At 31.3% G+C, this 71,628-nt stretch overlaps 4 protein-coding genes and 3 pseudogenes across 4 annotated transcripts; all 7 read left to right on the forward strand.

Moving 5' to 3' along the window:
- Window positions 1-10,917: 10,917 nt before the first annotated feature.
- Window positions 10,918-13,126, forward strand: LOC114760523 (probable leucine-rich repeat receptor-like protein kinase At1g68400; annotated as a pseudogene).
- Window positions 13,127-14,332: 1,206 nt separating this feature from the next.
- Window positions 14,333-16,025, forward strand: LOC114760515 (probable aquaporin TIP-type alpha). The gene is made up of 3 exons (XM_028949773.1): window positions 14,333-14,776; window positions 14,867-15,117; window positions 15,642-16,025. The coding sequence occupies exons 1-3, from the start codon at window positions 14,644-14,646 to the stop codon at window positions 16,023-16,025; spliced, it is 768 nt and encodes a 255-aa protein (XP_028805606.1). The 5' UTR covers window positions 14,333-14,643.
- Window positions 16,026-35,442: 19,417 nt separating this feature from the next.
- LOC114760512 (alpha-galactosidase-like) lies at window positions 35,443-39,586 on the forward strand (annotated as a pseudogene).
- A 4,929-nt stretch (window positions 39,587-44,515) lies between these two features.
- Window positions 44,516-47,805, forward strand: LOC114760524 (alpha-galactosidase-like). Its single transcript, XM_028949781.1, has 15 exons — window positions 44,516-44,709; window positions 44,973-45,031; window positions 45,137-45,193; window positions 45,307-45,341; window positions 45,469-45,572; window positions 45,666-45,741; window positions 45,845-45,903; window positions 46,002-46,067; window positions 46,225-46,308; window positions 46,421-46,485; window positions 46,605-46,687; window positions 46,798-46,888; window positions 47,006-47,055; window positions 47,437-47,577; window positions 47,719-47,805. Exons 1-15 carry the CDS (start codon window positions 44,516-44,518, stop codon window positions 47,803-47,805), a joined length of 1,251 nt encoding a protein of 416 aa, XP_028805614.1.
- A 6,233-nt stretch (window positions 47,806-54,038) lies between these two features.
- Window positions 54,039-57,255, forward strand: LOC114760513 (alpha-galactosidase-like). The gene is made up of 15 exons (XM_028949771.1): window positions 54,039-54,202; window positions 54,467-54,525; window positions 54,647-54,703; window positions 54,805-54,839; window positions 54,976-55,079; window positions 55,173-55,248; window positions 55,346-55,404; window positions 55,502-55,567; window positions 55,731-55,814; window positions 55,923-55,987; window positions 56,108-56,190; window positions 56,308-56,398; window positions 56,513-56,562; window positions 56,900-57,040; window positions 57,169-57,255. The coding sequence occupies exons 1-15, from the start codon at window positions 54,039-54,041 to the stop codon at window positions 57,253-57,255; spliced, it is 1,221 nt and encodes a 406-aa protein (XP_028805604.1).
- Window positions 57,256-61,901: 4,646 nt separating this feature from the next.
- LOC114760514 (alpha-galactosidase-like) lies at window positions 61,902-65,089 on the forward strand. The gene is made up of 15 exons (XM_028949772.1): window positions 61,902-62,062; window positions 62,449-62,507; window positions 62,616-62,672; window positions 62,795-62,829; window positions 62,946-63,049; window positions 63,157-63,232; window positions 63,335-63,393; window positions 63,510-63,575; window positions 63,706-63,789; window positions 63,912-63,976; window positions 64,064-64,146; window positions 64,282-64,372; window positions 64,479-64,528; window positions 64,723-64,863; window positions 65,003-65,089. The coding sequence occupies exons 1-15, from the start codon at window positions 61,902-61,904 to the stop codon at window positions 65,087-65,089; spliced, it is 1,218 nt and encodes a 405-aa protein (XP_028805605.1).
- A 2,623-nt stretch (window positions 65,090-67,712) lies between these two features.
- LOC114760525 (alpha-galactosidase-like) lies at window positions 67,713-71,386 on the forward strand (annotated as a pseudogene).
- The last annotated feature ends 242 nt before the right edge of the window (window positions 71,387-71,628 follow it).

A 71,628-nucleotide genomic window follows, 5' to 3' on the forward strand; every position in this document is an offset into this window, starting at 1 on the left:
ATGCCTCCTATTATATTGTTAAGGTCATCATATGTACTGATAATTAATACAATTTTTTAAGAAGCCGTGGTGTCCCACAGAATGAGTTGTTAGGAGCACTGCCAAGGTTGTTAAACACTTCTCCTCAAGTTGTCAATAGATGTCGTTGAGGTTGTAAATGGATTTGTCAGAGAGGACTGTGATATATATATATCTATCATGTCATCATGGTTAGTATTTGTTTATCTAGTTTTATTAAGTCTTTATTTCTGGACATGATTCGGGTTTAGAATAAGGAATTTCGTGGTTATCAAAACACATGAATGCCATTACAACAACTTCATAACCAGTAAACGATGTCAATCACATTAACATAACTTAACATTTAGTTGTCATTATATAGTCAAATAAAAAAACAAAATCTGAACTTTACTTTTAGCTGTTATTATGCTGTCAAATGAAAAAACAAAATTTAAACTTTACATTCAGTTGTCATTATACTGTTAAATGAAAAAACTAAATATAATATATGTTGGTTGTTTATTTCTTCCTCTTGCTTTGGGGGTTTTCTCGTGGCAAAAATAGCACTTGATCACCATGTAAGTTATTCCTATGAGTTACAAGTCACCACAAGCATCCAACCTTCAAGTCATGTGACTTCCTTGTCAATTTTGTCCTTTTCTTCAAATAGTGCTGGCTTCACTCTAAAAAGAACTTGATAGAAACAATCTCTCTGTAAAAGAGAAACAAAAAAAAAGGAACAAGTTTGATAGTAGTGAATGACAAGTAATTAGTAAACATTAACAACCTTGACAGTAGTGAACGACAAGTAATCAGCAGGCATTAATTGACAATTTATCAAAACTAATTCTTTTCAGTCTTTCCATCATATCATATGTGTTAAGAAGTTATTGAACACTGTAAATAGGATAAATTGTCACTTTATATCAGTAACTTAATTCAGATTGCCAATGACAACCTCCATGGCGTCTGATAACAAGTCCATGACAACCTATTGATAAGTACAGCAAAATAGAGATATGATATTATTATATCATATTACAACCAGATGTTATTTACCATTTTATATATATGTACAATATAACTACACCAAATTTACATTTTATCTACAAGGTCTACAAATGTATACTCATTAAAGATTACTCTGAATTTCATAACCATTTCATTACTTTCTTTTTTCATAATTGATGTTACCATTGTTCTAAATTCTACATATAATATGCCTTCCTTTATCATTCTTGTTCTCACACCACCTCCAACATATTGCATTTCACCTCCTACACCATTAATAAATTGTCTCCTTATATGGAGGTAACAAAACAAATGCTTTCCACTTGAAGTTGCCATCTTTCATATCAACCTGTCACAATCACTTGTTAATAATAAGTCATACAGTTATATTAACAACTTTCGATGTACCCATTAACAAGAAATTTAACCATCACATTACAGGGATTATAACAATAAAAACCTGTCATTTCCCATTTTTATTAGAAACACAGCATCAATCACCGAAAAACAGAGCATCATTCACCGAAAAATAGAATATCACTTTATAACCCTAACCACACATAACAAAACCACACCTAAGATGATTAAAACCACATATGATTAAAATGAGCCTCCCTTAATAGTTCAAATGAGTTGAATTATATTCTTAATACCCTCACACTCAGGCCAGTCAACTTTTCAAACTAACATTAAACTTTCAATGGTTGTGTATGAAAGAAGAGAAATATTGTTAATGATGAGACCTACAAAGAAGATGAAGAAAAAACTAGCTTGTCTGGAATAATGGAGCACCAGCGCAGACTTTCGTTCCTTCTTTTAGAAACTTTTCTTCCTCACGCATACAACACCAGCGCACCAAATGAAGGCTTTCCCTTTGTTTTTTTCTTTTTCAATCAATGAGAGCAAAACAGACTTTTCACAATTGCAATATTTTGCTCTGAGGTCCATAGGGACTTAGGAAGCATTTCAGGATTTCAAGGGACTTTTTCTAAATAAATTGTGTTTTGTGAGATCTGTGTGTAATTTTCACAATATTTATCCAAATGGAAGGGGAAAAAAACACTACAAGTTGTAAGGAAGAAAAGGTCTTTTATATTTAAATTTTAGAATGTGCATTCTTCTCCAGTTTTTTTTTTTTTCAATAAACATTATACTGCCCTAATTTTTAATTTAAGACCTAATTAAAGAGCTTATATCAGTTTTATATGTTTTTTTTTCCAAAATTAACCTTATTAATATTCCCTTAACAATAATCAAATAGGAGAAGGAGGGAGGACATTGAGAAAGATGATTAGAGTATTTTTTAAAAAAATATCATATTAACTAATTTAACTGATTTTTTAATCTGCTCTAGTTTTTTTAATATCATTTTTCCTTTCAAAAACAAAAAGAAGAAAAGGAGCAGGTTTTGTTTGTGCTGCCGGCGGAGACTATTGTCTCTGTTCCATTGTCTCTACCATCTTTTGATTTCACCGAATTATATCAACTTCACGGCAATGGCGACCCTGTTTTCTCGGAGGGTTGGCAGATTGTTGATATCGTCTCGTTCATCTTCTTTCTGTTCACTGTCACGGCCATCCAACACCATTTCAAGACCCCTATCCCAAGCTTTAACTGCTTCAACTCCAGCAAACAGCACCAGTCAGAAACCCAGAATTTTCGAACCTAGCTTCGTAAGATCGGCTCCTTTTGCGACTTTCAAAGGGCAAAGCGAACCCCCATTTCCCCGAGACAATGGGCGCTCTTCAGAATCTGAGAAGCCTGCTTCTTCTGAAAACGAAATTCGGGAGAAACTCACGGAGGCGATGAATTTCCAGGGTTTGCAAAATGCAGCGGCAGTTTTGAGTATGGTTTATACATGTCTTGGAGCTCCGATCGCTTACATCCCTTCGATTCACCCAAGCGTTTTAACATTGACCTTTGGGGCATCTGCAATTTACCTCTGGTTGGTTTCCATGATGCGCCGCTTGCACAAAGCGAACTCTCTGAACATGGAAATGGAGGAAGATTTGTCACTGATTCTCGCAGAGGTTCGTTTAGCTTCTCAGAAACTGCTTGTAGGGTTTATCCTTCTGGATGTCGTTTGCTGTGGCATCTTATATAGAGCTGCTCAGATTATTTTACCGGACCTGAGCTCTCCGGCTTTGGCCATGTTGGCACTTCCCCTCCCGGCGATATGTTTGGTCCCAGTACTGTGGAATGAGTCAGATATGCGGAGCTCAATGCGCCAGCAGTCACCCCTCTCAAGGAATTGGGCGAAAAGGCAGGAGTCTTTGATGCTGCTGATGCTGATTGCTGTCACGCAATTACACGTCGTCTTCTTTACCGCAAATTGCTTGTCCGGTTTGGTGTTAATCGTTGTTTTATACTTGCAAATCTTTGAATGATAAACTGTTATGGGAGAACTATAGGGGTAAAGGTAGTAAAATAATCAGGGTTAACGATAATGATGATATTTAACTCGCACCTCTATGCTGGAAACAGGGGAGCAAGTATATGAATGAATCGTTATATTGTGTTTTCGGTTTTAATATTTCTTTTCCATGTTTCATGAACTGTCTTATGGCAACCTCTTGGTTTGTGATTTATCCGCTGCACCTTTTCTGTGTTTAGTATTCATAAAGATTATTTATGTTTGATTGTCAATTATTGTACAGGTTGTTGGCTGTTCAGAGAATGGGATCCTCATATGACTGAATCTTAAATGAATAAATCACAAACAGTTATGCCTAGCTCATTATATAATGCTTTAGAATTCATGATATTTCACAACCTAGGAAATCAATCGTAATTCATGGAACTAAGGAGTTAGAATGTTGTTGTTACAACCTGTATTATTTATTGTATGAATAGGGGGAGCAGGAATAATGGCTATGGATAGATAATTTCTGTTATTTTGTTTTTAGTATTATGAATGTGTCAGCAGGTCTCAGTTGTCATGTGGGTATTCTGAGGGTAAGGGTAGTTAAAAAATTAAGAATAATTACGGTAGTTAGCTCACACCTCTATCCTATGTTTTTTTTTTTTTTTTAATGACACTAGTAGGAATGAATTTACATGTTAACGTGTTTCCTGTTTTGACCCATGTTTACATACTCCTCCGGTCCTAAATATAAAACTCTTATACAAACTAGTATAAGGATTTTATATTTAGAACCAGAGGAATATCTTTTATCTTCCCTTATTGTTTGGCGAAGAACTCATCCCTTTACTTCAAGCCTTGGGACCATCTCCACAAGCTATAATGCAACTTTGTTTCCCATGTCTCTTTTTCCTTGGCTAAGAAATACTCCTTCCTCCTAAATGTAAGACTCATTTATATTACAAAATATATTTTATATTTAAGACTGGATGGAATAATATCTATCAAAATTCCAAACCAGCATGCATGAATGTGCTTGTATCTTGTATTGGAGATTAGGCTACTTGCATATCATCTTCCAATTCATGGGGTGCTAGTCTTGTTGCAGGGAGGATTACATGTGCAGTCCTACATAATTAAGTAACCTAATCACTAATGTTTTACAAGTGAGGTACATGAAATGACAACATCTGGTGTGTGAAATAATTAGGTTGCCTGCTGACTTGTTGCAAGAATTATGAGTGATCAGATTGTTTATGACAAACTGCACAATAATTCTCCCAAGTTTCTGCGAAAATAGTTACCATCATTGGTTCCATGTCTAAATGATTCCATTACGTACCAAAGTGAGAAGGAAAATGACGTTTTTTATTATATCATTTTCTCTCTCATTTACTGCTCCATCTTTCTTGATTATGTACAATAAGGCTATCAATTGACCCTCACGTGATTGCATGCCTTGATCAGACCCGTCAGTGAGTAAAGATATCAATTTCATGAAACTTCAATAGTTAAAACAAATAATTATATGGTTATTGACAACGCTTGTTTATTAAAGAATTTATAAAACCTGGGGTCATGAAATATAATAATCCTTTAGTTCTAAATAAAAGATCTAATTAAGTAATTTAAGTAGATCAAGATGTTGGTTAAATTAATTAATATGATATTCCTCCGATCCTTAATACAAGATCTATTTAACTAATTTGATTAGATTAAGAAAGTTAGCTAAGTTAGTTAATTATAAGAAATATGACATGTTTTTCTATAATTATCTTCCTTAATATCTTCCTTCCCTCTTCTATTTGATTATGGTTGAGGGAGTATCTATAAGGATAATTTAGAAAAAAATTAATAAATATGAGAAATAGGTCTTATATTTAATACCAACATTAATTCAACAATTAGGTCCTATATTAAGGATCAGATGAGTATGTTTTTTCTAAACCATCCTAAGTATCTTTCTTAATTCTTTCCTTAATTCTTATTATTTAAGGAAATATCAATAATTAATTTGAATTAAAAAAATTAAATTTGAAAAAAATTAATAAACATGTGAAATAGGTCTTATATATATGATCACAATTAACTCTCTAGTTAGGCCCTATATTAGGGACCCGAGGAGTATTGTTTATCTTTGATTTTCATGCGAGAATTACATTTCATGACTCAGATATTATAAATTTTATAATAAAATCTATATAATTAATGTAAACACATAGATTTGAGCTGCTCTTTTTATGAATACATCAATCTAATAAACTTCAATGATTGAAAATAATATGTTGGCAAAAACAGTTTTTTGAGAATAATATAATAATTGAATATGCTTGTTTATTATAAAATTTATAAAATCTGTTCCTGAAATATAATATTCTTTTTTTTTGGACCTTCAATGAAATATAATATTTTCACATGAAAATCAATGATAAAAAAAATTATATCTACGTGCAGAACAGATCAAAGATGTGTATTAAAATTGATGTCTACTTCAATATATGGAAGACTGGGACTAACTTAAACTTAAACCAATATTAAAAGCATAAGTTGTTGGAAATACTCTTTTGATTTTAGACGTAGGATCTAGTTAAAGGGTGAGTTTTGATTTTACATGTAAGATCTTAATCTGATTCATTTCTTATATTCTTTTTTCATTTTTCAAACTAGTTAATTTATAAACTGAGGTATAATTTAATGTTACATAAAAATATTTCAAATGAGATTAGGTCATATATGTTATAACTAAGAAATTTATATTTAGTTTTTTTAATCTCCTCAATTAAATAAATAGCTTTCATATTAAATATTAGAGGAGTATTTTTTCCCTATAATTCTAATATCAAAAGAAAATGATAAAAGAGAAAAGAATTAAAGAGTAAAAATGGAAAAAATAGTTTAGGATGATGAAAAATATTTTAACAGTAAAAATTCTATCCAAAACAAGCTTTTTCCATGTTTCTGCCACTTTATCACTTAGTCATAACTCTATTTGCTATCACGATTGAAATAACTTATAAGCGTATTTTATATAAGTTGATATAAAACTCCTCTCACATACTTACTTCGTATTCTGTAAATCACAATTAAAAAATTATTTATAAGTTATTTCAACCAGGTCGCATATTGCTTCATATTCCAATCTTTGAATGATCAGCTGTTAAGTGGGAATTATATATGAGGGGTAGTAAAGGATGTTAAGAAATTTAGTTTGTTGATGGCTATGGTATTTAACTCATCCCTAGGTTATTGTGAATGAATAGATATGGTTATGTGTCTTCCGTTTTTACCCTATATAAGCTTTGGTGAAGAATTCATCAAAAGTTACTACTTCCTCTATTTTATATATAAGTTTCAAATTTAAAGAAGAGTGTGGTCTATTTTGAAGCTTTAATTTGGGTTTGTTTTAACATTTATTATTTTTCAATTTTGTCCTTAAGTATTTTTTATCTCTCATTTGTCATACTCTCTCTTATCATATTTTCCCACAATTTATTCCTTTTCTCATTTATTATAAGGGCATATTTAAAAAAATATATTTTAATCTATTTATTGTTTTTAATTAAATTTAACTAATTATTTTTATTTTTAAATTAGTTATTTGAATTTTATAATAAGGACATGAAAAAGTATGTAGTTTTGTTTCCCATATGCCCCTTTCTTTTGGGCATGAAATATTACCTGTAGTAACTCAATTAATGATTTGTTGAAATCATATGGCGAACAATGTTTCTTTCAAAGGGGGTGCCTATCTCTCTCTCCCCCCCCTCTCTCTCTCTATATATTTATTTCTGTCTCACTCAATACTCCACCCTGCTTCATTATGTGGTAAGTGTATATTTGAGTTCTCCTTGCGATATGGGATGCTTGAAGATCATGTCAAAATTTAAGTTGCATTACTTTGCAGAAAAAGGAGTTTTGGGCTTATTTTTATACTAATATAAGATTTTAATTTACTTTATCTTTAAAATTTATAATTTTTTTTCTAAATTATTTTTATTATTGTCCATATTGAAAGAGAATTTTTTATCATTGGCCTAGTTTTCAATACAAATGATTAAAGAGTTATTTTAAGAAAATCAATATATATTTTTTAATGAATAATTAACTTGTTTTATTAATTTCTACAAATTAGTTATTTAACTTACACATTTAAGATTGGAGGGAGTACTCTTCTAGTCCTATTTATAAGGTAGAGAGATGACATATTTTTGGTCCTATTTATAGGGTACTGAAAGATTTTTTTTATATGGATATAGAATTTTATTTTTCATTTATTATTGTGTTGATTTTGTTTGCATGAGGTATAATATATACTCATCTAATCCTATTTATAAAGCACTTCTAGCATATTTTACACAGATCAAGAAAAATTTTAAACTGCATTAACTCTCCATTAAAATATAATAAATTTTTAACTTTACTCATATTTAATATATACACCTTTTAAAAGAGATAATTATCTACACTATAATAAATAAAAGACAAAATAGTATATTCACTGAAAATTTAATAAAGTGACTTATAAATAGGACAAAAAAACTTCTCTCTCTGCCCTATAAATAAGATTAGAGGAATATTAAATAAGGATAAAGTTAAAAAGTTGTTGAATTTTAAATAAAAATTAATAAACTTTAAAGTTTTTTTGGTTTATATGAAATATATTAGAATTGATTTATAAATAAGAACAGAGTATATTAATATTTTGCCTTAAACCCCATTCCGCCTGGCTCTGTGTTTACATATCCCAGCTCATCAAATCAGTTTTCCAACTTTGTCCATTGAGTTCCGATTAAAACAAAAAATAAACACGTTCGTTTTTATTTTGTAGCAACATTTTTTTGGCACAGAAATCTTGACTATGAAAATATTGCGAAGTAAGGATATTTTTTCTTTTGAGAAAAAGAACTGAAGTAAGTACGAACTTAATTAATGTTATTCTCCTGCTTGTAATAATGGCGTAAATAGCAAAAAGTAATTTTTTTTACCAAATATAACATAGTTTAGATCAAATTTTTTTATATCTATTATATTAAAATTTCTAATCACATGTGAATAAGTGCGCTTTTTTGTTTCATATGGATTTATAATTAAGTGCTAATATTTTAAAAATTGGATATATGGTCATATACTCATACGTGATACGAAAATTTGATATAATATACATAAGAAATTTGGTATAAGTATTGTGCTATCTATTTCTATCCAGCAATAATAAGTGAAAAGTCAACCATCACTTAAATAATCACTTGTTATTAATTAACAAAATGTGTAACATTATCTTACATTAAATTTAAAAAATTAATGATATGATGTAAGTACTACCGGTTTAAGAGATAAAATACTCTCTAGATTATGACCTTAACAAAAGTATGTGCTACAGTAACGTTAAGTATAGTTATTATAGTAAATTTTCCACGCATTATATTATGACATTATTTAGTATATGATATTACAATTTACAAGTGCTAAATGTCACTTTAACCGACATAGAAAAATAATAAAGTTTCAATTTAGATTATATTAAATTCGACCAAAAAATTTAGATTATATATTAAATGCATAGTTCCAAATATAAGTCACTTTTAACTCATTCACATGTATAAATAAAAATAGTTAAAAATATTAAATCTGAGATAAAATTTAAGTAATTTCTAATATTATTCTTTTTAACTACACTAAATTTCAATATGATATTAATTCAAGAAAATTGGGGTAAAAACCTCATTAAAAAGTAATTGATAAATGGTTTCTAATTAAGAATTTTATACAACTTAACTTTTATGGAATTCATCTTTTCTTTGTGCAATTGAACCTTTTTTTGTTTGTAATTTATCTTTCCCATGTGCAAATTAATCTCTTATGTTCAAATATTATTTTGTGCAAATCATCTTTCATTTACCCAATTTAAGTTTCTTTGTATGTAACTTATTTTTCCTTGTGAAGTCTATCATCTTACAGATCATTTGCCAATTATTTTTTCAGCATAGGATTTATCTCCAATTTTTTCTATTAATTTCTACTCTTTCAACATCATTATTAAATATGTCCATATATGAAGAAAAATATTTAATTAATACTTTTTACAACTCTCAAATATCTTTTAAGAAGGATAAAGAATACCTTCTAAAATTGCCCGGCCGGAGCAGTATGATACTCTCTATTCCATAATATAATCTAGAAGAAAATTTTGATATAAAATATAAGAAATTAATAGAATAATTAATGATAGTTTTTCACTTACACCCTGTATTTCAAGGAGGGGAGAGAATTTTGAATGCAGGAGAGAGATAAGAGAATTTTCCAATTACATTCTTTAAGAAAGATAAAATAGGTAACTTTTATCAATTTAAAACACATTTAATGATGTAACTAACATTTCTTGATTTCTGATAAAACTTACTAACGGCTTTCTTTGACCACCATAACTAGCATTTTATATCATGGATTAGAGGTAGTATTAACTTTAAAGCCACATTTATCATTGTGATCATATCTCATGTTTCACACTCTGCACCATATGGCAAAAGGGGACCCCCCCCCCAAAAAAAATCTGTGCACTAAGGGAAACATAATTTTGATTAAAAGTCATCAATTAAAAGGATCATACTTTTAAAAGCCAAGCTGATCAGAGATTAAGGATCCATACGGGGTTTGTGTTTGTTTGCGGGTAAGGACATATTATTTATAGGACGTGTCAGATTAATTAAAATATTATTCTGCGTGCCCACGAATCTGGTCCAACTAAGCAATGCTCCTGTTAGTCTTCCACGAAACTATTTTGGATCTTCTGTTCTTAGATGTTTCGACAATGACTGGTGCCATTTTCTTAATTATTTGATTCTACGCTGTTTGAAATAACTTATAATATGCTTTGTTCTTTGTTTTTTTGGTAATAATCTTCGAGTATTACAACAACTTTGTGATTTCTTAAGATATATTTAATGACAAAAAATCTCTTTTGACATTCCTTGCTTACCACGAAGATTCTACTTTATAACAACTTGTATTTCTTATTCATAAACAACAAACCAATCAATGAACAATGAATGAACGAATGTAGATGATTGGATTGTTCAGATTATTGTAGGAAAGCTGTCATGTTGTTTCTTACTTTATTATTGTAATATAATAGTCATCAAATCCATATCGTTAAAATCAATTAATCCATTTTGTTATAAACTTTGTATTTTATGTTAACATGTAGATATTAATAATTTATAGCGAACTGTAGTGCAGCTCATGTTTCATATTACAACAAAGGGACCACCTAGATAACAAAGTAAACGTGAATCTCAACCTTGTTTAGACCGCTTGTGTCCAAATTGTATACAAGCATTGATCTGGGAACAACTTTTTTCTCTCCCCCCCCCCCCGGGGGGGCGGATACTTCCGTCAAACTGTAAAAACCAGAAAGTTGAACAAATGGTTAATGATAAACCATTTGATTGGTTTGAAACCCCCATCCATGTCAGACTATAGTATCCAATCTCATCATCATCATGAACTGTCTTCACCTTATGGTTCTGTTGCTTCTGTCACTGAACATGGTGCTTCCACAGTTCCATCCCGAGGAAAGAGCTGCTCTGTTGCTTCTGAGAAATTCCTTAACTTCTCCTTCTGATGATTTACATGGGAATTGGACAGGACCACCGTGTATAGACAACCTAAGTAGATGGAAAGGTATCACTTGTTTTAATTGGCATGTTGTTCAGATTGTCCTTGAAGGTTTTGAGCTTCTTGGCTATTTGCCTCCTGCATTCCCTCAGAACATAACATTCTTGACTCAGCTTAACCTCAGAAACAATTCAATTTCTGGGACTCTGCCAAATCTCACCAACTTGGTGTTCTTGGAAAGTGTTTTGCTTTCATATAATCGCTTCTATGGGTCAATTCCATTGGAGTATGTTGGATTGCCTGGTTTGAAAGAATTGGAGCTGCAAATGAATTACTTAGATGGTCAAATCCCACCTTTTGATCAAGCATCATTGAATATTTTCAATGTCTCTTATAATCACCTGTCAGGACCAATTCCTCAAACTTATGAGATGCAGAAATTTCCTAAGAGCTCTTTTGATAATAATTCAGATCTCTGTGGGAAGCCATTGGATGTTTTGTGTCCTTCTCCTTCTCCAGAACCTTCTTGTGCACCAGCTCCAACCCCAGAAGCTTCAGAGAAAACAAGAGACTTCCAGTATGGAGTATTGCTTTGATCATTGCAGCACCTGCACTGGTTTTTTTACTGATTATTATTGTCTTCTTATTCTGTAACAAAAGGGTTAAAGCAAAAGAAACAACCAGAAATGAATCTCCAGGTAAGACACCTCTGATACATGCTATTTATATGAACTTTCTGGGTATGTTTGGGAATTTAGAAGTCAAGACAAGGCAGGGAATCTAAATAAAATGAAAGGGGTTAGAAGGAAACAAAAGGGATGGCTAAAAGATTATTTTCGTTTATACCCCTGGGAAAATTTTCATATGCAAAATTACCCTGTTTGAGAGAACTAGAATATATAAATAAGAAACCACATTGTAGGATTTTAGTGAAACCTCCACTTCATACAATATAATAGGAAGAAAGAGATTGAGATTTGTTTAAGCAGAATGTCAGAATATTGGATTGAGAACAGGATTATAAATGACTTGTAACTTGTTCTTCACTTTTTGAAACAGGGTATGGTTTTGGGGCATGGGCAAAGAATATGATGTCCTATTCATTGAGCAATGAATATCCTGAAAGGTCAGGCACACTGGAAATTTACAGCAAGGAATACCCAATTTTTGACTTGGATGATTTATTAAGGGCATCAGCGGAGATGCTAGGCAAGGGAAGCTTAGGCACTACGTACAAAGCAACACTTGAAACTGGTGCTATTGTTGCTGTGAAGAGACTTGATCACATGAATGGATTTGGCAAGAAGGAATTATTCCTCCAGCATATGCAATTGCAAGCAGGGTTGAAACATCAAAATCTGGTTGAAATCATCACTTTCTATTACTCAGATGAGCAAAAGCTGGTGGTTTATGAGTTTATCCCTAGTTCCTCTTTGTTTGAGCTGCTTCATGGTTAGTGTTTGATTCCCTCCTTTCCTCCTTTTATATGAAAACAAAAAAAGAATGATTCGATGCTGATATTCCTAATCTGCTAATGCTAGAAAATAGAGGACTTGGAAGAACTCTTGATTGGTCCACAAGGCTGGCTATAATCAAGGACATAGCGAGAGGTCTAGCTTTCCTTCACCACTCTCTGCCTTCTCATAAGGTCCCTCATGCCAATCTAAGAACTTCCAATGTCCTCATTCATCAAGATGCTCAAGGGTTTTACCATGCCAAGCTCACAGACTTTGGCTTCTTACCTTTGCTTTCTGCTAAAAAATCTGCAGAAAAGCTAGCCATCAGTAAGTCGCCTGAATTTGTCCAAGGGAAGAAGCTCACACATAAAGCTGATGTCTATTGCTTTGGAATCATCATCCTTGAGGTAGTAACTGGGAAAGTTCCAGGTGAAAGCCTGGGTGAGATTGAAGAAGCGACCAGTGATATTTCTGAATGGGTTAGAACAGTGGTGAACAATGATTGGTCGACAGATATACTTGATGCAGAGATATTAGCAGCAAGAGAAGGGCATGGTGCTATGTTTGAGCTCACAGAGATAGCTCTACAGTGTACTGATATGACACCAGAGAGAGGCCTAAAATGAATGAAGTTTTTGCCAGAATAGAAGAAATAGAGCAAATGAAATCAGAGAATGAGTGATACAGATTATGTCATTAATGATGTTTGAGTTTTGCATTATGAGTACAACGGGAATGTTCATAAATAGATCAAGAGACTCACATATAAGCTGACATTTTTTAATTGCTTCCCCCTCAAAGAAGAAACATTGGTATGAGGGGTTAAAAGATCTAGTGTTGAAGTTTGTACTCAATAGGAACAAATCACTTCTTTCGTCATAGATTTGAGATTATAGATTGTCTTGGTTTAGCATCATCAGAAATCACCAAGTCTCCTTTTCAATTGTCCTTTTACATTCCCCCCTGGCTATAACTATATCTTAATTTTGGCACTTCAGAATAGTTAATTGGTTAAGCTATCTGATAAAAAGACTTCCACCACATCCATTGAAGACATAGAAAATGCGTTTAAATGATACAGATCCTTGATAGGCGGGCAACCAATATATGAAAAAGAGTGGAATATTTATATATATATATATGCATATATATATATATATAGGCCACTAAGAGAAATGTTCACATTTGGTATCTAACGATGGCTTGAACATGATTGCTTCCAATAGAAGAATGCTTGTGTGCCATTAAAAAAATATTGTAGTATAATTTAATTAAAATAAATAATAAATTGGGAAAAATGATCTCTCTCTGTTTTTTTTAACAGTTTTAACTCGCTTAAAATTTAATCACTTGAATATGATGCGTGCAATTTAATTCCATACTTTTGACTCATTTCAAATTTGATTTAGAAAAAAATTAATCATTCAATCCTTATAGTTTGACTAAATTTGCAACTTAATCCTTATAGTTTGGCTCTCTTAAAGTTTTTCTATCATCTCATCCAGCCCTAAGCCCATTCGCCTCTTCAGGTCCATTCATTCATGTATCCAACCCTCCAAGCTCTCTAACATGATCTTTCAGTCAACAAAACCCAAGGACACACCAAGAAACTATATGTTAAGCTTGGACTGGGCCGAAATACATTGACCTAAGCCCCACCTCACGTCACCATTCTTGGCAATAATATGCATGTTGCCGGTCCCGGCTGGTTTTGACAGTACTGTGAACAGTATAATAACTTGGAAGACATCACTATAATTAACGAAGATAGCTACAAAAACCTGAGTCAGATAATATCTTTAAACCCCAATATATACAGATGAGTTCAAAGGCTAGGATAAACAGCAGTTTAGATTTTATGGGGGAAGAAAAAAACGATTAATGTTATGAAGAAACAAGGAAGAGATTGAATTTGATGAAGTGAGTGGGCAACACGTGTCTGTTCTTCAGCATGCTCCACAAACAGGTGTCTCACTATACACCAACCTCACTTTGCCTCATATAAGCGACCACACACCACTTTTCCGCCATGCACAAAAGGCAGATCTATCCCCAAATAACTCTCTCTTTCTTCGTCGTTTCTTTTAACTTGTTGGTAGCTCCTTCATTTTCAGCTTCCTCTCTCAAGTCTTCAATTTCACAAACACCTTCAAGACACTTTGAGACGGAGACAGTAGTAATCTGAGGTGAGCTTCAAGAATGGCGACACGGAGATACGCGTTCGGAAGGGTAGATGAAGCAACACATCCAGACTCCATGAGAGCTACCTTGGCAGAGTTTTTGTCTACCTGTATCTTTGTGTTCATCGGAGAAGGCTCCATCCTGGCTATGGGTAAGTATATATGTAGAATTGAGTGTGTGTAGAAATGATGATGATAATGATCATGGCTGATATATATTAATGAGATTTGTGGGCATGCAGACAAGTTATATAGGGATTCAGGGTCGTCGGCGGGGGAGCTGACGGCGATAGCGATAGCGCATGCGTTTGGTTTGTTTGCGGCGATATCGGCGAGCATGCATGTGTCGGGTGGGCACGTGAACCCCGCCGTGACGTTCGGAGCTCTCCTCGGCGGAAGGATATCGGTGCTGCGAGCCTTATACTACTGGGTGGCTCAGCTCCTCGGTGCTATCGTCGCCGCTCTCTTGCTCCGGCTTGTCACCAATAACATGGTACGTATTCTGTTTTTGCCATTTCTTGTTTCAAAACGTTGAAGAGTTAATTATTCTAGTTTATATCGACTAGAATGATAATTTAGAGAAATTTCAATAATTTTTTATATAGATATACTTTTCTTTAAAAAATGAGTATAACTCACCTTTAGAATAGGAATCTATGGGGCAAAAAAAAAAAAGTCCATCAATTATTTTCATTTATTAAAAAGGAAAATTAAGATGCAGCTCTTATTTTAGGTCCCTATAGTTATTTTTATAGGTTTATATGGTTCGACTTGATCTTTAAATTAAATTAGGTGAAATTATACAGACCTTGACATTACAGGGACATGCATATTTGATATACTCTTCTAACAACAGATTTGCATTTTTCACACAGAGGGGGGGAGAGAGGAATAAATTACATGATAATTCTCACCCAAAAGAGTTACACAATTAAACAAATATTATATTTTCATGTAATTTTTATTCAAAGAAAATAAATTTGAAGAATATTCACGTGTTGCCACGTGTAATTACAGAGACCAGCGTCGTTCACGTTGGCAATAGGCGAGGGTGCGATGCACGCGCTGATATTCGAGATAGTGATGACATTCGGCCTGATGTACACCGTTTACGGCACCGCCATAGACCCAAAGAGAGGAACTAATGGAGCACTGGCGCCACTGGCAATTGGGCTCATTGTTGGGGCTAACATCCTCGTCGGTGGGCCTTTCGATGGGGCCTGCATGAACCCAGCTCGGGCTTTTGGGCCTTCTTTAGTGGGCTGGAGATGGCAGTACCATTGGATCTATTGGGTCGGCCCACTAATCGGAGCTGGGCTTGCAGCTCTCGTCTATGAATACATTGTCATCCCCACCGAGCCGCCTCATCCTCACCAGCCTCTGGCTCCCGAAGATTACTGAAAATCGCTAGCCTGCCTTCTACTACTGCACGTATAATAATGTAATTTACATTTTATTTTATTTTGGTTACCTTTGTGTTTTGGTTTTTCAGAGTTCTTTTGTGTGCTTGTGTATGCATTTTTTTTGGGCTGTTTGTGTCGAGTGTGAAGTAGTTGTCCTCTGTTTCATGCATATTAAATAAAATGTGAACTTCCTAGTGAGCATGCTCCTTGTGTTTGTAGATATGATATGTAGTTTCTTGCTGAATTCCGCCCTTAAATACATGATTTGGATGATATTCTTTTGGGAAAATTAGAAAGAGGGACCAAGTGGAAATAATATTTATTAAAAAGGATCTTAAAAACCATAATTATTTAGAGGGACCAGATATTAAAATATAAATTTAAAAAGACTCAAACCACCCTATTCACACCAAACCCTTATATTCTCTCACCACCTCCTTAAATTTTAATATCATTTAGTAGAATAATTACAATTTATTTGAATTAATTCAAACTAATTTAAATTTTAAAGTCAGATACTAATTCTAATTGATTAAATTAATCACCAACACTAGTTAATTTATTTTTCTATTATTTTTACTTAGTGCTTTCTAAAAAATGAGCGGGGCAGTAAAATTAAAAAAAGCAAAAGTGGCTCTATATTTTTGTTTATCCATTTCATACTATTATTTTATTTGAATAAGTTGAATCTTCTTACTTAATAAAATTAAAATTTAAAATAAAAAATAACATAAGAAATTTATTACATCAATAAATATTTGTCATAATAAAAATAGTTAATAAAAGTAGTTATAATAGTTTGTGTAAGAAAATTAAAGTTTAAACTACGTGAATTTTTATTCTCATTAATTATGGATAAGTTATATATTATTTATCATTATATCACTTTTTTTAATTTTAAATTTAACTATATGATTTTATCGGCTCATTATTCAGGAAGCTCAAAAAAGAGTTTTATTTTTTTTAAAAATGATGGGCGAATAAATAAATTATTTATTTATTATTTAGAGTTGTTTCGTAACTTTGTAATTCCAATTAGTTTGAATTAATTTAAATAAACTTTAATTCTTTTGTTAGGGTTTGTTTGGCTCAAATGAGAGGAAGGGGAGGGGAGGAATTTTAATGGAGAGAAGGAAAGAGGAGGAGAGTGGAAGGATTTTAATATTATCTTGTTTGGATTTATAAAAAGGAAAGGGAGGGGAGGAGTTTTAGTATTATCTTGTTTGGTTCATGAGAGGAGGGGAGGGAACAATATTTTGACATGGATAATTTTACTCTTATTTTATTTAAGATATAAGTATAATGTTATAACATGACAAAATATAGTCATAACATGACAAAATATTGTCATTTTTCTCCAAATCCTTCCAATTTTGAAGGGGAGATTGAGGAGGGGAGGGGGGGAAATTGTTTTAAAATTTTCCCTCTCCTCTTAAAATTTGTGTGTTACCAAATAAGGACAAATGATTAAAATCTTTCCCTCTCCCTTCCCTCCCTTCCAAATCTCTCACATCAAACACACCCTTAAGAAAAGAAAATTAAGTATGTGGTGAGAGATATTTGTTAAGGGCAAATTGGTCATTTTAAATATATATTTTAGTGTTTGGTCCTTCCAAATAAATACAGTTTTAAAGATCATTTCTCATAAATATTGTTGCCATTAGGTCTTTTTCTCTAATTTTCCCTATTCTTTTTTTCATTGTTTAGTTTTTCCACAGCCAAATAGCAGCGCAAGTATAAGAATACTACAGAAAGGCGCACAATCAAATATCAAATTTCAATTTAAACTAAGTCTCCTTTAAAAAAAATTTTTTTAAAAAAAAGGGCTTTTCCAGAAGTAAATTATTCTTCACTGCACGGAGTGACAACCAGTGATTTTCTTTATGGCTTAGGAAGGAAGTCTCATGAATGGGTTATGGCTTATGGGTATCGCAAGATTTTTTTCAAGATTTTTTTCAAGATTTTTTTCATTCTTGTAATTAGCGTATATGTAACAACAGATCAGTGTACATGGATCATATTGTCTCCGTGCCTTGTAATAAGAATCAAAACTACGCCTAATTAAAAATAATAAATGTGTAAAATATATACATATATTTTTACTTGTATAATTATTTGTAAAGAAAATACATAAAAAATAACAAGTGGACATCTATTAGGCAAATATATTAATGTAGGTAAAAGTAGAAAAACAAGCTTAAAATTTTAGGACTTACCCACACTTGCCATTTGGTTTTTACATTTTTTTGACCAAAAATATGTTTTTCACATTTCGAGAGTGCTTTTTATAAAAAGGGATGAAGGGAGTAATTGTCATTCACTGCGTAGTTACGTCTCCTATATGCTATTGGTATTTTTATGCTCCCTCCGTCCCCGGAGTAACAATCATTATCATTCTCTGTTCCTAAATATAAATAATATTTCTAAGTTTTTTTAATTTTTCCGTCACATTTTCTATTTGAAAAAATTTCCAAAAATAACTGTTAAATTTTAAAATTTTAAATCAGAAATTACTACAAAAACTTGTTTTCATTAAGTGTTGTCATTTTTTTAAATAAATATAGTAACCAATACTGATTTGAAATATTAAAATTCAACAATTATTTTTTCAAAATTTTTCCTTTCTATTTTATCCTTAGTAAAGACTTACTTTAATAGTTAATATATTTATTTTTTGCTTCCCAAAGCATTAACAATAAATGTTTTAAAAATTATATTTTAATATAATCTCTTTCCATTACATATTTTTTTATTATAATAATTTTTTTATTCTCTTTCTTACAATCTCTCTCTCATGAATGAGGGTATTTTGATTTTTTTTTAATTTTTATATGTTTATTATTTTAAACTAATTTAAATTAACTTTTTGATTTGCATGTTTCAATCCAAAATTGCTTATAAAAAAAGATAGAGGGAGTATAATGATTCCATCATGCTATTAATGGAGGTTGAGTCTAACAGAATAGATTGGTTTTCAACAACGTAATAAATTAAAGTTTGAATATTTATTAATAAAAAATTTTATATTTAATGACTGACGATACTAAAAAAAATTGTCTTTAATAAAAAATATACCTATTTCTATCCCCAAAAAAATCTATCAAACTCTTGTCTTTGTTTTTTTTCTTCTTTTTCCTTCCTCCGTGTCAACATCAATGTCATGTCAAACTCATATCTCTGTTCTGCGACCAAACTATTCAAAAGAGCACAAGGGACATGAGCAATCATCGTAAACTAGCAGCCATGTTTACACGAATTGGGATTTAGTTTAGCAGAAAATGTTAGTTGATCACAATAGAACAAGTTCAAATTTTGTCTTTCATAGTATAACGGATTAACATTTGAATTCCCGTTAAAAGAAGAGTCTAAATTTAGTATTTAATATTGTTTCAAATAAAATTACTTCTAATAAAATAATAATTATGGTTGGAAAGAAAAACAATGTACATAGATAGATTCTTAGCCGCTTAAATGAACAACGATTCTCATAAGGCCACAACCAATTTGACCCTTTGTTTGGATATAAAGAGAAGAAAATATTAGGAGGAAAACTTCCAAAAAGAAATATTTAAAACAATGACATTGCCGTCTGAAAATCTAAGCCTAAATACCGAACGCTGGCGAAGTCTTGACAAAATCTGGAGGAATCATGAATTGATTTTCCTTTCAAATAGGAAAAAGATTAGGATAAGCCCTTCAACTAGTCGCCAAAGAGCACTTGAAATCCCAAACTCCTTTCCAACTGGCATAAGCTGCTTTTAAACTTAGAAAAAATGTTGCAAAGTTATATTTACGGCTAAAAGGGAGCAGACTTGTGCATTTCGAAAGAAGCAAACGTGACGGTGTGTGACCGCACATATAGCTTTCGCCGCTTGAGCATTTTCAGCCAAACAGAATTTTTTTAAAGAGTCAAACTTCTATTATCTCCTGTCTTTTACATTAAGCAATTTCATGGGCTAAAAAAAAATGAACAGTTAGCTATTAATTATTGGTATTGTGATGACATAATGGGGGTAATTTCCCTTACATCCCTAACCAACACTCATTTCCACCAATGTACATTATTTTATGAGTCTATGGATGGATTGAGAGTCATCGATTACAACTTGAGGCACTTCTAGAAGGATATGGTTTCTTCCAAGTATTTAAAAAAGTTGAAGAGATTAAACTTAGAAGTAGAGAAAAGGAAAAAGCAGCGTTGAAAAAAAAATGAAGAAAGAAGAGAAAATAACAATTGCAGACTTTGTGAAGGAATTAATAATCATTGAAGACACCTAGTTATTGAAATATAACGAAAGAATTATAGTCTTCCAAAATACTACCTCAGCTCCTTAATATAAGAACTTATTTGATTTTTATTTTGGTTTTAAATATAGACCCCCAATCTATTTTGTCTCTCATATTTATATATTTTTTCCCAAGGTAGTCCTTCTAACAATGATAATTCTAACCAACACAATTAATTAGCAAGGATATTTTAGGAAAGACAACACATATTTATTACAAATAACTAACTTGACTTCTTTTATTAATTTTCTCAAATTAGTCAACTAGCTCTTATAATTTGGACTGGAGATAGTATTTTTTAAGGTGAAAGAAATCAAAATGTTTAAGCCATCAACTAAATTTGCTTATATTTACTTAATACTCTTTTGATCCTATTTATAAGCCACTTCTAATATGTTTTACATGGATCAAGAAAAAATTTAAATTTTATTAACTCTCATTTAAAATTCAACAATTTTCTAACTTTATTCCTATTTAATATATATTATACTTTATGTAAACAAAACCAACACAATAATAAATGATGGGTAAAATTATCCATTCATACAAGACAATTCTCTCAATTCTTATAAATAGGATAAAAAATATCTTCTTTCTGCTCTATAAATAGGACCAGAGGAGTATTTATGAATCTCTCAACTTTTTTGTTATTATATCTTTCATTTAAGAAAATAAGCTCACACACATCAATTACAATCGCCCATCAAAACTCGCAACCATACATTTTAAAAATATTTAAATAAGGTGCTTAGTATCAATGAGTTATAATGGGCATGAATTTCAAAATGGCTCTTATGAAAAAAGAAATGAAGGAGTAATATTTAGTTAAAAATAATAAAACCTAAACTTTGCATGATAAATATGAATATAATTTTAATTAATAGGGGCACCGAATCTAAAAGTCATGAGAAAAAAATTGAATGAAGGGTTGATCAATTCCCAAGATCACCTATTGTGAAAAGTCAAATACGTCACATATATAATGCCTATCCTCTTCATTATTTTCTGCCGTGGTATAGTTTGGAAGAAATTAATATTAAAAGCTGCAGGAGAACCTGGCTTTTAAAAATATTATTAATCACTAGTATGTGTTTTTGTTGTGTTTATCTTTTAAGGACGTCATGTGAATTTATTTCTAATGTATCATTCATTCATGTGATGTAATTTGAGTTAATATTGTTGACAAATTGTTCCCAACTTCCCTCCATTTCGGACTTTTCCGGCAAGCTATTAACGTATTGTAATTTTTTTACCTATTGTAATTGTAATGTAACTAATATGAGCCCACTTGGGATGCATATATGTTTTGATTGGGGGATGCTTAGATGGAATCAAATCATAGTTTTAAAAAGTGATTTTAAGATATATGAAGTAAATATGTGATGGGGATTTTATCTTAACTTGTAAAAAGTGTTTTTATTGCAAACCAAACACTCCCTTTTTTTTTTTACCAGAAAACCAAACACTCCCTAAGGCTAATAAATACAATTATTAAAATATAAAATCTCATAATAAAGGTTATATAATTTCTTTTAATTTTTAATTTAGCCAAAATCTTACAATTTAATTGTTGCAGCTTTTTGTTATAAAAAGAGAGAATTATAATGATGTCTTAAAGAAAAAAAATAATTATCAATAAATTATAATAACAATTAAGCAGTTATCATTAATTATCATAAAACTTGTCATTACATGCTTTTTTTTTTTGGTGATAAAGGGGAATAAGACCCAAATTACGTTTTGATTTTTCTAGGCCTGTCAATACTAAGGACATCTTCTTGTAAGATGTAACATTAGTTATCTCCAACCTGTTACTAACCTTTTTAAACTCTAAATATTTAATAATACTAACCATGGTAGAAAAGAATCTTAGTATAATATTTGAAAAGGCTACCATGGTTATAAAAAGAAATTTGATTCGCCAAAAATGGTAATCATGATAGAAAAGACTTGAACTAATTATTCAAAATGTCTATCATGATTATAAGAGTTTTACTAAGCAAATTGTATGAAAACCGTAATTAATAATATTTCACAATAATTGGGCCTTGGGCTTTGCAAAGTCCAGCACGTCACAATTCATCTCTAAGCCCATAACATGATATTTTCTGAATAAAATTTGTCCAAACCAACAGTAATCAACTACTTTCAAAAGTTATTATGGGTTCATAACTTACAGACCCAAGCAACTCGACAACAAAAGTAACTAAGACTATAAGTCTCAAAGAAATCACCGTATGCAAAAAGAGTTATATGTGGCAATATATAATATTCATCACATGACAAAAAGGAGGCTATACAAGATAAACGTGATAGCTAAGCTTTCGCTGCCTTCCCTGACGGACCAGCCCTAGAGCTATTATCTGAAAATGTTAAACCACGGGGTGAGACAAAAGCCTCAGTAACCAACAATCCTACTCATTAGGCATACAAGTAAGTGTTTGAGAGGTGTCAAGTGGAACAGTTACTAAAATCATACATTCACAATTGTCACATGGTTATATACACACACACACACACGCATATCAAAATACAATATCTCACTCTCAATTCCACCTTATTTCCTCGCACCTTATTTCCTCTGACTGAACCCATGGGCTAGTACTGTCCCATGTGACTGGTAGTTCAACATAATAAGCTCATCGATCAAGTGATGTGAACAGGCCAAAATCCACAGAGCACAAGATCGGATCATGGGTTCCCCCTCTAGTCCACTAGCAGGGTGTCATACGCCCTACAACACATAAAGAGCCAAAGGATCAACCAGTGTACATCTGGCGTCCTCCCACCTTATTACCTCTATATTATGTACAAAATTCACCCTCTTATCCTCCCTATAATATGTCTCCCACCAATCAACGTTCACCATCCCCTCTCGTATTTATACTCATGAGATTTATAAAATAATCATTTACCAATAACATAATAACTTGCACATTTACCAAAATCGAGATTTCAAAATTTCAATAATCAACATCAACCCTGAAAACCATTTCTCAATAAATTCTTATTCCACGTGACAAATTTATAAATTCATAATTTCATAACTATTTTTCAATAACATAAGGTATCTCGAGGCAATTTCAATAATAATGCCTTTCACTGCTCAAATCATAATCAAATGGTATTTCAAGAATCTCATATAATTCGAAATCACTCACAAACATCATACAAGCATACATAACAAGTGGAAAGTGGTTATCTTTCACCAAGGCTATAAAAAGAATTACTACAAAGTCAACCCCGTGCTCAAACCAACAATCCAATAATTAATCTACACCATTAATATAACCACAAATTAATATAATCACATATTAATATAAGCTAATTAATGAAGCTTATATATATAGTTAAAGTTCTACTTTAACAATTTTTATTCTAAATTCCCACAACTCTCATAACCCAAAATTAAATATTTCAGAGCTAACTCATAAATTTTTCTAACAGGCTAAAATATTCATTTCCATCCTCTGGATTATTTACTCTAATAAAAAGAATTCTCCAAAATTCTTAAATATGAAATTATCATATTTTAAATTCTAAAAAAATTCTATTTAAAGTTTAAACCTCAAAATAAAATCATCAAAGATTCAATAGTAACTCAACTATTTATAAATAAATAATTTACTCAAAATTCTAATAGTGTAACTACTATATGTCTTTTTCTTCACAAATAATAAACTCTTTTAGCTAAAATAATTATTTAAAAACCTCCAGTCATCCAATAAATAAAATTAAACCGATTAAAATCTTAATAATACGTCAAACAACTCAAATAAATTATTTAACATAATTTTAATCGGTACAAATATGATATATCTCATAAATAACATATTTTTCAACTAAATAAATTAATTTAAATACTAAAAACCGACAAATGGACAAATCTAAACCGATAGAAATGATATACTATAATAAAGCTACAATATTATGGTTAACACTCATCAAAACTCAAAACTTATACCATATATAAGTATCAAAATTTTCTCTAATTACTATAATAATACTGTCATTAGAAAGCTTAAAATATATAGAAAATATTTATGAAGAAAGTTTGATGAAAAGAAGTAATTTTGTGTACCTAAGTTATCTCCAAAGGTTGCCTTCTCCTTCACAAAGACCGTTGATATGCTCATCTCTCTCTTTCCCACACTCTTTCTCGCTTTCCCTCTTTCTCTCTTGTGTTCTCATCTTCTGCATCCAACTCCTCCTTTTATTTTCTATTTTTCAACTACCTTTCCCTTATTTTCTTCATTCTTCATTTATTCTCCCTCCCAAAAGTCCTTCTTCCTAAGTCAATATTCAATCTTTCCACCGAATTCGGTGGAAAGATTACCCCTTTCTTGTTTTTTTTTTAATATTAAAATATTATTATTTTATTATAATAATAAAATATTTTTTTTACTTTTTTTTAAATCCTAAAATAAAATTTAGGATATTACATAAGACGCAATCCACTTCCACTGGGGGTTGAGTCCATATCATATGTCTTCCAGGTATAGGAGCACTCATGGCTGCCAAGAGATCTGTGCACATGTTGCTTTTTCTATAAACATGTATGAACTTCAGTTGCCAGTCTCTAAGCTTTTGGTCCTGGATAATGGTAGTGATATGAGAATAGCCTGGTAGGGTTGTGCCTTTTTCACATGCATCCACTACAACAATTGTATCACTTTCAACTTCAATCTTCCGTAGCCCCAATTGCCAGCACAATTCCAGTCCTTTGATGATGCCTAGGAATTCAGTTTCTACCATATCTTCCTCACCTAGTTTCATGGTAAAGCCTCTTAGCCATTCTTCGTAGTCTCCTCTAATCACACTCCCACATCCTGCTTCACCATTAGCTGCAACCATTCCATCAGTGTTGAGTTTGCACCATTTCGCCCCAGAAGGTTTCCATGATACCATGATCATCTCCTCTCGTCTTTCTCTCAGCAGGTTTTTCTAGCTCCCTTATACATAGTTATCCAAATATTGGGTAATGATCTTTTCTCCATTTCTGGGAAGCTCAAACTCACTTTAGTGTACTTGCTGATTTCTCCACCGCCAAGTAAACCAATATGAGATCACAAACATGTCGCTCCACCTTTCTGACTCTTTGTCTTTCTGTACTTTTTGTAGGTTCTATTCCAGTCATTGATTCCAATTCTTAATTACCAAAGATGTTTACTCTTTCTTCCCACAGTATTAACTTGCACCAAATCATAGTTGTGTGGGGGCAGTCTCTAAGGGCATGTATGATGGACTCTTCTTGTGTATGTCAAATAGGGCTCCTGGAGTCTCCATCAGATCATTTTTGAGTTACTTCCATAGTGAGAAGTCTCTCATGCACCATTAGTGAGGCAAAAACTCTAACTCTCTTAGGTACTTTTAGCTTCCATACTCTTCTTCATTGTTTTTGTTGTTTATGACCCTCTCCTAGTAGCCACTTGTAGGTAAAGGCTGTAGTAAAAGTGCCATCCTTGTTGAGTTTCCATTTGAAGTTCACTTTATTCATTGTTTGCTTTAGATTAGGGGCTAGTATTTTTTCTTGTATCCTTTGCCACATGGTAACCATTTCTTTCCAGAGTTTAGAGTCACCTCCTTTAGTCAACGGCTGCCCATGTTCATTCCTTCTCCACCTGTATTTGCCTATCATGACTTGTGCCCAAAGGTCCTATGGATTTTGGAGACATCTCCATAACAGCTTGCAAATAAAGGCTTCATTCATACACTTGAGGGATTTGATGACCATTCCTCCCTTATCTTTAGGCCAACACATTTAATCCCAAGTAATTACATGTTACCTTCTCTTATTTTTTGAGTCTCCCCATATGAACCCTCTCTTTTTTTTCTTGAGTTTATCCAACATGCCTTGAGAGATTTTATCATGTTGCATGTGGTATAAGGCCATAGCATTGGTCATTGATTTTATTAGAGTAATTCGCCCAGCTGAGGATAGGCTGGCTGCTTTCCACCTTTGCAAATGCTTATTGACTCTTTTGATGATTTTGTTAAACTTTCTCCTTTGTTTTCTTGGGAAGCTGATTTCTGCTCCTAGATATCAATCTAATTCACAACTTATTTAAACTTGTTCCTATTGTAGATCTCATTCTTTGTTTGTTGTGAGACATTTGGGGAAAAATATACAAAGGTCTTCTCCTGGCTCACCCTGTGTCTTGATATCTCGCCGAATACCTGTAAACAATTTAAGACAGTGTTTATCTAACCAAGGTCAGCTTCAGCAAATAAAATAAGGTCATCAGCAAACATTATGTGGGAAATGATAGGTCCTCTTTTACCAGTTTTAAAGCCTCTCCACTATTTCTCTCTCACTTTATCAAGGATGATATGTGTCAATTTTTTTATGCTAAGCACAAACAGATATAGAGAAAGGGGGTACCCTTGCCATAGTCCTTTGGATGTTTTGAAACTGCTTAACTTCTCCCCGTGCCACAGAATCCTGGTTTCACTAGTTTTGTACACCCCCTAATTCTTTGCAACGTGGTTGTAGGGAAGTTTAGCTTATTCAACACATTTATTATATACTCCCAACTGATTCTATCATAAGCTTTTTCTAGATCAACTTTAATAACCATGTATCCCTTCTTCCATCTCTCCTTTCTCATAGAGTGGAGTATCTCATTGACTATAATGATGTTGTCATGTATGATTTGTCCAGGGACAAAATTGACTTGGTAAGGCGAGACTAGTTTGGGCATTATGGATTTCCATCTTTTCACCATAATCTTGGACAGACATTTGTAAATTACATCACACAATAAGATAGGTCTTAGTTGAGAGACCCTCTCCGGATGCCTCACCTTGGGAACAAGAGTGATGAGAGTCTAGTTGACATTCTTGATTTTCATCAAATTATACCACATACTCTTCATAGCTTGGCATACACTTTCTCCCACTATATCCCAGCATCATTGAAAGAACATTGCTTGGTATCCATCCTCTTTGGGGGCTTTCATACTACCAATAGCAAATATTGCCTCCTTTACTTCCTCATTTGTAATGCCTCTATCAGTGAAGTTCCAGTCCAGATTAGTGACCTCAGGCCAACTATAGTCTACATAAACCCATCTTTTGTTAAATTCTTGCTCCGTGAAAAGGTCTTGGAAGTATTTATTAATGAGGTTTCCAACTTCCTCTTTGCCTTCTACCTACTGGTTGTTCTCATCTTTCAACATAGTGACACGGCTTTGCCTTCTTTCCATGGTTGTTTTAGTGTCGTAGTAAGTGGTGTTTTGATCTCCATCATGAAGCCATTATGTTCTTGCTTTTTGAAACCATAGAATTTCTTCTCTTTCCAGAATCTCCACCAATTCTTTCTATAGTTCCTCCTTTAGTTTTTCTAGGTGGGGTTTATACTAGTTTTGCGTTGCTTTTTGAATGCCATTAATTCTCCTCAGTAGTTCACTTTTTGTCTGTCCCACATGTCCAAAGGTAGTAGTATTCCATTCCTTTAGACAAGGTGTTAGAGCTTTTAACTCCTCATGAATTTTCCGATTCCCTTGCCATTTCTCCTATAGCAGATCCTTAAATCCTTGATGCTTGAACCACATGGCTTCAAATATGAAAGGTTTCTGATTTGTTTTAAACCATCTGCCCTCTGGTCTGATAAAGATAGGGTAGTGATCTGATTTCAATCTTGGTCCTACTTGTACTAGTGTATCATAGAAGGTATTACTCCATTGTACATTACACAAATCATGGTCCAGTTTCTTGTAGAGATGGGTGGTAAGGCTCGTTCTTGGGTATTTCCACTTGAATTTAGGCCCCTCAACTATTAATTCCATTAGCTGACATCTATTTATCCATTCCACAAATTTCTTGCATTTTTGTTGGTCAAAACGTTTTGCCCTTTTTTGCTCTTCCTTTGATTTGATATCATTAAAATCACCTGCAAGCACCCAAGGGATTGTGATATTTTGGGCTAGGAATTCAATACAATTCCACATGTTGGTTCTCTCTACATAGCTCAGGCTAGCGTATATGGCAGAGAAGAGCCATTTTACCTTACCAATACCAAAAACTTCGCAATGGATTAATTGCTTTTAGTTATGTAATACTCTTATCTTTATGGACTCATTACCCAATAGATCCAAATTCACTGTGACATGCTTAAGCTTCTTCAATTATCTATTTTTTAAAACCCATCCTCTTAATTACTCTCTTAGCATTCGCTCCATTACATCTAGTCTCCACAAGTACAACAAAATTGGGTCCATATTTCTTTTTCAAATTCTTAACAGCTAGCCCAAGATCTTTCCCAACTGCTCCTTTTACATTCCACATAACAATCATGAAAACCATGTAAAAAGGAAGATAAGGGACCATCACCTCTAATTCTAAGACTCTTGGACTTGGTTTCTTACAACCAGCTCTTTCCCCTGTTCTCTAACTACTTTCTATCTTAGGATTTGAATTTCCATAGCAGTGAGGCCCCTGATGTTCATATGCTTATATGGATCAGGGGACTTTGTCACTTCTACTTCCATAGTGTCCTTAACTTTCTCAGGTAGGCTTACTAGGAAGTTTTCCATAATATTTTCCTCCATTCCCTTCTACTTTAGCCCCCCTTGTTCCTCCTCAGATCTCCCATTTGGCCACTTGGTTTTCTCTATTCGTAGCTTGGTTAAAGGGGCCCAAATTCTATCTTTCTCATGTGCTCCAATCCAATCTCATGTTCTCCCCTTCAACCCAATTTTTCTTCTCCCTTTAGACCCATCCTTTCCTCATCAGTCTTCACCCTTCCCACATTATGGGAAGGCCCAGAGCTTAGTTCTTTTCCCCAGTCCATCAATTCTTTTTCCTCTCAGTCCACATTCTCTTTTGCTCCCTGATGCCCTTGTTCATGTTACTACTTTAAACCTTTTTTTTTTCTGATCCTCATTCTACTCCTCGTGTTGACTTTTATTCTTCATTTTTTCCCTTTTCCTTCTCTACTCCTGTTTCCCTTTTCCCTTAACCAGCTTTCTTCCTTTTTGCTACCTTAGACTCTGCCTCCTCTCTTTTTTGCCTGTCCTTGCTTTGTTTTGCCTTCTCCAATTTTGTGATTGACATTAGCTATGTCCTGTAGAGGTTGACTTATCTGCCTTTCACCTATGCTCTAATCTCTACTATCTTCCTCCGCCTCCAAAATCGCAAATCTTGAGGTGCCCCCAAACGTCTTATCTGTTCTGACTTCTTTTCCTAGCCCCTCCACTCCTTTTCCTTTCTTATGCAAAGTCAACAGTTTCTCCTAGGATACTGAGCCACCATCTACTCTCTATAGTTGCTTTGGTTTTGTCTGGCTGGAAGTCATCTTCTTTCCTCACTCTTGCCGGTGACACTGGCATCTCCTTGTCCTGTGCTTCGTGTGATTTCCTCATTTGTCTCTTGTTTTGTTGGGCATTTTTTTTTAGTATGCCTAAATTTTCCACAGCAGAAATAGATCATATGAAAACCCTCGTACTCAATCTTTAAGGTGTTTCCATCAATTGTATAAAAATGGTAGCAATGGGGTGTTGAGGTTTACCTCTACACACATTCTTGCATACATGGTCCTTACCCTGCTTAAAGTCATCTCGTCTACTTTGATTGCCACCCCTATTTTATTCTCTAGGTTGTAGAAAAATTTCTTATCATATTAGTCCCTCGATAAGCCTCGGAGTCTAACCCAGATGGCCACTTTTTGAAACTTTTCATTCCAGGGATTGAAATTGCTCTTCCAAGTCTGCACTGTTAGATAATGATCTTGTACAAGTCAGGGCCCGCCTTCTAGCACATAATAGCAATCTTTTGTCTGCTGAAAGGTAGCTAACATATGTCCATTTCCAATGAAAAATAAATCTACCATTCTTGTCTTCCCCCACATTAACTGAACCTTCTTTTTACTTGCATGAATCCTGTAGTTCCTCCTAAATGCTTTACAATGAGCGTATTCTCCCAGCTCTTTGCAAGCCTTCGCCTTTCTTCTTCCAAGAATTCAATGACTAGTCCTTTCTTAGTGTCTGTCACTTTAACGCCCTTTAATAACTCCTCCACATTGTAGAAGAGGAGGTTTCCATCCCAAGGTTCATCTTCTATTTTGCTGTGAGCTTCACTCTTCTCCTTCATGGTTTTCAATTTAAGCGCCTCTTGATATGACAGTGGTGTTTCTTGGTGGGGCCTTATCTCTTCGGGCTCATCCATCATCCAGTCCTCCTCTTGTGGTCTGAGGGATATATTTCCCACGAAAGCACTTGCTGTTCTCTGTATTTTCCCTCGTGCTTCAGCTTTCTAGTTGTTTGGTCCTTCTTTCCTTTCATTTTGACCCAGCGTCAGCTTCCTTACCCTTAACTCTGCATTGCTTGTGCTTGGCACATTGTGTGACACTTCCATAACAGTATCCTCTGATTAATTAATGGTTGATCAGGAGGCTGTTTTTGGACGTTGCTCGAGCTTTCTTGCATGGAAAACAGATTTTCTCTCGCTAGTTTCTCCCGTGTATGCACATAGATACTCTCCATTATGTTCTGTTGTTACTGAGATTTTTTTAGTAATTGTATTCCGGACTTTCCTTATAAAACAATAATTGAAGTTATTTTCATCCAAGTCATATATAATTCAACTTCTTTTAAGCTTGAAAAACACTTTAATATTCACGAAGGGCCTATCAATAAATTATATATGTACGTTAGACGGTTAGAGTGATTGATTTGAATTAGTTCTATAAATATATACTCCATCCGGTTTAAAATATACGCTAAATTTTATCTATTTGTGTTTATTAAGAAACTAATTAAAATTAATTTAAAACAATAAATGTGTAAGGCATATATTTGTTTTTTCTAATATACTCTTATTAATGAAAAGAATAAGTAAAAGATGTAATAAATAAATTAAAGAGGAAAGAAAATATATAAGGATAACATTAGAAGAAGAAAAAACCCATTAAATGTTTGGATAAAAATAAATGTTATCTTATAAAAACCAACCTTTTAAAAAAAAATTTATATAATATATATAATATATTTATATTAAGGGGAATATGGAACATGTAATAAATGTGAAAAGGATAAGGGGAGAGAGGGAGCGGTCGCATAATTAACGGCTCTGTTGGTTGTGCCTCCTCACCATACACCGTCTCACAACCGTCTCCCTTGCCGCCTTCCTGCGACATCATATTCCCTCCCATGTCTCTCTCCTTTTTCATTTTAATTTGTATTCTCTTTTTTTTATTTAATACAATTAAATACCCTTGCACACAAATATCTCAATTTTGAGTCTAATATGTGGTGGTGATGGTACTCCAAAATTGACAATTTATATGCACATACTTGCACACATACATACATACATTGGTACTCTCTCCCCTCATTTAAAATAAGAATTAAATAATTAATTTATTAATATTAAAAAATTAATTAAATTATTTATTTATAAAAAAATATGCATTAGTTTTTTTAAAATATTTTTTAAATTGTGTGCATTGTAATTATTCCTTAATGGAAACTTTCTTATTATTTGCAATCAATAAAGATTATTCATAAAAAAATTATAAATTTAAGATCAAGATCAGATAAGCTCTTTGGATAACTTCTATATTTTAGGATTGGACGTAATGTGTCTATATAAAACAATATTTATTTATGTATGCATGTATGTATTTATGGGAGCATATATGAAAAGTGAGACTCGAATACTCAATCTATGATGATCTTTAAGTTTGAGACACATTCACAACTAAAGTTCAGATATATACTGTTCTTCTTATATATAATTAGTGTTAGAAGAAATGGGATAAGGCTCGTATAATTCTTTATAGTTATACACCTATTATTGTAAAGTTTCTCAATCAAAATAAGTACATATATATAGTTAGTGGATATGTCTCTCCAATATAATAACATATATGTGCGGTTCATTTGGAGAATCTTACCATTATCGGAGGTCCTATAACATATAATATGTAGAAGGCTAAAGTATATATTTAGTCGTTTAATTTTATATAACGTTTCAATTTGGTCCTTTAACTATAAAAAAATATGGTCTTTTAACCCTAAAATTGCTAGGTTTAATGATAATTTGTTTGTAACAATCATAGTTGTTTTGAAAATCAAACTTAATATATTAGTATTTGAGAATATTTTATCAATATTTAGAATCTCAATATCATCATTTTTGGTTAATAATTTAGGATTTAAGGACTAAAAGTAGACTTTTTAAAATTAAAGGGCCAAATTGAAACTTTTTATAAAATTAAATGACTAAATATATACTTTAGCCTATTTAAAGTCTATAAATAACTTTATTTTTTTATTATCATCCCATTTCATCCAAATCCTTTATTTTCCTATAATCAATAAAATGTTCAATTTCATCCAAATCCCCAATTGATGTCATCCATTCAATTCAATTTAAAATTTGACACACATATCTCATTCTCATCCTATGAAATTTGAGATACAATCCTTCCTTCCAAAATATATTTTCAAACCCTTATTAAATAATAACTTTTTATCAATTATTATTTTTGAAAATAAAATTTAATACTATCTCTAGTCATAAATATGAGATCTAGATCTATATTTACAACTGAAAGTAGCATGTCAATAGGACAGCGTTTTGTCTCTATTTAAAATTTCAATATCAACATCTTTATTAATTATGTTAGGATTAGAGGATTAAAAAGACATTTTATAACATTGAGCGATGGAAATAAATTTTTTTATGAAGTTATAGGAGTGAAATTAAAGTTTACTTTTGCCTTCAAATCGTAAATATAAAATATTACGAAGATGTACATTGTAAGTTACTCCTTTCGTCTCCTATCATAAGTAACATAGAACTTTGTGGGTCATAAAGTTAGTTAAAGATAATAAATACGAAAAAATTAAGTTCTTTTTTCAAAATACCCTTATTTATCAAGAAGAAAAAATATAAGAGAATAAGAAAATTATTATGACAAAGAGAATTATGAAAAAAAAGTAAATGTGTGATGGAGAGAGGTAATTGTTTGAAAAATAAGACAATAAATATATTAAATATTAAAATAAATAATTAATGATGAAAAATAAGAAATTTGCAATAAAAATTTAAAACAACTTGTAAATGTTTCTTATATTTAAGAATAAGAGCGGAATGGTAGTTGTTGTTTATAAAAAGAAACTGAGAGAGTATCTATAAATATCCCAACTAACTAGCATTGGTAATTGTGAAATGAGCTTTGACTAGATCTTGAATTCAAATTAGTGTGAAAGTAGAAAATGCTTTTAGGATGGTTATTTCCAATTTGACCCAACAATAATCAAATTTGACCTATAGTCCCATTGCTATATAAAAAATCTATGTATATCCCGAAGCTTAGGAACTTATTTATAGTTTAGCCAAAATAATTACTTTAGCATTGTGCTGTACAAATAAGCGGAAAAAACTAGCTTGTTACCGTCCTCGTTACCTGAAAATTAAAGAACTTAAATTTGGATCGAATTGACAACAACCTTAATGTATTTTCTAAAGGCTAAAACAAAAGCTATATACAATTAATTAGTACATTAAAATCTAACATTCACAATATAACCAAAAAAAGAGATAATGATGATCAAATATATATATAGAGATATATATATATATATATATACACACACACACACACACCCCAAGAAGGCATATTATTGTTATAGTGTGACTTATTCGGTTAACTAGTCAGAACTTCTAAATGCAAGTCTTGTAATCTTATTTCACACATTGATATTCCGATTTTACATGCATATAGTTTCTTAGATTTAAAATTAATGAACTTCCTTGCACTTTAATAGCTTATGCAACATAATACATGCATGCAGTAGTTATAGCTTTCCGACTTTGATTTTAATTAACTACCATTATTCATTTTGAAAGTTAACTTTAAGGTAGTAATTAATACGGAAACCGCCTTACAAATAAACCGCAAGAGGGGAGCTAGGACCGGCCTATGTATATTTACGATTTTACACGCATTAAAGAAACACATAGAGCTATAATAATAATAATAATAATAATAATAATAATAATAATAATAATAATAAAAATTATCTAATCGCATTTAACTTTATATCGAACCCTTAATGTTCATATATATATATATATATATCTATATCGATGCATGAGTTTGCACATATCGACTGGTGTTAAATTTAACCAGTGTTACTTCCTACCCAAAAAAAAAAACCAGTTTCACTGGAGCACATATGCGAGAGTGAGATAAGAAACCGGTCAAGATTCATGCACTTATATTTATGTAAAAGCAGTAAGTCGAAATTCATGAACACAAAAAAGAATAATATCAATTTAAAATATTATTTCTGAGAAGCAGAACATAAATTTAAAAAAAAAAAGTTTAAGACAATCAGAATATATGTAATCAACAGTGGTCGGTCTTAGTGAAAGGAGTTTTGGCCGATTAATTAGCACAAATTCTCAGGTTAAAAATTGGACCTGTTATGATAATGCTTGAATATGATTTAGTATGAGGCAGAAAATAGTAACTCAGGTTGGTGTGTGAATAGCAGAAGCTTTTGTCGTCTAATGTACATAGAGCAAAACTTACCTATGACAAGTCTACCTTTTTCCTTCTATACCTATACCTTGAGGGAAATTAAATCATCCCTTTAAGTAAGTGGTTAAAGGTTTGAGACCCAACTCTTGTATGTGGAGCAAACTTAAGTCAGGAGGGGTGGATTATTTACCTTTCGAATCCCGAGGGAAATTAACTTTACTCTCAGCAGATGATACTTGTAGTCCTTTAAAAAATCAATAAAAACATTAAAATAATATTTTTATCAAAAAGTAGAAAGAAAGAAAATAAGAAACGGTTAACAAGGATAGACATGATAACGTACGTACGTAGCGCCACAAACAAGAACAATCTAGGTAACAGGTCCGTCACATGGGGACAAAGCAAACGGTCACATTGCTTGCAAAAACTTCTCTATAATATCCTTCCTATGCTTAATTCCCTTTTGCTCATATCTACTAGTTTCTTCTTCACGTTTGTGTGTATTTTTCCTACTTCTAAGACCCACCTCCCAAGCTTTCTTCTTCTTGTTGTTGAAGTACCTAAGAGCTTGGAGTGTTGGGTTTAGTTGCATATATATACACAAAACTCTCATTAGTTATACATACATAGACGTATTATGGCACTTAAAGTTTCTGCAACAAGTCTGGTCACAGGACCGCTTGCCTTGTACTGCTTCATGTTTCTGCTTCTCAATGCTTCTTCTTCCAGTGCTGCTCGTTTGCTTATTACTCATAAAACAGACACCAGAAGACAGCTCGTTGAAAATGGACTTGGTCGCACTCCTCCCATGGGGTAACTTCACTTTCATTTTCTTCTTTGATTCATCTCAAGAAATTTACTCTCCTTGTATCTTCTTTGATTCCCATGTTCTAAGTGATAATTAGTACTCTTTGAATTTCAAATCATGATACTGATATTTAAACTAGACTCATCCATCCCGTTAGACATGAAGCAATGAGAATTATAAGTAAGAATTGGAATTTAAATTGAAAAAAATATATTTAAATAGTATTTAATATAAGAGATTGTTTGCTACTTGAAACTAAGTAAACCCATATAGTTGAGATTGAAGAATAACACTTTCTTCCGAAGTATTTCTTAGACCCACCTATATAAATTTGCTCAATTCCAACTAACAAAAAATAATATTTTTTATCCTAATCTCAATCCTCACCTCTCATTCTTAATACTAAACAGGACCATCATGTTTTGATAGGATTATGACATAAAACTAGACTCATCATTTCTTTATGCATTAATTATATGATTCTTTTATAACTTCTATTTTCAATTTTATAATATATAAATATTGATATATTGGATAACTCTTCCCGCGTAGTATTTTGAACATGATAAACTTATTCTTTAAGAAATAGAGCTGTACCACGTACTGAATAGAGTGGCATTTGTCTTCACATATATATAAAAGCTTTTAAAAAATGTAGAAAGCAATCGGTTTGGCTTTTTGAATATGGGTTATCACCGACGACTTCTCTTTAGTATCACAAAATGAAAATTTAATGATGAATGGGACACTTGTCTCCTACATAAATTGCGATACTTAACCTACGAAATTTCCTACAAGCAAAGCTATATCCTATATATGTGTTTGTACGTTTTTGCCAAATTAATCCGCTCCTTCAAATTAAAATTACGTAATTATATATTGACAGGTCATTTGACTTTAATTGGATTATTTTCCAAATCAAGTCATATTTACATATATAAAAAAAAGGAAGAAAGAATTTTTTTTCCCTTCCATGTTATAGCCTCTTATATATACGATAATAAAACAAATATTATGACAGTTAATGACCGAATTTAAACCAGTCCTCTCTTGTTTTTTTCCCAAACTTAATTAATTATACTTCTTGGTAAACTATTTTCTTACAAGTCTGATTGATGCTTTCGGGCTTGGACTTTGCGTACAATTATTTATTTTCCTCTTAAGCGTACACAATGTTAATTTACTTTTGGGGCTAGTGAAAGAAATTGATGATATGTATGTAACAAATAAAAGTCTGTTTCCGGCAACAAAAAAAAAAGTATTAAACAAATAATGAATTAATGGTGGCAGATGGAATAGCTGGAACCGCTTTCAGTGTGACATTAATGAGCAATTGGTTCGAGAAACAGGTAATTAATTTGCAGCCTAATTCTTATTTAATTACTCAAAAACATCAAGTTTTGAAAAATTTTCCTTAGTACCCATTTCATGATATGTTCGCTGAATTACAGCTGATGCAATGGTGTCGACGGGCTTGGCAGATTTAGGGTACCAATATATCAATTTAGGTATTTTTATGCATATAATTTGTTAAATAATTAATTATATAGTTAAATTTTCTGAAAATGCGACTACGACATTCTTTATTGAAAATAAAACTATTTCTAATTGTTATTTTCTTTCTGAATTTCAGATGATTGCTGGGCCGAATTAAATCGAGATTCTGATGTATATACACATTGGCTTTCATTATTTTTGCTATTTATTAGTTAAAATTGTATTTATTAAATCTATCTGTTTGTTTATTCATTTAAAATCCAACATAAAATTTAAAATTGTGGCAGGGAAATATAGTTCCTAAAGCTTCAACATTTCCATCAGGAATCAAGGCTTTGGCTGATTATGTCCACAGCAAAGGATTGAAGTTTGGAATTTATTCTGACGCTGGGTATATCCACATTTAATCACGACCCTAAAACTTTAATCCCTCATTGCAAACAAGTTCATCATCAGTGTTATAAAATACATCTTAGAAAATTAACTTTTCTGCAGAGTTCAAACGTGTAGTAAGCAAATGCCAGGATCACTTGGACATGAAGAGCAAGATGCAAGAACATTTGCTTCCTGGGTATATATAAATATACACAACGCAGATGCACACATTTTGCTTCAAATTCATTTGACACTTGTGTCTTGAAACTAAATTATGATTTTCTGTGATGTTCAAATGTTCTTCAGGGCATTGATTACCTGAAGTATGATAATTGTGAGAATCTTGATATAAGCCCAAAAGACAGGTATCTCTGATCTATCCTCTAAGTATTTGTTTACTATATAAAAAGAGGAGTATATTGTAACTAAACATGTATACACGCACACAGGTACCCAAAAATGTCAGAAGCTTTATTGAACTCTGGAAGGCCAATCTTCTTGTCAATGTGTGAATGGTGAGTATGCTCACATCATCAATGGAGTTATAACTTTTTGTTTACCTAGTTTAGGGCATTAAAATTAAATGAATGTTATTCATGATGATGAACTGGTCCATGATGAGCTTATAGGGGACAAGAAGAACCAGCACTTTGGGCCAAAAGTGTAGCGAATAGTTGGAGAACAACAGGAGATATTGAAGATAAATGGGCGAGGTGTGTGTGTGTGTGTGTTTTATAGCATCAACTTTAATGAACATCTGATCATTAATTACCAGATTAGACATTAATGAATTCATCGTTTTTAATGGATGACTAATGATATGTAAATTACTTTATTGTCAGTATTACAAATATTGCAGATGCAAACGACAGATGGGCATCTTATGCTGGACCTGGGGGATGGAACGGTAATTAATTAGCTTCACTTCTTAATCACGTTTTGTTATTGTTAAATATCATTAAGAGGAAATATATGTAATTAAGAGTTGACATTATATATATACTGAAAATGTGGGAACAGATCCAGATATGCTGGAAGTTGGAAACGGAGGGATGACCACTGAAGAGTATCGTTCCCATTACAGCATCTGGGCATTGGCTAAGGTACGTACCATGAGAAAACATGAACAGATTCAAACATTTCCATATACGGTGGTAAATTAGTTAAGGAAGTTATTTATCCTGATGTACATATATATATGCAGGCTCCTTTGTTGATTGGTTGTGACGTTCGATCAATGGATTCCACAACATTCGAACTGCTATCCAACAGGGAAGTTATTGCCGTCAACCAAGGCATGATGACTCCATAACAACTACCTCTTCTCTATATTTTCCTCAATTTCTTCATACCTTAATTTCTTCATTGTATAAATCAAAAGACAAAAAGCTCTGAGACCTGTGCTTATATATCTTCTTGGGATATTGCAGACAGCTTAGGAGTTCAAGGAAGAAAGGTGAAAAGTGATGCGGGTTTGGAGGTAACTAATTAACAACATCCTTCTTCCCCCACCATTTTCGTGATAATTTATGAGGCACATGTTCAAAATATATATTGCCACCTCACTTTTATTAAACAAATTAAAGCACAGTACTTAAATTATATACAATTGCCTTCAAATATGCCTTTCAACAAGCATACGTACAACTTTCTCAAAGATGACTTGTCATTAACTGAGGAAGGAAAAATTATTGTGTGGTAGGTGTGGGCTGGTCCTCTCACTAATAACAGAGTAGCAGTGTTCTGTGGAACAGAAGTTCATCAAAAGCAACTGTGACTGCCTCTTGGCCTGACATTGGATTACAACCAGAAAATGCTGTAGATGCTCGAGATCTTTGGGGGGTGAGATTTTCTATATATATATAGAGAGAGAGAGAGACACACACACACACCCCAAAGACTCAAGTGATAATCATATAAAAGAATACTAGTAGTGATTAATTTTCTGGTATAAATATTTGCAGCTGTTATGAGATAAAAAGTTTTAATTGCTTTGCTATGCATATGGTTGCAGCACTCAACACAAACATCGGTTTCGGGACAAATTTCTGCTGATTTGGATTCACATGCTTGCAAGATGTATGTTCTTACTCCCCATTAGTAAGCTCCAAATTTTCAACCACAAAGTAGAAGAAGAAGATGCATGCTAGCTAGATACCTATATATTCAAGGATTCGAAGAAAAGAAAATAGGCTGGGAATTTATTTTAATTTACAAGAAATATACATACATATGGAGAAATAGTACTTGAATAATTCAGACTCTTGGTTATCATAGGTCTCTGATGTTATTAATTTGTATCGTTGAAGCATTTGAACGAGTTTTGATCAGTTGCACTACAACAATAATGATAATTTCAAATGTATGTTTCTCTTTATGTTCATTTATTGCAGTGGCAAATTATAATGTTCAATTTTTTTTTATTTTTTTTTTATGAAAACGTATGTTTCATTTCCCACCAATCAAAACAGGAGACAATCTAGAGGGTATGCACGGGGAGCTTGTTGCGCAAGGACAGTATGGGCTTCTCAAGCCCAGTGCCTTTCAGTTTTCTTAGTTAGGCTTAGGCCCAGTTACCAAAAAAAGTCAGAAAATTTACTTTGATGATCAGATTAAGTATTGTTAATGCCTAATTTCGTTTTCCTGCCAAAAAAAAAAAAAAAAAGAAGATCATTTTAGCATGCATATTGAGCTTAGGAGGGAAGACAAGTAGTTTGAGATTAATGTAACTAGTATATTAAATACTACCTCCGGTTCTAATTATAAAACCTTGTTTATAGATTATAAACGAGATTTTATAATTAAGACTAGAAATAGTATATGGAATCCAATAACTGTTGTAAGTTTTCACACTATATATGCAAATAATTTTTCTTCATAAAACTTCAAATATAACAAAAGTGAAATTTTTAAATAAATTATACATACTTTTTTTAAAAAAAATATAACTATAATATTAAATTAAAATATCTTACGTTAAAAATAATTTATATCACATGAAAAATATTTTAATTAAAAATATTTAAAATTAAATTAAATTCTAACAATTTTCGGTTTAAGGAAAAGCATTGTGTATTTTTTCTTCATTTTTTTTTTTTGGTGTGATTCAAGAATCTCCAAATTACTTTGGATTTGAGACCAATTCTTGTTGAGCCGAGAATATTTAATGTTAAAATCTTCTTAATAAGTGTTTTTCTGAAAATTTAAAATTGTGTTATGCTCCCTACGAGATGAGATATGGTGGGTATGATTATTACAAATTTTAAAGAAGTCCCCTGACCCTGAAATAATGGTGTTTCGTGGGCCTCCGCTATTTCCAAAATGAAACAGATAGTTCGGCCGAAATATATAAGGAAACAAGATGGATAAAGAAACAGATGGAAACAAAGCAATTAATTAAGCAAACGCCCAGTGACATTAAAAGCCGCAAGTTTCCTATTTCCTTTAGGATTCATTTCAAATTAAGAAACGTTTATAAATTGAACCAAGTCTTCCTATTATCATAAGGATTATAAGCTTCCAAATTAATTTGATTTTGCTTCCCGTTAAAGCTAATGAGTCCGATTTCCATTAGGATATAATATTACAGTTTCAGTATATAAATGCAAAACACACAGTGAAATCCTCCTTTATATATGTATTGCCACATAATTACTGGAATTGATCTGCTCCAATTAACCAGCCATGTCGAGTTCATCAAAGCAGCAGCAAGATGATGATGTTGCAGAAACTCAAGCGAAGCCGAGAATGGAAGAACCAGAGCCACAGAAAGACATCAAAACTGAAGAAGACGATGACGTGTGCAGAACTCCAACAAGACCAGAAAACAAAATACGTGTCGGAGGCTGTCCAGGTGCACCAAAGAAGAAGAAACGACCAACTCGCTCGCCAACTTGGTCACGCTCAATTAGGAGGTCCTTGACTGGTTCTGTATAATATAATCATCTCCGTCATTACATAATGGAGGCTTCACTCTTCCAGGCGCAGAGAAACATATCAAAGTTTTGATCTTTTCTGGTGATTATGCTTTTGACTACTGGTTCTTTATGACAGATATATTTGGTGTATTTCTTTCGCGTCCCATGTTTCTGTTGGTATTTTTGTTGTTCTGCAAGGTTGTTTCCTTGTGCATTGATGTGGGTAATTAGTTTTGTGTTACAGTTTAGAGATTATATAGTATTGTTCATTGTGAAATTTGCTGAGTTATATGTATTGTTGTTCTCGTGGATATATGCCCTCTTTACACCTCGATTTACTTCCATGTCGATACAACAAATACATCTGATGAGAGTATAAATTTATAAATGTAATTGGTAACTGATGATGATGATTCTGCAATTTTAGGCACTTTCTTTGATTCGTCTTTTGGACTTTGTGGAAGGATCATTGTATGTGTTTCAATTTGTGGCAAAACTAACAGAAAAGTCAGACATACGTACAAATTGAAGGCCAAAGATTGAATGAATTAATTGCAAGACACGAAACCGAAACTGCAAGCCAAACGTAGATTTCTCAGTTACAATCAGAACAAGACACTCACATGATATAATAAATTAATCAATTGCGAACCAACAGGGGTTGTATTTAGTAGAAGTAGCTAGTTTTTCATAAAATTATGAACGAGGATTCGAATAGGATTCAAATTCTATGCTCATTATATTATAAATTACACTACAAAGTAGGTAATACATTTAGCATAACAGCAAGAATAACAGTAACAACCTAATGAACAACATGGTATATGTTTAATTTAATTGAAACCATATATGGTTGCCGTTTTCCTATTAATTGTTATATACAAATTTTAAGTAAAATCTTAATTTAATCTTTTAATTTCTTGGGTAAGATTTAATGTTTTAATTTTACTTTAAGGTTCAAATTAAATCATGTAATGTCATTAGATTATTTTAATCCCTTAATTTTGAAAATATCGTTATAAATTCTTTTTACTTAACAAAAACTCTTTAATAGAAATTAATTTATTTCAAATAAATTTAGTCATCTCATGCCAACAAATTAAATCAAAATAAAAAAATGCAAAACAATTTTTTCAACTAGAATTTCTTAAATTATAAAGATAAGCTAAGGTTTGTAATGAATCTAGCTTTGCCTCATAAATCGGACACTCAGCCCAAAATTCAATGAAGTTTTAAAATATCATAAAAGGCTACTCTTTCCGTATCCTCCGATTCAAGGAGAAATTAATATCTAGTCTTGTGCTTCTGTTTCAATCAAATCCTCCAACTTGAGTTTTCATTGGAATTTGGAAAATAATTTAAAATTGGACTAACATTGTGCTGACATCATTATATGTTTCGTCTCATAGGCGAGTTCTGTTTGTTTTTGTTGGACCCCGTATTAAATTTTATATCTTTTTGACCAGCGTATTAAATTTTATATCTGTCCTTCTTGGTAGATAAGTTCTTATTTATAAATAAGACAATGAAGGTGTCATGCTTAGATAATCAAAGCTGATTTATATTTTAGGAAAAATTTAAAAAAAATACTTTTGAAATTTCAAAATCCCAAATGACTACAAGAATACCATTTCGTCAGGAGTGTTTGGGTAGAAGTAAAACCATGATTTTAAAAGTGCTTTACAGTATACAAAATAAATATGTGAAGAGTTTGCCTTGATTTGCGGAAAAATATTTTTCAAAAGCACTTTTGGGTTAGTTTTACACAGATCTAGATTATCTTAAACAAATTAAATTTATGCTATGTTTGGATGGAGAGAAAATGAGGGAGGAAGGAAAACTAGAAAGGAAAATAGGGAGATAAGTGGTTTTTTCCCTGTTTGGATGAGGGAAGAAAAGTGGGAGGAAAGAAAAGTTAGGGAGAAAATGAGGTGGGTCCCACAACCTATTTTCTTCCCAACTTTTCTCTCCATATACTAAGAGAAAATGAAAAGAAAACACATTTTTCCTCTCTACCCTTACATATATTTTTTCAGCAAAATAATACTTTTTTTTTTCATTTTTTCACTTTATTTATTATTATCAAGTCTTTTTTTCTGTGTTTGCTTGATTGAAAAATAAAATAACTAAAATTGCAAAAATCCTTCTAAAATGAATTGAAAGGAAAAACAAGTAGAGTTGTTGTTTTAGCTTTTTTAGCATTACATTACACAAAATGTTTTTTTTTTCTTTTTTTACAAAATTATTTGATATTACAATATAATAACATGATAATATATCTTTATCAAATAATTTGATTTTAAATTATATGATTATGTTAATGTAAATATGGTTTTTCATTATCATATTTAATTTGATTTTAATCAATATATATTTTGATATAACAGAAAGGGTATTTTAGTCATTCGTATATTACTCATTTTCTTTCTTTTGTTGTCTCTTGTCCATCCAAACATGAGAAGTGATAATATTTTCTCTCTAATTTTCTCTTCTCTTCATTTTCTCTCCTTTTATTTTTTTTCCTCCCAGCTTTTCTTCCCATCCAAACAGAGGGTTAAGGGAAAAAATATATGTCAAGATATCAATAAATAATAATATAATTTACTTATATAATTATAACAATAAGAATTATTAAACATACTCGAAATATTCTATCATAATTGCCACTTTAATAGGCAATAATTTTTCTGGAGATATATGTTTATAGTTTGCAGTTCTACACGTTCAAACCACAAGTGATGACACCAGTTCATTGCAATTTTGTTGTTTTATATTGATGAGTTTCCAACTAAAATAGGCTAACAAATATAACTGATTTGACTGTTTTTTTAATGTATAATTGTAAAAGCAACAAGTTGTAAAAGAGAACTTGCATTGGTATATGTGTTGAGGATAGGCATAGGTAGGGCCATACCAACTGTCTAACTAAATGGCCCATCCTTTTGGAAAACACAAAAAACCATACGACCTTCTCATTCAAAAACTTGTTTATAAATATCCCTCACATCCTTTTCCTTCCTTCATCGATCACTCTCAATCTTTTGTGTGAATTCTTCTTCTTGAAGTACTTCATCATTACCTTGAGGTGTTTGAGTCGATCTCTTGTACACAAAATGGCACTTCTTCAAGTTTCTGCAAGGAGGATTCTCACAGGGCTTGCCTTGTGCTTCATGTTTCTGATATTGAATGCTTCTTCTTCTGCTGCTGCTCGTAATTTGCTGAACACTAACAGAGACTTATCCCCACAACACCACAAGCTCAGAAGACAGCTTGTTGAAAATGGACTTGGTCTCACTCCTCCCATGGGGTAAGTTACTTAGTAACTCCTCTTTTATTGTTTGTATACACGTAATATTTATTCATAATCTAAACTCTTCTAGTAAAGCATGTATTTATGAGAAATGAATAGTCTAACTCATTTTTTTACACTTCATTAATTAGTAACCCCACTTTTCATTATTTGTGTACATGCACCATTTTTAATGATCTCATGGCTATTTCATGTTAGAAATTAGTTTGAATAATCAAAGATTATGTGTATAATATAACGCATTATATTGGTGTCATCAGATGGAATAGTTGGAATCATTTTCAGTGTGACATTAACGAGGAGATGATTCGAGAAACAGGTAAATTCTTCATGTAAATATATGTTAGTCGAGATTAAAATAATTTATAGTCTTTGATATTAATCTCGTAATTATTGATATGTTTTTCTTCTTTGAATTATACAGCTGATGCAATGGTATCAACGAGCCTTGCTGCCTTAGGGTATCAATATATCAATTTGGGTAAGTAGATATAGTTTGCTTACCTATGAATTCAGTTGCACTAAATACATTTTTTTAAAAATATATTATTTTTCAATTTTTAATAATTACACATTATTTTACCTGGATTTTAGATGATTGCTGGGCTGAACTTGATCGAGATTCTGAGGTGTATAATGAGTTGTTTTCTTTTCGCTGCTGTTTAATTTGTTTTTATTTCTTTTCGTGATTCTAATAAATATCCATCAGTTGCCTTATTCATTTCTTTATTTTTTTAAAAATTGAAACTGTGGCAGGGAAATATGGTTCCAAAAGCATCAAAATTCCCATCAGGAATTAAGGCTCTTGCTGATTACGTCCACAGCAAAGGATTGAAGCTTGGGGTTTATTCTGATGCAGGGTATCCAAATATGAACCCTAAAGTTCATAATCAATACGAATATTAATTAATTTAATGAAGGAATTTATAATCTCTTGAATAATTTTTGTGCAGAAATCAAACGTGCAGCAAGCAGATGCCTGGATCACTGGGACATGAAGAGCAAGATGCAAAAACATTTGCTTCCTGGGTATAAGATGGATACATCATACATACATGCTTCAAAATCATTCAGAGCATTATTAAAAAAATTGTAGCAATCGATCTCATGCATGTTTAAAAATATTTCTCAGGGGGTTGATTTCTTGAAGTACGATAACTGCGAGAATCTCAATATAAACCCAAAAGAGAGGTATTTTTAGCCTTCAAGTCTCTCTACTTGCCATATAAAAATTAGAGATTATTTATGATGCGATATTACTTATTGTATGAACAAACGCACAAATACAGGTACCCTAAAATGTCTGAAGCATTGTTGAATTCTGGAAGGCCAATCTTCTTCTCCATGTGTGAATGGTGAGTCCTTTTTCTCACATTGGTTACATATACTTTTGACAGATCAATTAGATTTCTGACTTTCATATTTCCAATGGAGCCATGTATGTATCCTGCTGTTTAAGGAGTTAGAATATGTATTTATCTATGATAATTAAGCTGGTTTATGAACTTGCAGGGGCCAAGAGGACCCAGAACTTTGGGCCAAAAATGTAGGAAATAGTTGGAGAACAACCGGAGATATTGAAGATAAATGGGAAAGGTATGAAACAAACATTATGAAATGATTATGTGTGCGTGTGTGTGATTAGAATTAATGAAATAATTTTTTACTATTGATGGATGGCTAATAATATGAAGTACTCTGTTGCCAGCATGACAAATATTGCAGATGCAAATGATAGATGGGCATCTTATGCTGGACCTGGGGGATGGAATGGTAATTAACTAACTTCACTTGTTAATTAATCACTTTTTGTTATAGCTAATTCGTTAATTAAGAGGCAATATGTGTAATTAAGAGTTTACATTATATGCACCTCAAAATATTGGAAACAGATCCAGACATGCTAGAAGTTGGAAATGGAGGAATGACCACCGAAGAATACCGTTCTCATTACAGCATTTGGGCTTTGGCTAAGGTACATATACACCATAAGAAAACAAACACAAAATATTTACACTAAACATTAACACACATATATAGTTGAAATTAAATTAATTAAGCAAAGTGTGCTATGTAAATATGCAGGCCCCTTTGTTGATTGGTTGTGATGTTCGAGCAATGGACAATACAACATACGAACTACTAACCAACAAGGAAGTTATTGCTGTTAACCAAGGCATGACCCATATACACACACGCTGACATATATAACAACCATTTCCCTCTACGTACCTTTCTTCATCAAGATACCGAAATCTCTAACTTCTGATGCATAAAACTTGTGATATTGCAGACAGCTTAGGAGTTCAGGGGAAGAAGGTGAAAAGTGAAGATGGTTTGGAGGTAATATCTTCTTTCCCATACCTTTATCCCATACACACACTCTCTTCCCATCCTTAATATATGACCTAATTAAGGAGTTAATATTAGTTTTATATGTAAGAACTATTTTACGAGTTTATCAATTTTTTTTCCAAATTAACCCTATTGGTATTCTCTTAACAATAATTAAGAGAAAAAGAAGGAAAATTAATAAAAATGCTTAAGGTGTCTTTAAAAAAAATCATATTAATTAATTTAACTAATATTATTAATCTACTCAAATTAGTTAATTGAGTCTTACATTAAAGACCGAAGAAGCATGTATATAATTAATTTATGAAGCACAGGTGTTAGTTTTCTGGATTGGAAGACTACTCATTGAAAAAGAAAAAAATTTGACAGGTATGGGCGGGTCCTCTTAGTGATAACAGAGTAGCAGTGGTTCTATGGAACAGAAGTTCATCAAAAGCGACTGTAACTGCCCATTGGTCTGACATAGGGTTGGAATCAGAGAAAGTTGTAGATGCAAGAGATTTATGGGAGGTGAGAAATTACATATACACACACACACACACACATAGTTCAAGTTAATTATTATTATTATTGTTGTTGTTGTTATTTCAATTCAAGGACTCAAGTTGTATTAAAGAACTTTTCTGATTTTGCTGTATATGAATTATTCAGCATTCTACACAAGCTTCGGTTTCGGGGCAGATTTCTGCTGAACTGGATTCACATGCTTCCAAGATGTTTGTTTTGAGTTCTAATTAAGCTCCAAACTTTATGAAGAAGAAGACGACGAAGGGGATGCAGAAGTTAGCTAAAATATACAAGCATTCGAGCATAAGAAAATAAATATGTAATTTGTTTTACAATTAAAAAATCTCTTTAGACATAATTGAATAAGACAGATTTATTAGATGTCTCTGATCGGTACTATTAGTATTGTTGCACCATTGAGCTGTATTGATTTTAATACAATAAACAACAATGATGATTTCAAATGGTTTTCCATTATTCAATTTTCATGTTATATATAAATACGTATGAATTTGTGTATATGCTTTTATGGTTATTCGCTGGTGAATACATGCGTAACAATTTTGAACCGTGTAATCTAAAATTAATTAATCAATCATACAAGTATTAGCTATAGAGTGAAAGATAGAAACTGTTAACAGCCACGAGGATTTCTCTTCTGCTGGCATTTAGTCTCGAGTACAAATAATCGAACTATGTATATCAAAACATTGATCAAAATTAGTTTTGACAATAAATATATGAAATGTATTTTATTTTTAAAATATTTTTATTTATGCAAGAAAAATTTGTGAATGAGAGAATATATAAATAGGAAAAAGAGGCGCGTAAGTATGTAAGAGATGACTAATGCAGTGATATTATATATAATTAATAAAAACAATGGAAAGAATTCGTTAAAAAAACTATATCTTATATACATAAGACCAAAGACTTAGACACTCGCAATAATGAAACTCACAATTAGTTATAACTAATCATAACTATTTACCACCATCGAAGTGACAATAGTGACTGGTCGTAACACCCCTGACATATTCAGTAAAGCTCTATGAGCGGATTGTACTTAGAATTTTGGTCAAAATTTGAAATAAGGTAATTAAATACTCTGAAAGTATATATGAAGGATTACTTGGCACCTGAAATTTTTTTTAGACTCTTATATACTCTGAAAGTTTATTTTCATACCAAAAATACCTTGACCATTATCTGCCGTTAAGTTTGACCGTTAACTTATATGGTTTGATCGGTATCTATGAGGGTTAAGATTAACAATGGATAACAGTTCAAGATAGAAATGTTACAAAATAAAACTTTCAGAGTATATGAGAGGGAAAAAAAACCTTTCAGATATTAAGTGCTCCTTACCCCATCAAGATTTTAATAAAAAATCAAATTTGAAAAAAAATTTATTAAATAATAGATACATCTTTTAAAATTTTTAGCTGAATAGAAAGACAAATGAAAGTCATTAAGTGAAAATGTTTTAGTTGAAATATTTAGAATTAAACTTTTGTTTTAGAAAAAATCTTGTATATTCACAAAATAATATATATTATAATGTAAAAAAAAAAGTTCTCGTAAATCGTAATATACTTTAATTAGATATGAAGCTTTTTATATAAAGTCTCTTTAGAATTTATAAGTATCATCGCTTATTAGAGCTTTTACATTTTATATGGATATTTTTTTTTTATAATAATCAAAACTAAAACAATGACAAAAGAATTAGAAGAATGATTATTATAGTAAAAGCTAAATTTTTTCTTTTACAGATGATATTTGTCAAACCTGCATAAAACAGTGGATTCGAATCAATTTAATTAATGTTTTGGGACTTTCTGCGAGTTATTGTATCAAAAAGTACTAGTGTTAGCTAGCTTATATCAATTACTCCCTCTGGCTCTTTTTATAAGCAACATAAGACTTCATTACGTAGATAAAAAAGTTAGTTAAAGACAATAAATAGATAAAAATTGAAAGCTCTTTCTCCAAAATACCTTTATTTATGGGGGAAAGAGTATAAAAAAGAGACCAAGAAAAATATTATAATAAAGAGAATTATAAAAGAGAGAAAATGTGTGATGGAGAGAGATGATAGTTTAGGAAATAAGATAATAAATATATTGAATATTAAAATAAGTAATTAATCAGGATAAAATAGAAAATTTGCTACAAAAATTTAAGATAATTTGCTAATGTTACTTATATTTAGGGATAAGAGAGAGATGGTAGTTGTAGTTTATAAAAAGAGACAGAGAACGAAGTTCGTAATTGATGACAATTGCAATGCATAATTTATTAGGCTAGATATATATAATTAATGTTATATTTTAATTTGTGAACCAAGCAATTTATAGAGAAAATGATACTTAAGTCCCAAAAAACATAAGAATATTGCAAAAAAAGGGCCAAAACGATGAAGATGATGGTGCTTTAGCTTTACTAATGGTGACAGGGAAGATGTAGAACTACTCTCTTTTCTTTGCTGTCAAGATTTTGTTGCACACAGAGGAGCTTAGAGAAGAAAGTGCAGAAAATTAAGTTCTAACTCTTGCTTTTTTTCCCCCTAACTTACAAAAGACAATATAATCTTCTCACATTTTCTCTTATTGCAATCTGGTCTCTTTAAAACTAGGGGTGAGTAAGCCACCCGCTACCCACATAACTCGCCCATTACTCACCATTTCCTACCCATTTAAACGCGCCCATGAAGAGCCCAAAACAGGTGGATTTAAATGGGTTGGGCTGGGGTATTATATGGGTGGGTAGCAGGCAAAGGCATCGGCTGCTTGTGCCTGCCTATTTATTGCTTTATATTATATACTGATCACATTATCATAGATTTAATGTCCATTGGAAGTTAGTAATGGAGAAAACAAACAAAAAAAATGTCAATAATGGCTTTCATCTAGACTATCTTTATCTTAATCTAAATCATGACGTGATTAATCAATTGACAAGAAGTTTAGATTAATATTATACATGTTTTTGACTTTATTTTCCTTCTAATATCATTCATATCAGCTATGCATTTGTTTTATTATATTCAAATAGTTGCTATAGTTCCCGCAATAGAACAAAAGATAACGAAAAGGCTAAGAGTAGAATGTAAGCAGTACAAATAACCAAAAAGAAAAACAGAGAAAGATAATAAACGATTCATACTTGATTCATAAATTTAGTCCAAAACACAACTTATTTTTCACATTAACCAAATTCTTTATTGAGAAAAATATAGTTTCAAGCAAAAGGGTATCATACTAAGAAGATACATGTACATGGTGGGCATTCATTTCAATGTGCTTTTGATATTACTTGGTTTAATTCCCCTTCCTATTCCATATCATTGACAGCAAAAAGGTAGGAGAAATTGTTTTTTTTTAAAACTAATTGAAATCCTAAAATTCCCAAAACTTAAGCTTATAGTTATACGTATAAGGAGTTACCCTACATCTTAGCTATTACTTTTCCAATTCTAAATGTAAGACCAATTTTGTAGTATAAATTACATTACAAATTAGGTTTTACATTTAGAATTAAATTAATATTATTTTTATATTATATATTTTAATAATTAATATTGTCCGGTAGGAAAAAAACAGGGTATCACTTAAACGGGTTAGTCCAGAACCAGTGTGAACTCACCCATTTAAGAGTAGCCTGTTTATAACAGGTTTAAATAGGTTTTGTATGGGTATGGGCTAACCCATACCCATTTAAACTTATCTCGGCTGCTCAATACGCCATTGCACAGTCTTATTTGAAACTGCAGATTAATAAGTTTCATGAAACCATTTTACAGTATTTTATGTTTCATGAGAGCTTAGTCATTTTTTCATAATATAATTACTTTTGTATTAGATAGTTGCTACAACATTTGATGGTATCAGAGTGAAGTTTATAATTTAAATTTATGAATAATAATTTGACTTAAAGAAAATAAAGAAAACTAAAACTAACCAAAAATTTATGTTCACAAAGAAAGAGATAGAAAGGAAAAAAAAAAGAATATTGAGAAGCTTAAAGAGAAAAAAGACAAGAACGAATGAAGAAAAGAGAAGCAAAAGAAAGCTGTAACTTTTATTCTGATACCAATAATTTTTAATCTCACTATTTAGAAATAATACTTTTTTTACTTAATAAAAATAGATGTCAAACATTTTTTTTTATTTTTTGCTTCATGAACTTTTAATCTCTTGCCTTGTACTATTTTTACACACCATATATTATTTTTTATTTTCATTTTATATGAGAAACAATTTACTATAGGTAGAGGAGAGACATTAGATAATTTAAAAAAAAAAGTCATATAACTGTAAATGGTAGTTTGGTCAAAAGTGAATATGAAAAACTAAAATCTAAAAAAAAAATTTGTTCACAAAAAAGAGATAAGAAAAAAAAAGAATATATACCATGAAGCAAAAAGAAAAAAGTGATGAGAGAGAGGATGGAAGAAAGAGAACGGTAAGAGAATTAAAAGACTCGATTTTAAAATCAGAGTTGAGAAAATAAATATATTGAAGATTACATTTATATAATTATTGTAGTTTTCCTCCCATTTATCATATGAAAAGTTAGATATAAATTGTTTAACTAAAAAGAAAAATTAGGAAGAAGGACGTGCAAAAAGTGATATTTATTAGGAAGTATCTTTAAAAGTGTAATTATTTAGGAGGATCAAATATTAAAATATAACTTTGGAAATACTAAAGTACCCTTAACCAAATCTCTTATCTTTCGTTTAACCACTACTTTTGAATTTTAAATTAAATCCTTAATTTAATTTAATTTAATTATTAAATCCTTAATATCTCATAGGTGCATCTCTCTTTCTCACTCCTCAACATGAATCCACACCACTAATACTCTTTATTGCCTTATACCAACCGTGGTTAATACATGGTTTGTGTCATTATAAGATCATTAATAATAAAAGCAATATTGTATAGGCTTTGTTAACTAATGCAACGAGTCTAATTGCATCTGGCTAATATTTGGAGATTAATTGTGAGATTCCTTAGGTTAATGTGTTAGATAACACTAGTGTCTTAGACATTGGATGATCTATGTGATTTACCAATATTTTTTGTTGTTACAATTTTTAAACTTCAAACTTACGATTATTTGGTTTATAATTTTTTTTTTTTGGGGTTTACAATCAATTGAACAATATTAAATTATTTATTGTTATTAGACCTGAAAATTGAGATCATAAAATATGGATATAAAAGTAAAATAACAGTGCAAAAATATTTTTATTAATGAAAGAAGCTTAAGGGCTGTGCAGAATCTATCGTGGCCTCAAAACTCAAATAGACGCCACAAAAATTTAATCAATTTGAAAAATATAATGATGTGTGAAAAACCCCTTTATACATATCCCACAATTCATGGAGAAAGTTACATCACTTTTTTGTGGTTTTATTCTATTTCAACCAAATCTTCCAACTTGAGTTATCCTTTAAATTGCAAGTGATTTTAAAACTGTACAAATATTACGCTGACCCATCGTCATTCATACCTTTCGTGCTAAAGGCTTCATGTTTTTGAGGGAACCCAAATTAATTAAATTTTTTTTCTTCCTCCTCGTCGATCCATCAATTGTTATGAATAAATATGACAACGATGGTGAGTTATATTATTCATAAATTATTAAAAAAATGTCACTTATCATGAATTTTATATGGCTATATATTATTATCTTATATTTATTATTTAAGGATAACATAAACATTGGAAAAACCAAAGCACGAAAATATACGTCGACATACCACTTAATAGTATAATTAGTTTATATAACAGCAATAAGAATTATTAATTATTCTCGTAATATCCCATCATATTTGATACTTTTAGGATATGTAACAGTCTTCTTTCTCAAGCTATATGTTTATATTTAGCATTTCTAAGTCAACATACAATCAAATTGGCCATCAAAATTACAAGTGACATCAGCTCATTGCAATTTTTATGGTTTCTATATTCAATTCCTTCCTAAAAAAGGGCCAACAAAACACAACCAATTTGATTCTTTTATAATACAAGTTGTAAAATCAGCAAATTAAAGTTCAATTGCAAGTATCCCCTCTTTTTTTTTTCCCAACTCAAGAGGAAATAAAAAAAAAAAAGGGCAATAAGAAAGAGAAGATCAAGATAACATGCATGGGTACGTTGAGGATAGGTATGATGATTACGTAGGTCCATACGAACTATCAACTAACTAATAACCCATCCTCAAAGAAAAGTCGTCCAAATCGATCTTCTATTTAAGAATTTTCTCTATAAATATCCCTCAAATCCTTTTCTTCTTTCATCACTCACAAGCCTTCTTCTTCTTCTTGAAGTTCTCCATCACTTAGGTGCCTGAGGTTGAGTCTGCTGCACGCAGAAACCTCATCGTCAGTGCATCAGATTTCAGACACACAAATCATATAATGGAACTTCAAGGTTACGGAAGAAGGATGATCAAGGGGCTTGCCTTCTGCTTCGTGTTTCTGATATTGAATGCTTCTTCTTCTTCTGGTGCTCGTAATTTGCTGAGCACTAACAGAGGCTCATCCTCACAACACCACAAGCTCAGAAGACAGCTTGTTGAAAATGGACTTGGTCCCACTCCTCCCATGGGGTAGGTTACTTAGTAACTCCTCTTTCATTGTTTGTATACGCGTAATGTTTATTCATAAACTAAGCTCTTCTAGTAAACCATGTATTTATGTGACATGAATAGTCTAACTCGTTTGTTCTATACTTCATTAATTAGTAACCCCACTTTTCATTATTTGTGTACATGTACCATTTTTAATGATCTCATGGCTATTTAATGTTAGAAATTAGTTTGAATCATCAAAGATTATGTGTATAATATAACGCATTATATTGGTGTCATCAGATGGAATAGTTGGAATCATTTTCAGTGTGACATTAACGAGGAGATGATTCGCGAAACAGGTAAAATTTTCATGTAAATATATGTTATTCGAGATTAAAAGAATTTATATTTCTGAGTGTTTGATAGTAATCTCATAACTATTGACAAGTTTTTTTTTTTTTTTGGTTTTTTGAATTACAGCTGATGCGATTGTATCAACGGGCCTTGCTGCCTTAGGGTATCAATATATCAATTTGGGTAAGCAAATGTAGTTTTCTTACCTATGGATTCAATTTTTCGGGGAAAAAAAACTATTTTTAAATTTTTAATAATTAGATATTATTTTACCCTGATTTTAGATGATTGCTGGGCTGAACTTGATCGAGATTCTGAGGTATATAATGAGTTGTTTTCTTTTCGCTGTTGTTTAATTTGTTTTTATTTCTTTTCGTGATTCTAATAAATATCCATCAGTTGCCTTATTTATTTCTTTATTCTTTATTTTTTTAAAAAAATTGAAACTGTGGCAGGGAAATATGGTTCCAAAAGCATCAAAATTCCCATCAGGAATTAAGGCTCTTGCTGATTACGTCCACGGCAAAGGATTGAAGCTTGGGGTTTATTCTGATGCAGGGTATCCAAATATGAACCCTGAAGTTCATAATCAATACCAATATTAATTAATTTAATGAAGGAATTTATAATCTCTTGAATAATTTTTGTACAGAAATCAAACGTGCAGCAAGCAGATGCCTGGATCACTAGGACATGAAGAGCAAGATGCAAAAACATTTGCTTCCTGGGTACAAGATACATCATCACGCATATATGCTTCAAAATCATTCAGAGCATTATTAATATAATTGGAGCAATCAATCTCATGTTTAGAATATTTCTCAGGGGGTTGATTTCTTGAAGTATGATAACTGCGAGAATCTCAATATAAGCCCAAAAGAGAGGTATTTTTAGCCTTCAAGACTGTCCACTTAGCATCTAAAAATTAGATATTTTTATGATACGATGTTACTTATTGTATGAACAAATTCATAAATACAGGTACCCTAAAATGTCTGAAGCATTACTGAATTCTGGAAGGCCAATCTTCTTCTCCATGTGTGAATGGTGAGTCCTTTCTCACTTTGGTTCTACATATATTTTGACGGATAAAGTAGGTTTATGATCTTCATATTTCCAATAAAGCCATAGAAATATATATATATATATATATATATATCCTTCTGTTTTAGGAGTTATGTATTTATTTGTAATAATTATGAACTTGCAGGGGCCAAGAGGACCCAGAACTTTGGGCCAAAAATGTAGGAAATAGTTGGAGAACAACCGGAGATATTGAAGATAAATGGGAAAGGTATGAAACAAACATTATGAAATGATTATGTATATAATGTGATTGGAATTAATGAAATAATTTTTAATATTGATGGATAACTAATAATATGAAATACTCTGTTGCCAGCATGACAAATATCGCTGATGCAAATGACAGATGGGCATCTTATGCTGGACCAGGGGGGTGGAATGGTAATTAATTAACTTAACATGTTAATTAATCACTTTTTGTTATTGCTAATTCGTTAGTTAAGAGGTAATGTGTGTAATTAAGAGTTGAGATTATATACATCCTCAAAATGTTGGAAACAGATCCAGACGTGCTAGAAGTTGGAAATGGAGGAATGACCACTGAAGAATATCGCTCCCATTATAGCATCTGGGCTTTGGCTAAGGTACATATATATTATATATATCAATCATAAGGAAAAATTTCTTTTACTGAACATTAGCACACATATAGATATATAATCCAAATTAAATTAAGAAAAGTGTGTTATGTAAATGTGCAGGCTCCTCTGTTGATTGGTTGTGACGTTCGGGCAATGGACAATACAACTTACGAACTAATAACCAACAAGGAAGTTATTGCTGTTAACCAAGGCATGTCCCACACACACACACACACACAACAACCATTTTCCTCTACGTCCCTTTCTTCATCAAAATACAGAACTCTCTAACTTCTGATATATAAAACTGGCTGTGATATTTCAGACAGCTTAGGAGTTCAAGGAAAGAAGGTGAAAAGTGAAGATGGTTTGGAGGTAATATCTTCTTTCCCATACCTTTATCCCCATATATATACACACACACACACACTGCTCCAATCCTTACTATAGGACCTAATTGATCAATTGATATTAATCTTATATGTAATACCTATTTCACAAGTTTATCGATTTTTTGTTAAAACACATATTATATTAACTAATTTAATTGACATTCTTAACTTGCTCAAATTAGTTAAATGGGTTTAATTACATTAAAAACCAAAGAAGTATATATATATATATATATATAATTAATTTGTGAAGCACAAGTGTTAGCTTTCTGAATTAGAAGACAAGTCGCTGAAAAAGAAAAAGAAAAAAAAATTGGCAGGTATGGGCTGGTCCTCTTAGTGATAACAGAGTAGCAGTGGTTCTATGGAACAGAAGTTCGTCAAAAGCGACTGTGACTGCTCATTGGTCTGACATTGGGTTAGAAGCAGAGAAAGTTGTAGGTGCAAGAGATTTATGGGAGGTGAGAAATTATATATATAGTTCAAGTTACTAATAATAATAATAATTACTACTACTACTACTTTTTCAATTAAGGACTCAGGTTATATTAAAGAACTTTTCTGATTTTGCCATATATGAATTATTCAGCATTCTACACAAGCCTCGGTTTCGGGACAAATTTCTGCTGAACTGGATTCTCATGCTTCCAAGATGTTTGTTTTGACTCCAAATTAAGCTCCAAACTTTATGAAGAAGAAGACGACGAAGGGGATGCAGAAGTTAGCTAAAATAGACAAGCATTCGAGCATAAGAAAATAAATATGTAATTTTTTTTACAATTAAAAAATCTGTTTTAGACATGGTTGAATAAGACAGATTTATCAGATGTTTCTGATCGGTATTATTAGTAATACTATAGTTGGACCATTTAGCTGTATTGATTTTAATACAATAAATGGTTTTCTATTATTCAATATGCATGTTATATATCAATACGTCTGAATTTGTCTATATGTTTTTATGGTTATTCGCTGGTGAATATATGGGTAAATAATTTTAAATTGTGTAATCGAAAATTAATTAACTAATCGCACAATTATTAGCAAGAGAGTGAAAGATAGAAACAGTAAAAGCCAAGAGGATTTCGCTTCTGATGGCATTTACTCTTGAGTACTTAGAGAGAGTATAATAAGTGCTCCTTTTGATTTTCTATACAAGAAAAAAATAAATCGAATTATGTATATCTAAACATTGATTAAAATTAGTTATGACAATAAATATATAAAATGCATTTTATTTTTAAAAACATTTTTATTTATGCAAAAAAAGTTTGTGAATGAGAGAGAATATATAAATAAGAAAAAGGGGCACGTAACCATGTAAGAGATGATTAATGCAGTGATATTATATATAATTAATAAAAACAATGAAAAAATTCGTGACAAAAACTATATTATATATATATATATATATATATATATATATATATAAGATCAAACAGTTAGAAACTCGTAATTAGTTATATCTAGTCACAACTATTTAACATCATAGAAGTGATAATAGTCACTTGTCTTAACACCCTTGAAATATTCAGTAAAGCTCTATTAGTGGATTCTACCTAGGATTTCGTGGTCAAAATTTAGGATAAAATGCTTAAATACCCAAGAAGTACTCTTCTGATCCTATTTATAAGATACTTTCAGCATATTTCACACAGACCAAGGAAAACCTTAAAATGTATTAACTTTATATTAAAATATAACAATTTTTAACTTTACCCATATTTAATATATACACTTTTCAAAAGAGATAATTGCTTATACTATAATAAATGAAGGATAAAACAGTACATTCATGCTAAAAATTTAATTAAGTGACTTATAAACAGGATAAAAAAAATTCTCTCTCTGCCCTATAAATAGGACCAGAGGAGTATATAATAATGAGCACTCAACACTTGAAATTTTTTTTGGGCTTTTATATACCCCGAAAATTTATTTTCGTAGCAAAAATAATACTCTGGCCATTATCTATTGTTAAGTATGACCATTAAATTATGTGGTTTAACTGATGTCTTTAACGATCGGTAGATAACGGTCAAGATCATAAATGCTACAAAATAAAACTTTCATGATATATAAGAGCTAAAAAAACTTTCAGATGTTGAGTGCTCCTTAATCGATACTTCTAAGGTATTTAAGCATATTATCATGTCAAGATTTTATATAAAAATTCAACTTTAAAAAGCATATTTTTAAAATAAATTATAGATACATCTTTTATATTTTAAAGATATATTTTTTTGAGCTGAATAGAAAGACAAATAAAAGTCATCAAGTAAAAATGTTTTAGTTGAAATATTTACAATTAAACAAAAATATAACATGAATTTTTGTTTTAAAAAAATCTTTGTATATTTACAAAATGATGTATATTATAATGTCAAAAAATTTGCGTCACATATTTAAATAAAGGTTGAATCACTCGTTTTTCTTTGTTGTCAAGATTTTGTTGCTTACAAAGGAAGATGCAGGAAATCAAGTTCTAACTTTTGCCTTTTCTTTCTCATAAACAAGTACAGTCTTTTCACATTTTTTTCTTATTACAATCAAGTTATTTTAAAATTTCAAATTAATTAACAAGTTTAATGGGACCTTTTTATAGTATTTTATGTTTCATGAGACCTTAATATCATTTCCCCTTAACATAATTTATTTTTATTAAACAATTACTGAAACATTTGATGGTATCAGAGTGAAGTTTATAATTTAAATTTATGAAGAATAGTTTAACTTAAAAAAAACATGAAAAACTAAACTAACCAAAAAAATTTCATTCACAAAGAAAGAGACAAAAACAATATTGAGAAGTGAAAAAAAAGAGATAAAAATGAATCAAGAAATGAGAAGTATAAGAGAACCGAAACTTTTACTCTGATACCAATAATTTGTAATCTCATTTATTAGTTTAGGGATGTGTTTTTTTTAATTTAAAACTAATGCTTTTTTTTTACTAAATGAAAATAAATGTCAAACATTTTTTTATTATTTTTTGCTGCATGCATTGTACTATTTTTACATAACAAATATTGTTTTCCATTTTCATTTTATATAAGAAACAATGCACTGTTAGTAGAGGAGAGACATTAGACCATTAAAATAATGAGAAAAAAAAAGTCATATATTTATAAATGGGAGTTTGGTCTAAAGAGAATATGAAAAACTAAAATCTAAAAATAAATTTTGTTCGCAAAAAAGAGATTAAAAAAAATAAATATCAGGAAGCAAAAAGAAAAAGTGACTAGAGAGAGGAATTGAGGAGAGAGAAGCGTAACAAAATTAAAAGACCCCATTCTAATACTAGAGTTAAAAAAATAAATATATTAAAGATTATATTTATATAATTATTGCAGTTTTACTCCTAGTAATCATATGAAAATCTAGATATAAATTTTTTAAATAAATTACGTCTTTAATTCCTTAATTTTAATTGATTTTTAATTAAGAAACTATGTTATTTTTCTAATTGATAAATTTCTTTAATTAAAAATATACCCTAGATTAATATAGTATAAATTGAAAAACTTGGAAATATAAGAAGTATTCATGTTGGTCCAATTCTTTAATTTTATATTAAATTTTAATTTATTCTTTTAATATCATTAAGTTGCTTTTAATCGTTTAAATTTAAAAATATAGTTAAACTCCTCTTTTTACTTAATTAAAAAAAATACTCACACAGAAGTAAACTGATTATTTTTAATAAATTTAGTTATCTCATGTTAATTGCGTAAATGAAAAAAAAGCATTAGGCCAATTAATGGAATGTGGTTGGAAATTTTTGTTATAAGCGAGTTTTAGATTGTTTGTGAATAACTCTTCAAATAAGTAAAATATAAAACTTTTTCTTATAAAAAGAAAATTATTTATTTATTTGTTATGAAAGAAGCATAAGGACTGTGCTGAATCTATCGTCACCTCAAAACTCAAATGGACGCCACACAAAATTTAGTCAATTTTAAAAATATAATGATGTATAAAAAACCGCTTTATCCATATCCCACAATTCATGGAAAAAGTTACATCACTCTTTGTGGTTTTAAGGGAAAACAATTCTAGAAGTATCTATTTTTTTTTTTCTAATTTTTAATTTAGTATCTATGTATTTTTTTTTCTCTAAATTAAATTTTTAATTTTTCTCTATTAACAGTATTACTCTTAAATGGAGATTAAAAATACTAATAGAACAAAGTTACAAGAGCAATATTGATAAAAAGATTAAAATTAAATAATTTAATTAAGAGAAAAAATGCATATGCATCAAATTAAAAATTAAAAGAAAGTATAGTTACTTTCAACATGGTTTTCTATTCTATTTCAACCAAATCTTCCAACTTGAGTTATCCTTCAAGTGGGAACTGATTTTAAAACTGTACAAATATTACGCGGACACGCCGTTATTCATATCTTTCCTGCTAAAGGGTTCATGATTTATTTTGTGGGAACCGAAATTAATTAAATTTTATTTTTCCTTCCTGGTCGTCGATCCATCAATTGTTATCAACAAATGTAGGACAACGAGGGCAAGTTATATTATTCATAAATTATAAAAAAAATGTCGCTTATTATAAATTTTATATGGTTATATATTATTATCTTATATGTATTATTTAAGGATAAGATAAACATTGGAAAAACCAAAGCACGAAAATATACGCCGACAACCACTTAATAGTATAATTAGTTTACATAACAGCAATAAGAATTATTTAGTCTCGTGATATCCCATCATATTTGAGGCTTTCAGCATATGTAATATTCTTTCTGAAGCTATGTGTTTATATTTAGCATTTCTAAGTCACCATCATACAATAAAATTGGCGATCAAAATTACAAGTGACATTAGTTCACTGCAATTTTCATGGTTTCTATATTGAATTCCTAACTAAAAATGGCCAACAAAGCACAACCAATTTGATTGTTTTATAATAAAGTTGTAAAAGCAGCAAATTGAAGGTTTTTTTTCCCCAACTAAAGAGGAAATAAAACGGAAAGAAAGAAATAAGAAAGATATCAAGATAACATGCATGGGTATGTTGAGGATAGGCATGATTACGTAGGTCCATACGAACTATCTAACTAACTAATAACCCATCTTTTAAGAAAAGTCCTCCAAATCGATCTTCTCTTTCAGAATTTTCTCTATAAATATCCCTCAAATCCTTTTATTCATTCATCACTCACAAGCCTTCTTCTTCTTCTTCTTGAAGTTCTCCACCACTTTGCTGCTTGAGGTGCCTGAGTCTGTAGCACGCAGAAACCTCATTCTCAGTGTTCAGACACACAAATAGTATAATGGAACATCAGGTTTATGGAAGAAGGATGATCGCAGGGCTTGCCTTGTGCTTCGTGTTTCTGATATTGAATGCTTCTTCTTCCTCTGGTGCTCGTTTCCTGAGCACTAACAGAGACTTATCCACACAACACCACAAGCTCCGAAGACAGCTGGTCGAAAATGGACTTGGACTCACTCCTCCAATGGGGTATGTTACTTAGTAACTTCTGTTTCTTTGTTTGTATACACGTAATATTTATTCATAATCTAAACTCTTCTAGTAAAGCATGTATTTATGAGACGTGAAATTTTGATATATCTCAAAGGTGTGGCATCCAACACGTTGTTTTCCAATAATATCCAGTATCATAATCTTGTTTATAATACATCTAACATCAAGATGTGCCATAAATAAGAGTGTAGTGCTCGAAACACCAGAAAAATAATATCAAAATAATGCAATTGAGATGCTACTTCAAGCCATTTTAAATGCTATAAGCACGACTCGAGCAGTTTTCTTCATATATGACTATTTGATGTTAGAAATTTGTTGGATAATCAAAGATAATGTATGTAATGCATTTTTGGTGTTAGATGGAATAGTTGGAACCACTTTCAGTGCGACATTACGGAGGAGATGATTCGGGAAACAGGTAATTTTTCCATACTAATTAATACACTACTCAAGATTAAAAGAATTTATACTACAAAGTCTTTTATATGAATTTTATAATTAATCTGCTTTCTAAATTATATCACAGCTGATGCAATGGTGTCAACGGGTCTTGCTGCTTTAGGGTACCAATATATCAATTTAGGTAAGTATATATGATTTATTTGTCGATTAATTCAGTTTTGCTAAATGCTTTTTTTTTTTTTTTGCAAACACGTATTATTTTTCATTTTTATGAATTTAAATATTATTTTTTGTTGATTTTAGATGATTGTTGGGCTGAACTTGATCGAGATTCCGAGGTATCTAATGACTTGTTTACTTTTGTTTGAATTTCTTTTCATTTTAAATCAATATTAATTTATTTATGCATCTTTTATCTGTTTAAAATCTAAAATGAAAATTAAAACTGTGGCAGGGAAATATGGTTCCTAAAGCTTCAAAATTTCCATCAGGAATTAAGGCTCTAGCTGATTATGTCCATAGCAAAGGATTGAAGCTGGGAATTTATTCTGATGCTGGGTATATATTAACATTTTAATTAACCCCTAAAATTTTGGTCCGTTGTACAAAAGTTCATCTGCAATATAATTAAAATATTAATGATGTCTTAAAAATAAATTCTACAGAAATCAAACTTGCAGTAAGCAAATGCCTGGATCGCTAGGACATGAAGAACAAGATGCAAAAACATTTGCTTCCTGGGTAGGCACATCTATAAGTTATATTTGCTTCAAAGTTATTTGGAACTTTATATATCAAAATTATTACAAGGTTATAACTATTTCCTGTTTAAATATCGTTTAGGGTGTTGATTTCTTGAAGTACGATAATTGTGAGAATCTTAACATAAGCCCAAAAGAGAGGTATTTCTAGCCTCATCTCTCTCTCTCTCTCTCTATATCTCTCTGTGTGTGTGTGTGTGTAAAATAAAACACAGACTGATAATACAATATCATGATTCTTGGATGAACACATATAGGTACCCCAAAATGTCTAAAGCTTTATTGAACTCCGGAAGGCCAATTTTCTTCTCCATGTGTGAATGGTTAGTCCTCTCCTCATATTGGTTATATTTTTTACAGACAAATTAGGCTTCTGATTCTCAAATATCCAATGAAGTCATAAATCCTTTTGTTTAAGGAGCTTGAATATAAATTGCATTGATTTATGATCAGGGGCCAAGAAGACCCAGAACTTTGGGCCAGAAATGTAGGGAATAGTTGGAGAACAACAGGAGATATTGAGGATAAATGGGAAAGGTATGGTATAAACACTATAAGAAATACTTAACTCCATGTATATATATTATATTAGTATTTATAAATTAATTCTTAATGTGCATGGATGACTAATAATATATGAAAAATTACTTTGTTGCCAGTATGACAAATATTGCAGATGCAAATGACAGACGGGCATCTTATGCTGGACCTGGGGGATGGAATGGTAAATAACTTCTCATTTCTAATATATTAATTAAGAGTAAATACATAATTAATAATAGTTAACATCATTCTTAAAATGGGGGAACAGATCCAGATATGTTGGAAGTTGGAAATGGAGGAATGACCACTGAAGAATATCGTTCCCATTTCAGCATCTGGGCATTGGCTAAGGTACGAACCTAGGAATAAAAAGAAAAAAAAAAAGAAAGAAGAAGCTAAGAACAGAAGATTTATTGGACTTTACCAATACATGGTCGTAAATTAATTAAACAAGATGTGTTATGTGTTATGTGCAATTACTTACAGGCTCCTTTGTTGGTTGGCTGCGATGTTCGAGCAATGGATTCCACAACATTCGAACTGTTAACTAATAACGAAGTTATTGCTGTCAACCAAGGCATGACTCATACATTAAAACTACCTCTTCTATATGGACCTTTAATTCCTCAAATATCCAAAAAAAGACTCAAAAAATTAATATAGAGATTCTCATTATGTTGCAGACAGCTTAGGAGTTCAAGGAAAGAAGGTGAAGAGTGAAGATGGTTTGGAAGTAATCTCTTCTTTTCCCACCTTTATATATCCCCATAATTAATTTATGAATTGTGCCACATATCTTGAGTCATACAAATATATTTAGGCACTTTAAATTGTCATTTTTTTTGGGTATGTAAAAATAGTGTTAATTTTAAGGAACACAGCTATCTTAACAGAGAAAACAACATATATATGAATATAATGATGCAGGTATGGGCTGGTCCTCTCAGTGATAACAGAATAGCAGTGATTTTGTGGAACAGAAGTTCATCAAAAGCAACTGTGACTGCTTCCTGGTCTGATATAGGCTTAGAACCCGCCAGAGTTGTAGATGCTCGAGATCTTTGGGAGGTAATAAGAGTTTATATATATAGTTCAAGTTAACTATTATTACTATTATATTATTTCAATTCAAAGAGAGTCAGCAAGTCATATTAAGGATTTTTTTTCTCCCTAAATTTTCTTGTTTTGGTTTGAATTTTGTGATCAGCATTCTACACAGACATCGGTTTCGGCACAAATCTCTGCAGAACTGGATTCACATGCTTGCAAGATGTATGTTCTCACTCCCAATTAACCTCCAGATTGTTGAAGACGACGAGCACGGCCAAGCGGATATATGCACAAGTTATTAAAATGCAAGGATGTTCAAGCAGCAGAAAATAAATATGTGATTTATTTTACAATAAAAAATATTTATAGACATAATTGAGAATAAGACAGCTTTATGAGATGTCTTTCTGATATTATTTGTATTGTCGGACCATTATATTGAGCTGTATTGATTTTAATATATGGTTAAATGATGATTATGGTTTTAAATGGTTCTTTAATATTCAATTTACGTGATATATAAAAATATATGTATCATGAAGTTGTTTTCATATATCATATATATATATATATAAATATATTATGGTTTCATGCCTACTTGCAATTCATTTTTGAATTAGTCATGTAATCCGAAATTAATTAATTAAGCATGCAAGTAGTATTAGAGAGTGAAAGATAGATCTGGTCTTTATGGAATGAGCACATGGATTCTCAAATCTGATTCATGCCAAAACGCATAGCTTTGATGGTTCTCATTTGTCTTTCTTTGACCTGTTCTGCCATTTTCGTGGTCTTTAATTGTTATTTTGTGAATTTCTCTCCAAGTGACAAATATTGCATCCAAAGTCTCTTGCGTAATATGACGAAGTGCTACAAGAATAAAAGAAATAACACGCAAAATAATAACTCAAACAGTAGTGGGAAAAATATGAAGAAAAGTCATCCGTTAATTCGTATTAATTTTGTCCTTAATTAGCTCGCGTAATTGATTAAACTAGATTGATGGAAAATTTTGCTTCAAAATTAGGATGTGCTGCTGGCTTATCTCACCATACTTTCTCTCATTTTCTTCCTTCTTATTATTGGAGCAAATGGTTGAGGTTTCATATTTTATAAAGTTATTAATTTTTCTATTTTAATGTAATATGCTGTCATGAATTGTTCAAGTTTTAACATTTTAAATTTATTTTTTTATTTTTATTGTAATCCTATAATAATTTTATAAGATATTAAATCTTAATCATTCAATTTTCAATCAAAAGTTGTCGGAGATTGTATGAGCAGAAAAAAAGGGAAAAAAAAGACGAAAAGAAAGGAGAAAAAACCGAATTAAGAGAGATACATGCATGTCAAATGTTTCATTACAAATATCGGTCCATTTAGGTTTTTTTCCCTAATTTTTTTTACATAAATTGAAATTGAGAATAATGACGTAATGATAAATATTTTAAAAAAAAAAGAAAGAAAAAAGGACAAGGAGGCAAAGGATTATCAGGCAGTCGGCGAAAAAGGGCTTTGGCTTCTTCTGCCGCCGCCGTACAAACACCTTCCGGCAAACCGGCTCATACTGCGCCCTTCTCCATATATACTTCTTTTTAATATATAAAATACAAAAACTATATCGATTTATATAATGTTATATTATTAAATCAACAGGAAAAATGTATTTTATTATATATCATGTACAACTAAAATATTTCCACTGACATTCAAATTCACATCATGTTTTCATTAATTTTCGCCTCATTAACGACCATCGATCTTAAATGCCCCAGCACCATAATAATGGAGGTGACAAAGTGCACTAGAATAATTTGAATGAAATAATAAATCAAAATAAAATTAAGGGAAAATTTTTCGTAGGTCTTCTCAAATAAAAAAAAATTCACAGAGAAGTCAAAAATTTCATATTTACAAGTCAAACTTATTTTCTTACCAAGGACCCTAAAATTAAACTCCCACTAGTCTCTTTACTTCATTTACTGATATTAATATTAATTGCTAATGAATTAAACGCTGCAAGTTAAGTTTGTTTTAAAATAACTCTTCGGGCCTTTAACTCTTCGGGCCTTTAGTATCAGGCATTTTTTATGGATCCTATTACTAAATACTATTTTTAGACCGACTAATCCGGATTGAGACTTGCAACCAAGATATTTTTTTCCCTTAGTTCTTGATCTAGTGGCGGACCAATTAATGCCACAAGTAGGCCGGTACGTTAGCAAAGTTAACTATTAGGTATATGCATTTGTATAATTGCTTTAAAAATTATATTAATGCAACTGTACTGCCTAACTCCAGAGAGTTACAAAGAAATTATACTAATATATATCACTTATTTTTCTATTTGAACTCAACTTAAACCTTAGAATATTCATGATCATGATAGTTTATTATCACTATATATATATGAATCTGTATACTGATATCCAAAACAATTTGCATGCATTTTTACTTGTTGTAAATGCAGGTAGTCGGAAATTCAATTTGACATGTTTCTCTAAAAAGAAAGAAAACAGAAAGAAATTCTAAACATCATGTACTTAACTCCTATATATTCTGCTACCGCCTCCTAATAAACATCCATTTTCTAGTGTAAATGACACTGTAACATGTGTCATAAATTTAGAATGGAGAAGTAACAGTGATATATTAAATCGGTATTGAGAATAGACATGATTATTCATTAAATACTTCCGGAAATCTATCAAGCCGCTACCTGTTTCTGCATTTGTGTGTGCGCGTGTGTGTGTTCGAAAACCTAATACCTATAGCTACCTCCCAACCTTTCTGCTTCTTCTTCCCCTTTTTCTTCTGAACAGATCTGAATAGAAATTTCAAATTTCCGATTGATCGACCAGACAGAAATGGGACATAAATTTTGTGAAAGAAGGATGAAGACAGGGATTGCCTTGTGGATCATGCTATTAAACATCTCTTGTCTATGTGGTGGCCGTTTGTTGAACATCAACAGAGAAGAATCAGTACTTTTTGAAAATGGAGTTGGTCAGACTCCTCCTATGGGGTAAGTTAGTTCACAATTCTTAAGAAACTACTCTCTTCATCCATCTAACCTCTATCTTCTTCGATTTCCAGGAATCGGATCCTAATTACTGATCTGTGAATTCTAATAATGATAATATATATACCATCTCTTTAATCAATATATAATCATAGATATAAATATAGAACTAGATATGGGGCTTATATGGTTTTGTATGAAGTTTAAGAAATGAGTTATGTTGTTTGATGAATTATAAATAACGTGACTTTCTATATATTCCACATAATAATCTGATGTAAAATTTATAAGCGCCGTGGATTTTTTTGTTTCCTCGTAATATTTGAAGCATATATTTATTTTAATGTAAAGGTAAATACTTTTCTTTTCTATCCTTAACATATAAACTAGATAACTAATTTGTAGAGATTAAAAAGAATTAATTATATTCATCATATTAACAAAATTAGGACCGAAGGGAGTAGTATAAATAGTAAGTATATATATCGAAAATTAAAGCTCCCTTTATAGTATATAATATAATTAAAATCGCAAATCATGAACTAAATTACTTGCAAGCAAAGACATTTTATATTGTTCAGTCCCAAAAAAAAAGACATTTTATATTGTTGTACATTATCCCTAAATTATCTAACCCCTAATTAATCTAACCCTTCCAAATTACTTAATTATTCAGGTGATATGAGACTTAATCATGTTACAAACTAATATTGATATACTCCTCGGATCCTTAATATAGAACCTAGTTGTTAAGTTAATTTTAGTCCTAAATATAAGATCTATTTCTCATATTTATCAATTTTTTTCTAACTACTTCTTTGGATACTCCTCAACCATAATCAAGTGAGTGAGAAGGAAGAATATTAAAAAGATGATTATAGTATCTTAAAAAAACATGTTATATTTTTATAATTAACTAACTTACCCAATTTCCTTAATATAATCAAACTAGTTAAATAAGTTTTATATTAAGGACTGAAGGAGTATTATTTTTACAAATGATGTATAAGGAAAGTTTTATATCCTCCTATATATATTTCGATAAAACATATATGAGTGACTGTTAATTAAGCAACAACGGTTAAATTTTAATCATACCAGTCCTCTTAGCTTATTAAAGATGATAATTGTGATCAGATGGAATAGCTGGAACCACTTTCAGTGTGACATTAATGAGGAGATGGTTAGAGAAACAGGTGATTAATTTTGTAATATACATATTAATTCGCTAGCAATATTCAGAGTTTACAACAACAACAAAAATCTTTAATACGGATTTTAAATTACAGCTGATGCAATGGTATCAACAGGACTTGCAGATTTAGGGTACCAGTATATCAATATAGGTATGGTAGTATAAAATTTCTGAATAATTAATTATATAATTTCGTTGTTTCTCACATATTTATTGATTGATCGCTATTTTTTAATACCTTTCTTTTTTCAACTTGAGATGATTGTTGGGCTGAACTTGATCGCGACGTCGAGGTATATAATCATTGGCTTTTATTTTTGTTATTTTTAGCTTAAATTGTAGTTATTATACCTATTTGTTTGTTCATTCATTCAGTCAAAATCCATATATATAAAAATTGAATCTGTGGCAGGGAAATATGGTTCCTAAAGCTTCAAATTTCCATCAGGAATTAAGGCTTTGGCTGATTATGTTCACAGCAAAGGATTGAAGTTTGGAATTTATTCTGATGCTGGGTAACCGCATTTAATTATAACCGTACCATCAAACTTTGATCCATTATTGCAAACAAGTTCATCATCAATATTACTAATATATCTTGAAATAATTAACTTCTAATCTGCAGGATTCAAACGTGTAGTAAGCAAATGCCCGGATCACTTGGACATGAAGATCAGGATGCAAAAACATTTGCTTCCTGGGTATATATTTACAACTCACCTATATAAATAAAAGATACGCCCGCGCGCGCGCACATTTTGCTTCAAACTCATTTCGAACTCATACACACAGACACACAACTCACCATTTCAAATTCTTCTGTTCAGGAAAGAAAAGAACTCAGTCATCTTGTTTAAATTATATGAAGAATTTTAAGTAGATTCTGTTTGAATATTGTTTAGGGTGTGGATTTCTTGAAGTACGATAATTGCGAGAATAGTAATATAACAGCAAAGGAGAGGTATATTTTTGGGCTTTAAATCCATATGCGTGTTTCTCTCTGCGCACTATTTATGAATCTTATAAGACTCAAAAAAATCATCGTACGTATGAACAAAACAGGTACCCTCAAATGTCTGAAGCTTTATTAAACTCTGGGAAGAGGCAAATCTACTTTCCATGTGTGAATGGTGAGTCTTATCAGTGATTGTTTCCCACAGACAAACTGGCTAGTACTGGTTTTTCATATGTTCACACACACCACACACACACAGTGTCACTCTTCTGAAATGACATCCAGGAAAAATCATATCTCTAGAATTAAGGTTATTTAGCAAGTTTTAGAATGTGCATTATTTGTTAATGATAAACTAGTTTGTGAACTTGCAGGGGATCAGAAGGGCCAGCACTTTGGGCCAAAAATGTAGGGAACAGTTGGAGAACAACAGGAGATATTGAAGATAAATGGGAAAGGCACAATATTAGCATTTTTATATTAGCATCAATAAATTAAATTTTTTGTCTTAGATAACTAAAAATATAACTTAATTTCTTCCCAGCATGACAAATATAGCAGATGCAAATGACAAATGGGCATCTTATGCTGGACCCAGAAGTTGGAATGGTAACTAACCTCACTTATTACTAAGAGGAAATATATAATTAAGAGGTGACATGATTTATATCCTCAAAATGTGGAAACAGATCCGGATATGCTAGAAGTTGGGAATGGTGGAATGACAACCGAAGAATACCGTTGCCATTACAGCATCTGGGCATTAGCTAAAGTAATTAATAAGCAAAATAGTCTTACATTGAGAAGATTTTCTGTGTTTTCTAGAATAAACATATCTTTGTTAAAGCATGCCTTTTTGCCTAAATATGTAGGCTCCTTTGTTGATTGGTTGTGATGTTCGATCTATGGATTCCGCAACATTCGAACTACTATCCACAAGGAAGTCATCGATGTGAACCAAGGCATGAAGCTACTTTGTCCACCTAACTTTCTTCATAAACCCAAGAGAAAAGAATAAATAATAAGGCTCTAAAATCTTCTTGTTCTTCTTGTGATATATTGCAGACACCTAGGAGTTCAAGGAAGGAAGATGAAAAGTGAAGCTGGCTTGGAGGTAATAATGTCTTTTTCTGTCTTAAGTTGTCTTACAATATACCTGCATGTTTGTGTACAATTATGGACTCCCTCAAAGATGACTTTCAACTAAATGAGGAAAAATGTGACAGGTTTGGGCTGGTCCTCTCATAAGTATAACAAGTAGCAGTGGTTTTATGGAACAGAAGTTCATCAAAAAGCAAATGTGACTGCAGATTGGTCGGACATAGACTTAGACACTGGAAAAGTAGTAGATGCTCGAGATTTATGGCAGGTTAGAGATCAATTCAAAACTTATTTTACTATGAATTGTTGCATATAAAAGCATAGCTTGTGAATAATTTTTATTATTAATTAATTACTAGAGTGGGTGTCATGCATTTGTATGGAGCTTATGATAATTGTAATATTTGGTACTTATGAAGAATATAGCTTCTATGCCTTTTTTTATACTCCTCCGGTTCTTAGGACTCAATGGTTAAGTTGATTTTAATCTTAAATATAAGACCCATTTTT

Source organism: Neltuma alba, unplaced genomic scaffold (genome assembly GCF_004799145.2).
Source record: "Neltuma alba isolate B1F8T4 unplaced genomic scaffold, ASM479914v2 tig00010984_pilon, whole genome shotgun sequence".
NCBI lineage: Eukaryota > Viridiplantae > Streptophyta > Magnoliopsida > Fabales > Fabaceae > Neltuma > Neltuma alba.

Coding starts and splice junctions, on each gene's coding strand:
- LOC114760514 (XM_028949772.1), top strand. CDS start 61,902: ATGATCGCAGGGCTTGCCTTGTGCTTCGTGTTTCTGATATTGAATGCT. Junction 62,673..62,794: donor GTACCAATATATCAATTTAG/GTAAGTATATAT, acceptor TGTTGATTTTAG/ATGATTGTTGGGCTGAACTT. Junction 63,233..63,334: donor CAAAAACATTTGCTTCCTGG/GTAGGCACATCT, acceptor AATATCGTTTAG/GGTGTTGATTTCTTGAAGTA.
- LOC114760524 (XM_028949781.1), top strand. CDS start 44,516: ATGGCACTTCTTCAAGTTTCTGCAAGGAGGATTCTCACAGGGCTTGCC. Junction 45,742..45,844: donor CAAAAACATTTGCTTCCTGG/GTATAAGATGGA, acceptor AATATTTCTCAG/GGGGTTGATTTCTTGAAGTA. Junction 47,056..47,436: donor AAAGTGAAGATGGTTTGGAG/GTAATATCTTCT, acceptor AAAATTTGACAG/GTATGGGCGGGTCCTCTTAG.
- LOC114760515 (XM_028949773.1), top strand. CDS start 14,644: ATGGCGACACGGAGATACGCGTTCGGAAGGGTAGATGAAGCAACACAT. Junction 14,777..14,866: donor AGGCTCCATCCTGGCTATGG/GTAAGTATATAT, acceptor GTGGGCATGCAG/ACAAGTTATATAGGGATTCA. Junction 15,118..15,641: donor GGCTTGTCACCAATAACATG/GTACGTATTCTG, acceptor GTGTAATTACAG/AGACCAGCGTCGTTCACGTT.
- LOC114760513 (XM_028949771.1), top strand. CDS start 54,039: ATGATCAAGGGGCTTGCCTTCTGCTTCGTGTTTCTGATATTGAATGCT. Junction 54,704..54,804: donor GTATCAATATATCAATTTGG/GTAAGCAAATGT, acceptor CCCTGATTTTAG/ATGATTGCTGGGCTGAACTT. Junction 57,041..57,168: donor GTGCAAGAGATTTATGGGAG/GTGAGAAATTAT, acceptor TGAATTATTCAG/CATTCTACACAAGCCTCGGT.